Genomic DNA, 71,381 nt, shown 5'->3' on the forward strand with positions numbered 1-71,381 from the left:
CATAGAAAGGAGTTGCCACTTAGTTTAGGATTAAGAATCACTCTTTTGAACCTTATCCAGAGATCTAATTATAACTAGATCGTAGGTTTGATGTTAGGGTATGAGCATGGGAAGATGTTAGACATCTAAACCTGACATATCAAATGGATCACGCTCTACTTCATACCTCATATCCACTTTCTAATGACGCTTAAGCTAGATCCCCACTTTCTGATGAGGCTTAAGCTAGATCCTTACAAGCATGGAGATTTGGAATAAAAAGCATGTACAACAAGCAAGCTTAAAAATTAATGATGTAAGGGGTGGATGTCTTAAGTCAAAAGGGAAAACAAAGAAAGAAAAACAGTATCTTAGGATGCGTACATAGGGATGGGTAATGCTATGCATCCTTGACGCAAAACTCTAATTCTACATTTCTATGAATTGTAAACAAGACTACTATCTAAAATCGAAAAGCAAGAACAAAAAAGTAACTAAAGATAAATCTTAAAAGAAATAAATTGCAAAGAACAAAAAGCAAAATTTCTGCCAACTAAGACAAATGAGTTAGAAACTTTGAACTACTTAAGAACCCCCTTCCTGAGAAGGGATTTTTGTTTGATAAGCTCTTTTAGAATTCTAAGTACTACTCAACTCTTCACTCTCTCTCCATAAATGTTTGTCTCAATGTCTCAAGCCCCTTTTATAGGGGGTTATGGGGGTTTGAAATTGAATCCTCAAAATACCCTAAAACATGCCCAAATCATGCCTCGCACATCTAGGGGGTGATACTTTTTTTAGGGTTTTTGATTGAGGAATGCAATGCATGGTGGAACCATGCTCACGCATCCTCCAAGCATGCATACACAACTTGCCTTATTTCAACTTAAGCCCACAAAGAGACAATAACTCATATGTGAAGGGGAGGTTGTTGGGTATTTACAAGTGAATGAAGTTTCACATTGAATAAAAGTGAGGCATGCAATGCATGGTGGAACCATGCTCACACATCCCCCAAGCATGCATACGCAATTTGCCTTATTTCAGCTTAAGCCCACAAAGAGACAATAACTCACATGTGTGGGGGAGGTTGTTGGATATTCACAAGTGAATGAAGTCTTACGTTGAATAAAAGTGAATGACTAATATAGTATAGTGGCACCTAAACTCATTGTCTTAAGCTTTTGAGGTAAGAGATATTCATATATGTCATATTAATTACTGAATTGAAGTCGACCCAATATATTATTTCCCCAACAATGTCAAAAATCAGTTTTTTTTTTTTTGATCTATCGGAGCCGTAGTCGAAGGTTTGTTGAAATTCCTCTTCAATCGATCAAGTTATGATTGAAAGACTAATGAAATCGCCAATTCGTTTGACTAATGCTTTTGCTCAAATGGCCTAAATCCTCAATCCATACTGATTTCTTTCATGACCAAGCGTTCTACCACCTGAGCCAACCTACAAAAGGGCTTCATGAACTACTCAATAGAACTAGACTCACAAAATAAGCCAACCAACCTTAAGGAAGAGGAGATTCTGATTTCTATGTACAAACATTAATGAGCTTTTGCTAATTGAAAGTAACAAAACATCATGTAAGTTTACATGATGGTCTTAATGTATGTAATGAAGTGGCGTCCGAGTCTTTTAATAGGTAACTTGTTTTTAGAATAGCTAATAACTTTCCTCATATAAGGTACTAAATCTTAATATTTATTAACAAAATATTTTTTTATTTTTTCATTTGGAAACAGAATAGAATGGTTTATACAGAAGTGCTGCACTTGCTGTTCCAGGATTCTCTGAATTTTACAAATGCAACGCAATTTTGCTGAAATTCTGGAAGCAGTCAACAATGCAGAGCTCCTCCCTAAGATTATAGAGCAGTGACTTCACCTCATTGCTAACATATCTTCTAACCCATTACAAGTCATGTATTGTTTCTTTTTCATTTTTTTTCGTTCTGTTTTTGACTTTGGACAGACCTCAATTGATTCTATCACAATTTTTGGGGATCTCTGCTACCTGAACTATAGCTAGCACAAGTCGACGGGTGAAGAAATTCTTCAAACATCCCAGTTTAAACATTATATCAAAGTATCAAACTTTATCATAACAAAAAAGAAACCTTAACAATACATGGCTCTTTTCGTTTCTTTTGGTTCTCAATCTATTCACAGATGTAACTCTGTATAAAAACACCTTATAATGTTGAACTCAATGATTATACCGATTTCTTTGCAAGCATAGCTTTCTCTCTCGAAACCATTCTTCAATTTTTTTAAAAATATTTGCAATAAATATCCATATTAAAGCTTACCAAATTTCTTATCCCTATGTGAAGACGTAAGCAATCATATGAGATATGGAGAGAATGCATAATCTAATAGTGGAGTTCAGTAAAATCTGGGTCTCACAAGAAGTTAACGTAGCAAATCCTACATCCAGTGATATTTTATCTTTGATTACTTATATGCATGTAAATGTGTTTCTTAACATGATTCGACATAAAAATCCCTCTTGGTTCACTGCACTCTAAAGCAGTGATAGAACCTCGTACTTTAGTGGTAAGTTCCAGGTAACAGCTAGTACGAACAAGAGCATTAAAAGCGAAAAAAAAAATAAAGTTGAAAATTGTTACAATATCCAGTATGTGATGCACACATTAAGGGAAGGGGTGACATATAATAACCCTAACCTGCTTTCAACTGAAGAAAGTTGATGTAGTAAACAAAACAGAACTTTAAGGTTTATATTCTGATGCACAAATAAACATAGCCTTCTCAATTCAATAAAACATACGCAGTATAAGACAGACTTTGATGTGTTGCAAGAAAATTAAGGACTATGAATAATCAAGCATACAATCAGCATACACTGGACCTTGGACAAGAAAGGTATAGTTTTTTGCCACAAAGACCAACCATGAAGTGGAATAACATGAAAGATCTAGAGTGAGATAGCTCAAAAGTAAATGGAAACTATGTCCAATGCCATTGAAAAGAATATTTTTACACTATAAAAGTAAAAACTGGACAATATGTACAAGTTTTCACCCAAACAGATGAAAATTACAGCCCACTCTGTTCCTACACCAAAGTCCAACCAAAACAGTGGAGATACTACCCAACATATTTTAATTTCCAGAACAAACAAACAGCATTGTTATCTACAAAAAATGGTTTGGAAATAAATTCGTAAACAATAATATATTAAAATCAGGTGAGTTTTTGGTAAATTAGAATTAGACAACATTATTGTACCACTGTGGATTTTGCTGTCTCTGTTGCATTCCTTACCAATGAGATGTTAATTTGAAAATCAAACAAGCTTAGAAAGTTATGTGAAAAGGTTAATTTTACTAGACTATTACATTCCTCACCAATGAGATGTTAACCTAAATCACATAAATTAAAAGGAAAGAAGAAGAATGAATTTGATTGAAAGCTCAAAACCCTCGTAGAAAAAAACATTTACCTTGCATATAAAAATCCTTCAATCTAAATCAAAAGTATTCCACCAAAAACAGGTAAGAAAAAGAAGAAAATTGAATTGGATTAAAACCCAGACAAAAAACTTCTAAACTCCGTATATTGTTTTAAAGAATTGTTGGATACAATAAAATCAGGACCTATAACAAATGATCGCTCTTTACTATCATATCAAAAACCATCCAAGAAAATGGGAGACATTGCATATCTTTTGTTCTGACATCTTTTTTTGGCGGACAATAACTCAGAAGGGGGATTCAAACCCAGCTTCTCCTCAATACTATAACTATGCAATGATACTAAACGACAAGGCTTGTGGCCCATTCTACCAACAAATTTAAACGGATAGAAACAGTAAAAATGAAACGGTGCAAGCCAAAACAAATGGAACAAAAACCTATGACATTCAATCATCAAACAGATTGCAATCTAGACCTACATGTTGTTGGTATCTCAACCCCAACCCAATATGGATTTGAGGTGACAAAGATTCAACCCTCAAAAGTGGCAACAATTATTTTCCACTACATACAGTTTAACTGTAATTAATCATATGGGCAAAGCCAAATTTAGTTGTTTGCCAGTCACAGAACAAGAGGAACAACTACTGGTTACCAAATAAGTTTGTATAGAACAGCCTAACAAAATGATCTCACAACTTAATGACTAAGAACTACCACACCCTTTTATGAATTAGCAAGCAATGAAGACAGGCACACCCTTTCAAAAATGAATAAAAAGGAACCACATTCTAGTCTGATTACACATACGTAGACAAAGCAAAACCTCATAAACAACAGGGCTTAAAAGTAGCTTGGAATCAGAAACTCATAGAAATTCATAATCCAGCTCTCTTCATCAACCAAAACTATCAATTCAATCCAAGAAAATACTAGTCAAAAACAGAAAATAAACAATCTGGGAAAAAGACTCTTATGAATTCCATACAAATTGGATTCTTAAGGAAATGGAAAACACGAAAAGCCCTATAACATCATCATCTTCGCAAATACTATGCTAAAGAAGCAATGACAAAAAACAAAAAACGCCTCAGAATCCAAGCTTGGTACGGCGCCAGTGCCTGCGCTTTGCATTGTACCTGCAACCAAAAACAAACACAACCGCCAAAAGGAACAGTTAAGAGTTAAACAGAGAATCAGAGACACAAAAACTTAAAAAAAAAAAAAGAAGAAGAAAAACGAAGAAGTGGGAAATAGAGAGAACCTGATGGTGTTGTCAGTCCTCATGCGGATCCAGTGAGGGATAGGCCTATTCTGCCTCATCTTCTTCGCCAGCTTCTTCTTAATCATGAAGGTCTTGTGGGAAGGCTAAGCACAAAATAATAATAACTATTCATTCAGACCCATATCATAAAAGTTACTCAGTTTTCAAAAATGGTGAGAGAGAGCGAGAGAGAGAGAGAGAGAGAGTACCATTTTTGCTATTGCAGGCCGCCGCTGGGGAACGAAGAAGAAGAAGATGATGATGAAGAGAGTGAAAACTATGTAGGGTTGGAGTTTTTATATGACACGTGGGAATGGGATGAGTGTATTTCTGCCTGGGCCGGACAAAACTTCTAGGTCGGTTGTGCCACATTGTTCAAGGTCCAAGATTTTGTTTCGTATGATTAAAAAAGCCCAAGATAGAACTAAGGTTTCTGAATGCAAAGACCCAATAAACTTATGGTTAATGGACGAGGGGGGCCACCCAAATTGGCAAGGAAATCATATTGGGCCCATGGGCCACTGATTCTGTCCACCAGAATCAGTTGCCAGGTGATTCAAGGGCTAAACAAGTAATTTACGCTTGGGTAATTATTGATTACTCTCAGAGTATCATAACTATGTACTCCCTCATCTCACATAACTGTGAGTCTTACTAATTAAATTTATAGTAAGACCTATAATTCATGTGAGAGGAAGGAATATGCATTTATGATATTTCTAAAGTATTCAATAATTTTTCGTTTATGCTCATGCCCCACAGAATATTCATAATCATATTGATATTGATATTGATATTGGGTCCGTTTGGATAGAACTTATTGCTGAAAACTGAAAACTGAAAACTGAAAACACTGTAGCAAAATAATTTTTAAATGTGTAAATAGTGATGCGGGACCCATTTTTAATAAAAAATTAATAAAAAGGTACGTGAACAGTGGCGCACAGTACGCGCACTGCACATTTGTCCCCTGCAGCTGCAGCAGGAAAAAAAAAAAAAAAAAAAACCAAAACGTAAAACGCAAAACGTGAAAACGCAACAACTGTATCCAAACCCTCTCATTGGCTTTCTCCTTCTTGAAGCTCAAGATATCACCTCCGAGCTTCAATCTTCCCTGCTCAAATCCACAACATGATATTTTGCATTTGATAAAAATATTTTGGTCCTTTAAAACTTTAATATAATTTCTAATTAAAATTTTGGGTATTTTTCCATAAAATTAAGGGGGAAGTATAAAAAAAAGAAATGGAAAATTAGGACTAGACTTTTTAGTACCTTCGGGTAAGTGAGGCAGTTGGAGAGGCCCAAGCTAGAGAGAGCATCGTCGACTGAATCAACAGTAATAAGATGATTAGGTCAGACAATACTTGAAAAAAATTAATGCCCAAAACCAAGCACTTCAACTGTGTAATCTATGGGAAGATTTAGGGTCTATTTGAAATCCGCTTATTTTGCTGAAATTGAAAACTTTATGCTGAAAGTATTGTAGATAAAGGTAAAAGTTAGCTGAAATAGTACAGTGGGACCCATGAATAGTAACAAAAGTGCAATGGGGCCATAAATAGTAGCAAAAATAAGCTGAATAGTAAAATAAGTTGGTAAAAATAATTTTTGCCAAACACACACTTAGGATCTGTTTAGATACAACTTATTTTGTTGAAATTAAAAACTTATTACTAAAAATACTGTAGATAAAAGTAAAATTAGTTGAAATAGTACAGTAAGACCCATGAATAGTATCGAAAAGTACAGTGGAGCCTATGAATAGTAGCAAAAATAAATTAAATAGTAAAATAATTTTTATTTTTCATTTTAATCCAAATGGAGGCTTAATTAGAGAAATTTGCAGTGTGTGAAATGGTTAGAATAATCGAAGTTTGATGTGGAACTCACTGGCACTGTGGGAGAAACAGAGTACAATGATTACAAAGTGGTAGTGTTGGATTTTTAGACTCTGATTATTAGTTTAGTTTAGGATGAGCGTATCCTTGTTTATACTTTATTTATAGTGCTGATGTAGTGTGTTCAGATTTCTTTAAAATATTATATTTTAAGAGTACGATCATCATTTTCAAACAAAGAGTTGTGGTCACACTGACTGTCCTTGGCAAATATTATAGGTTGAAACTTGAAAATATCTTTAGAAGGGTTTGTTTAGTATGCGATTCCAAACACAGTTTAAACATCGAAAATTATGGTTAAAAAAAAAAAAAACACATTTGGTAAGTGTGTTTTTTTTTATAAGTGTTTGAGTTACATTGCTCATTTTAGGGCATTTAAATACTGAATTTGGAAAACTCCTCTTACTAGTTTTTAAATTTCAAACAACGTTGCTTAATTGCATTTTTGTAAATATTTTGAAAAACATGGGGCCCACTTGATTAGACAACACATAAAGCTTCCTTTTTCAATTCCAAATAGAAGCTCACTTGAAATATGGTACCAAACACATTTTTTGCTTTATGAATATTGTAAATACGTGTTTTCATAATACTTTTTAAACCATAGTTTTCACATAATTTTAAATAATGATACTAAAAATCTCCAACCAAGTGGCGGATTCACATTACCTTGACTTAGACATGGCAAAATGGGTCCAAATTTGCAAACCTGATCCAGATTTGAATTTTTTGACCCGAAGCAAAAACGGGTTGACCTGTGACCCGAATTTTTATAGATTAACCCGACCTGACTTAAATAACCGTGACCCGACTCGTAAAAAAAAAAATTCGCTAAAAAAATCTTTAGAGTACGTCTTGATACTAGGTTCATAAAACACAAAAGAATAGTCAATAGATTATAAATGTTTACACCTCACATGAGACAAGACAATACAACCACTAAGAGCTTCACATTCAATTTAAGCTTTATAGAATCACAACCACTAAGAACTTCACAAACATGAGACAAAACAAGACAACCATTAAAAAAAATAAAAATCTAATTCAATTTGATACAACACTTCACAGCTTACACACTAGACTTACTAGTAGTCTAGTACACGAAGTCACTACTCACTATTTACTAACACACTAAGGTGCGGTTTGGATTGCGTTGAACGAGTTCAGCGTTCAGCGTTCAGCGTCTTCCTCTTTTTTTTTTTTCCCCTTGCTGCACGTCTCATCTCAAGGGACAAATTACTATGCAGTTACTGTGCACGTACTGTGCAACCACTGTTCACGTACTGTGCAGTCACTGTTCATGTACTTTTTAGAAAATTTTTAATTAAAAGTGGATCCCACAGTACTATTTACACATTTAAAAATTATTTTTCTACAGTGCTTTTAATTTTCAGTTTTCAGTTTTCAGCTATATCTATACGGACCCTAAATGGCTAGACTTAAGAGCTTGTAGTAGCTAATTAGCTGTAGTCCACAAAGGCACAAACGTGACAAACCACAAAACTTCCTCTACTCTTGCACCTCTACCCTTTTCACACTTTCACACAAAGCTTGAAGTGTTTCAGTTTCACACTTTCACACTTTTCACTTGACTAGCAGTTATATAATAAGTTTGTCATGTCTTCTTCATTACTCCATCGTTAAAATTAGATTAGGGTCCCTTCATTGCTATGTTGGGCTTTGGGTTGTTTTTTTTTTTTTTTAGGCCTCAGAGTCGACCAGTAGTCGCTAGTCCATTGTTGGGCTGTGTCGAATTCTGAACAACACTCCTGAAACACTTGTAGGTCCAACAAAGACCTCCCTCTAGCAATTGACAAGTGTCCCTGCCCAAACATCTACTCCAAAATTAGTTAACTATTAACACTAGTTCAAATGTAATATAATTATTTTACAAGAATATAATGTAAAATTTGTAAATTAAATAGTGCAAGTGTTATATAAATGATTTATTTATTTATTTTTATGAGTTTTATGTAATGATATATTGCATTTAACAACAATCAATAGTGATATATATGAAAAACGTAATTTAATGAAAATATTTATATTGTTTTATTTAAATGGATAAGATGTTATTAAAACAATTTTTTTATAAAAAAATATACCATAATCGGTTGACTAATATGAACATATCCAAAAATATTTATAAAAAAAATTTACATTCCCATTCCATGGAACACATTTAACATGTTACATTAAGTTTAAATTATTATATAAATTCATAATTGTAACACTTTTTTCAAATATAAGTATAATACCTATATCATTGAAACTTGAATTTTAAGTTAATCTTTTGAATATTTATTATATTTATTACTTTTTTTAAGATCTATATCTCTAATTTCTAATGCCTATTTTGTTTGTATTTTTTAGTCCAAAATTAAAGATTTTGACCTAAATAGAATAAAATTTCATACTTTTCAACCTAAAAATTAAGGAAAAAAAGAAATTTTGAGTCCAAAACTGAAAAAGCAATCTATAAAAATAATTAATTTAAGGTCAAATTAGTCCAAAGTGGATTGAGTGGACCAAAGATGATTGAACTGGACCAAAATAGGCCAAAAAGGACCGAATTGGACGAATGGGTCAAAGTTGACTAAAATGGACAAAATCGGATTGCACTGACTAACTTTGACCTAATGCTTTGCTGATGTGGTTTAAAAGGAACATAACAATATTAAATATTACACTTAAGCTTTTAGATATTATACAAGTGTTGATGATTATTTTTGTTTCTAACCTTTTAATTTAATCTTATCTCATACATACTATTTCTTTAAATTTTATTTATTTGTTTATTTTATTAGTATTTATTTTTACCAGAATATATAGAGTGAGAGAGGAAAAAGTGATGTTCTAATTGCAAACATATATGGGGCACCATAAAAAAATATCATTATCACTTGAACTCTCTATTCATACCAATATTGTATCTTAGTAAATTTGTACAAAATTTTATAGTAAACTCCTCTTGATTTTATGTGAAAAAAAAATGCAGGTAGAACTCAAAATTCACTTCTCCTAGAAATTTAAACTTTACTAATGAGTTCCTGCAGTGTTAAAATTGAGGTTCAAAACTAATTGAGTACATAGATATTGTGGCCAGGCTAATAATTACTGTAATTCACCAACGTGCATGCATGGCTGGAATCTCATTTCCAAGTATTAAAGTTTCGACTAGGGAAGGTGTGAATAGGTATATAAAATATATTTTGTTCCGTAAGGTACAATAGAAAAGATATAACAAAATATTAAAAGTCCATAGACTTTCAGATTCCTAGTGTGAACACCATTAAAATAGAAGACAACTTGAAGGTTTGAGCTGGACCGTTCACACTAGGTGGTGTTTCTATATGCATTCTCATCAGTGAGAAAACAACTAGAAAGCTCATTTCTCAGCCAGACAGCAGTTGCACCTTTCAAAACGCTTCCAGGTTTGCTCCATTTTCCCTTGCAGATTATGTTTTCCCTTGTATGGAAAATTTGAAAAGAAGGATTAGATTTCAGTTTTTGAGTTTAAATTATTGGAAAGGATCTTTTTTTTTCCCTACTAATTGCTGAAGTTTATGGGCAGATTTTAAGTTTTATTGATACATGAATTTCAATCAAATTATCCATGATGGATACATACACATACACATCAAATGATTAGGTCAAAGGATTTAATGAATTAATACAATACATAAATGAACTGAAATCCTTTGACTTTAAATTCTTTATGTGTATTGTATTAATTCATTAAGAAATCCTTTACTAATCAAATCCTAAAATCAAATCCACAAAACTGAAATCCATGATGTGTATGTATTAATTCATTAAATCCTTTGACTTTAAATTCTTGTCTAAATACAACCTTTACTAATTCTTGTTTCTTTCTCTTATACCATACCAATGTCCATGAACTGATTGTCATGTTTTTTTTTTTGTTGGTATATGAATATTTTCTTGTTTCTCAGCTGTCCGTGATTAGAATTTGACCTTCTTTTATGTTTTGTTTTGAAAAATAAACTCCAACCCAACTAAAGCCTCATACTAGTTGTGTGTTAGTGTTTGTGTGTTACTGTGAGCATATATGTGATGATAAAGGTTTCACTCTTACTTTCCTTTCTACCAAAAAATAATATTATATTGGTCTTAATGTCAAGACCAAAATATGGTCTCAAGATCGAGTCCAAAAGGTGATCTTAGGATTAAAATCGAGACCATTCTTGAGGTATCAATATTGGGATAGTGAGTCCTTGATCAACCATATGTCAATAAGAGAATTATGAACTCATTGTAACTGGCATAAGCTATATGTAATCTTGGAAATTATATAACACATATTAATGTGGTGAATGGTTATATATCTTGAGTGGTTATTTATTAGGCTAAACCTACCTACTTGTAAGCACCCCAAGACATGGCTCATGAATGTCATTATGTTTGCCAACTAAATAGTTCTTTTAGAGGTTGCTTAGTGTGGATCCATTCTACATTTGAATTTTAAAACATGCCACTAACTCGAAGCTAGGACAGAGAAAGGAGTTGCCACTTGGTTTAGGTTTAAGAATCACTCTTTTGAACCTTAAACAGATATCTAATTATAAGTAGATCATAGGTTTGATGTTAGGGTATAAGCATGAGAAGGCGTTAGACATCTAAACCTGACATATCAAATGGATTAGGCTCCACTTTATATACCTCATATCCACTTTCTAATGAGGCTTAAGCTAGATCCTCACTTTCTAATGAGGCTTAAGCTAGATTCTTTCAAGCACGGAGATTTGGAATATTAAGCATGTACAACAAGTAAGCTTAAAAATTAATGATTTAAAGGGTGGATGTCTTGAGTCAAAAAGGAAAACAAAGAAAGAAAAACAGTATCTTAGGATGCGTACATGGGGATGGGTTATGCGTATGCATCCTTGACGCAAAACTCTAATTCTACTCTAATCCTCCTGAGAAGGGATTTTTACTTGATAATAAGCTCTTTTAGAATTCTAAGTACTACTTAAAGAGACAATAACTCACATGTGAGGAAGAGGTTGTTGGGTATTCACAAGTGAATGAAGTCTCACATTGAATAAAAGTGAATTACTAATATAGTATAGTGGGATCTAAACTCATTGTCTTAAGCTTTTCATATCAGAGTATAAATGAAGCTAATAGGATTAGTAGCAAGAGCAGAGGAGAAGCTAGCAAGATCAGAGGCCATAACAGTGATCACAGTGCAGACACATCAATAGCAGAGCATAGACAAAACGACAATAAGAAGTAGTTTCTATACGGCATGTAGTTTAGTGTAGTTAGATATTTACTTAAGTGACAACTCGTGAGAAGGTTTGTTAATCTGAAGCTAGCACGTGTGATAGGTTGTTAATTCTGTTTGGTTAGTTATTTTTGTTTTCACACTTGTTCAGACTAGTATAAATATAGCTCCTGTAATCACTCTTAATTTTTAATGAGAATATTCAGTTTTAATTCTCTGTTTTGTGATATGGTATCAGAGCAAATTCCCAAATTCCTGTAGGGTTTTGTTTTTTTAATTTCAGTTTTCTTTTCCAATTTTCCCGAGAAAATCTCTCTGTTTCTTGAGAAAATTGTGCTTCTTGAGAAAATTTTCCTTCGTGTTTGTGAGAAATTTCTTCTTTGTTTGCCAATTATGGCTTCCGCTGCAAATACAAATGGTTCTACAGATGCTTCAACGTCTGTGACTTAATCTCCTTCCACACAAGATTCTCCAATGGACGACCCTCTGTTTTTGCATCATGCAGAAAATCCAAGCCTGGTTCTTGTCACACAGCCTTTGATAGGTGGAGAAAATTACGTAGCTTGGGCTCGTGCAGTGAGAAAAGCTTTACTCACCAAGAACAAATTAGGGTTCATTGATGGGACTTTGACTCTCTCATCACCATTGGTATCTACTCTTTCGAATGTGCAAGCTTGGATAAGGTGTGACAACATGGTTGGCACATGGCTAACCAATTCAGTCTCACCAAAGTTACAAGCAAGCATCATTTATGAAGACACTGCTTTGGAAATTTGGAATGACTTAAAAAATCATTTTGCTCAGACTAATGGACCTAGAATCTTCAATCTTCAAAAGGACATTGCAGAGCTTCACCAAGGTGAGATGTCTGTTATTGATTTCTTTACTCAATTGAAGGTGTTTTGGGATCAATTGCAAAACCTTAGTCCATTTCCTTCATGTACTTGTGGTAAATGTGTTTGCAATATTAATAAGAGGCTTGCTGATCTACAAGTGAGAGAGTCTGTGATAAAATTTTTAATGGGATTGAATGATTCTTTCTCCCAAGTTCGATCTCAAGTCTTGCTTATGGATCCTATCCCATCTCTTAGTAAGGTGTACTCCTTGTTAATTCAAGAAGAGACACAAAGATCAGTACCTAATGCCTCTGTTGCTAAGGTTGATTCCACTGCTCTAGCTGCTAAATTGTTCAATGAACATCTTGGTCCAAATCTTGGTAATTACGTGGCAAGGGAAGAGAGACCAATTTGTACTTTTACGTGGCAAGCTTGGTCATACGGTAGATAAGTGTTATAAAAAGCATGGTTTTCCACACAGGTTCAAGTTCAAGAATAGACCTCACTATGGCTCATCAAGTTTCTTCGGATGTATTGCCACTTACTTCCCCCTTTGCATCACCCGAGTCTGTTTTTTACTCTTTGAGCAATGCCGGCAACTTCTTGCTTTGTTTGGGGCTTCCAATTCACCTCTTGTAGCAACTTCAGCTTCACCCAAGGAGAGTCCAATGGCAAATGTAGCATCATCTTCTGCATCTATCTGTGTTCCAATGTCAGGTATTGACTTATCTCATAGTGTTTTCTCAGCCCAAGTAGTGAATAGAAGGGCTTATGACAAACAAACTTGGGTGTTGGATACTAGAGCTACTGACCATTTTGTTTGTTCAATGGATATGTTGACTTCAATTCTTTGCTACCATGCGATCTTTGGTTCAACTTTACCCCGATGGGGAATCAGCTCAAGTTACTCACATTGGAATTGTTGTTCTTTCTTCTTCACTTACCCTTTATAATGTTCTTTGTGTCCCATCCTTTAGTTTTAACTTGCTATCTGTTAGTTCACTTACACTTTCTCAGCCTTATTGTCTTGTTTTTCTCTCCACTTATTGTTTTATCCAGGACCTTTTATCTTAGAAAACGATTGGGGTGGGCAAGGCTGTTGATGGGTTGTACTTGTTGCAATGTGATACTCTCCAACACATCTCTTCTTCTTCACTTGCAAACTACTTAATCAATCACAAGTTTCATGCTGCTACTTTTCCTCCTTTCTCTGCAGCCACTTCTGCAACTCCAAGTTCCTCTTCTTCTCATCTTTGGCATGCAAGATTAGGTCATCCTTCTGATTTCAAGCTTAGAATTTTAGGTCCTCATATACCTTCTTTACAGTCTCCTTGTAATAAGACTTGTCAAGTTTGTCCTATGGCCAAACTTAAAAGATTATCTTTTCCTTTTAATAATAACATTAGTGCTTGTGCTTTTGATTTGGTTCATATGGATGTGTGGGGTCCTTATTCTGTTCCCACTTTAGATGGTTTCAAATATTTCCTAACAATTGTTGATGATGCAACCCGTGCAACTTGGTTATTCTTAATGAAATCTAAATCTGATGTCAGATTCTTGTTTCAATCTTTTTACACTATGGTTGTTACTCAATTCGGCCACAACATCAAATCCATTAGAACTGATAATGCCAAAGAGTTTGTCATGCCTGATTTCTTCAATTCTCATGGTATTATACACTCCACAACAAAATTCTGTTGTGGAGAGAAAACACCAACACCTTCTTTCCATTGCAAGGGCATTGCACATATAATCACAAGTACCTCTCCAGTTCTGGGGTGATTGTGTTTTGACTGCTGCATACCTTATAAATAGACTTCCCTCTCCCTTATTGCATGACAAAACACCCTTTGAACTCTTGTTTCATAAAACACCAGATTATGATCATCTCAAAGTCTTTGGCTGCCTATGTTTTGCTTCTACTATTGCCCACTCTAGGACCAAATTCTCACCAAGGGCAAGAAGATGTGTTTTTCTTGGTTATCCTTGTAATGTCAAGGGTTATAAACTTTTTGATCTTGACACTCATTCTGTCTTTATCTCAAGGGATGTAGTGTTTCATGAGTTTGTCTTCCTTTATGCCTCTTCATCAAATAGTCCACTACCTGCCATTCCTTTGCCCTTGCCTTGTGTTCCTTCCTTGCATGATGATCCTTTTCTGTCCAGTCCTTCTACCCCTATTGTTTCTTCTGATTCTATCATTCAAGTCCATCACACTCTTGATGATGATTTCCTTGATGACCTACTAGAAGCACCTCCTGAACCTATTGCAGACCCTTTTCCTCTTAGAAGATCTTCTAGGTCTGTTAAAAGACCTTCTTATCTGCAGGAGTTCCATTGCAATCAAGTTGCTGCTGATCAGCCTATGCATTCATCTCATTCAAGTACTTCTCATCCCATTTCTTCTCATGTTTCTTATCACCACCTCTCTCCTTCATATAAGATTTTTTGTTGTGCTATTTCCTCTCTAATTGAACCCCAATTTTACTACCAAGCTGTGTCTGAACCCCAATGGCAAGCTGCCATGGCTGCTGAAATAGCAGCTCTTGAGGCCAATAATACTTGGACTTTGATCCATTTACCTGCTGGTAAGAAGCCCATTGGCTGCAAATGGGTTTATAAAATCAAATATAAAGTTGATGGTTCAGTAGAGAGATACAAGGCTAGATTGGTGGCTAAGGGCTTCACTCAAAAGGAGGGTGTTGATGACTTTGAGACTTTTTCTCCAGTAGCTAAAATGGTGTCTGTCAAGGTTCTTCTTGCAGTGGCTGCTATCAAAGGTTGGTTTTTGAGTCAACTAGATGTGAATAATGCCTTCCTCCATGGAGATTTGGATGAGGAAGTGTATATGGCTCTTCCACAGGGGTTTCACAGCCAGGGGGAGGTAGTTTGTAAGCTAAACAAATCTTTGTATGGGCTTAAGCAAGCCTCTAGGCAGTGGTTTGCCAAATTTTCAAGTACTTTGCTTCAGCTTGGTTTCATTCAGTCCAAGGCTGATTACTCATTGTTTACCAGAAGACATGGTGATATTTTTATGGTTCTTTTGGTCTATGTAGATGATGTGTTAATAGCTTGCAATGACAAAGCTGAAGTAGATAGGTTTAAGGTCATGTTAGATGAGAAGTTTAAGCTTAAGGACTTGGGTGACTTGAAATATTTTCTTGGCTTGGAGGTTGCCAGGTTAGACAAAGGAATTGCCCTTTGTCAAAGGAAGTATGCCCTTGAATTACTGAATGATGTTGGACTGCTTGGCTGTAAGTGTGCTAAAACACCCATGGAGCATAGTCTGAAGTTAAGCAAGTTTGAAGCAGAAGAGCTCAAGGATCCTAGTCATTACAGAAGACTTGTGGGCAGACTCTTGTACTTAACAATTACAAGACCTGATGTAACTTTTGCTGTCCACAGACTCAGTCAATTCATGGCCAAGCCTAGAAGACCTCATCTGGATGCAGCATATAGGGTGTTGCAGTATTTGAAAGGAGAACCAGGCAAAGGTCTTATGTTCTCTTCTAGTACAGATTTACATTTAAAAGGCTTTGCAGATGCAGATTGGGCTGCATGCCACGATCTTTGGGAGGAATCCGTGTTGGCTATAGCATTTTCATTGGTGATTCTTTAGTGTCTTGGAAGTCCAAGAAGCAATCTACGGTTTCAAGGTCTTCGGCGAAGCGAGTACGGAGTCCGTAGGTTTGTAGCAACGTGTGAAATAGTGTGGATCTTATATTTCCTTAAGGACATAGGAGTGAATCATGACAAAGAAGCCTTGCTATTACAATGACGGTCAAAAGTGCACTTCACATTGGATCCAATCCAGTTTTTCATGAGCGAACAAAACACATAGAGATAGACTGCCATGTGGTGAGGGACAAGGTCTTAGAGAAGGTGATTAAGTTGAATCATGTTAGGACTAATTTTCAATTGGCTGACTTGCTTACCAAAGCCTTAAGTTTCAATCAATTCTCAAATCTCACTTGCAAAATGGGAATGCTTAACATTCATACACCAGCTGCTCTTGAGGGGGAGTATCAGAATATAAATGAAGCTAATAGGATTAGTAGCAAGAGCAGAGGAGAAGCTAGCAAGATCAGAGGCCATAACAGTGATCACAGTGCAGACACATCAATAGCAGAGCATAGACAAAACGACAATAAGAAGTAGTTTCTATACGGCATGTAGTTTAGTGTAGTTAGATATTTACTTAAGTGACAACACGTGAGAAGGTTTGTTAATCTGAAGCTAGAACGTGTGATAGGTTGTTAATTCTGTTTGGTTAGTTATTTTTGTTTTCACACTTGTACAGACTAGTATAAATATAGCTCCTGTAATCACTCTTAATTTTTAATGAGAATATTCAGTTTTAATTCTCTATTTTGTGATATTTAAGGTAAGAGATATTCATATATGTCATATTAATTACTGAATTGAAGTCGACCCAATATATTATTTCACCCCAACATGTCAGAAATCAGTTTTTTTTTTTTGATCTACTAGAGCCGTAGTTGAAGGTTTGTTGAAAATTCCTTTTCAATCGATCGAGTTATGATTGAAAGACTAATGAAATCGCCAATTTCAAGTACCTATCAAAGGGCGGTCTAATTCCTCAATCACCACCATCTTTGTGATGTATATATCTTGGTCTTTTTAACTTAAAACATTTTAACTAAGTCTCAGACTCAATTCATTTACAATGTCATGAAATTTGACAATCCAAGTCCTAGCAACTATTACAAATATAAAGAGAATGTTACCTCTCTCACCAAACTATCACCAAAGTGAATTTACTGTAAAATCAGGAGTCTAGAGATTTTTACTCATCCTTGGCCTAGTGGTTTTTGAGGTTTATTCTTCTTCTTTCTTCTTTTTTATTTATTTATAAAAGTTCTCAACAATATGCTTTATTATAAATTTATAAATTAGAAGTTAAATCCTTCAATGAGGTTAAATAATTTCCTGTAGTTCTCTCTTTATTTTGCATAACACAGAAATTTACCACTGAGCTAATCTTTCTCCACAGATGATATCCATGGAGGAAAGGATATACCTTGAAAATGAGGGGATATCTGCGTCCCGATGCAACAGAACTGAAGTGCATGCTTTTGAGTTTGAGACATTTGATCTTAGGCCTAATGAAAATAATGCCAGCTCTTCAATCTTCAAGCGTATTTGGATCAGTCTTCCCAGAAGTATTTACGTTGTGTTGTTCAAGTCACGAGTTAACATGCTATTACCTTTTGGTCCTATTGCCATATTGGTGCATCATCTTTCTGAAAAGCAAGTAAGAAGTGCAACTTTCATAATACTTTTTTGACCCTTTACAGTTTGACATGCTGCATATGCCAAATGGTGTAGCCACCAAACATTTTGTTAGAATGATAGTTAAGTAATCAAATTCACTATTTTTTAATAGCTTAAATTTTTGTAGAATAGGTAATTTATCAAGATAGTAAAGTAGATGGTCTTGAATTTGAACTTTGTTTGCACTACATCTCATTTTAAAAAGTTAAAAATACATATTTCAGTACTTTTTTTTCCCTTTTTCTATGGACCCTTTGACTTCTAACCAATAAGGTGATGACACATGCATGCATGGCATGCACATGACCTTTTAAAATGTGAGTTCAAAACTGGGTGGAACCATGTAACTCAATTCATTATAGGTGTTAGAATATAGGTTGAAATGATTAAATTCAAAATTTCTTAATAGCTTATGCTCTTGAGATAATTGATAAATCATCTATAGGGTCCTTACTTATTAAGGGAGAATTTGGACCTACAGGTTAGGAGGAGGTCAAAATTTAGAAAAATGGTTTAGTGATTAACGTCACCATTTGGTTCATTTCCTAACTGGTTTAGTTTTTGGGACAAAATTAATGACATTTATGCATATCTTTCCCCATGGATTCATTCATTGGTAACTACATATTTTTTGTATTACAGGGATGGGTGTACTTCCTCAGTTCAGTGGGCCTAGTACCTTTACCGGAGCTTCTGGGTGTTGGGGTAGAGTAAGCATTGATTTTCTTAGTAAAGCTTCATAAAAATATTGGTATTATATCCTTGTTATTATTACCAACTTTCCTTTGGTATTCAAATTGACACCTTTGGCAATTGTGGCTCAGGCAACTTGCATACTACACAGGACCTTCAGGTAACTCATCTTTATTCTAATACACCATTTGACATTGAATTACAAATTAAACTGGAATGTTTAATGGGGCTATACAAAAAAGTCTATTATCTTAAAGAAATGATATATCCACAACATTTTTACAATATTTTCACAACAAATTATAAGTGACAGGTTGTTATTGGTTGTTATTGTTGAGGTAAAAAAGTAATCTTAGTATTAGGTTCAAATTTGAACCAGTAACAACTATCTATAATTTGTTGTGAAAATGTTGTAGACGTAGCACTTCTCATTATCTTCACATGGTATCATATTTGTAACAATGCTGCACCTATTCAAACTGTTCTGGTTTAGAGGTAGATGACTCATAAACTGCTTCAATTGGAAAAGTTTTTTCGGTAGTTAGCATCTTAATCATTGGTTAAAATTACCATCCCGACCTAAAGGTCGCATATTTGTACTTCTACTTATGTGGTCATGTTTTTTGACCAATGTGTGCATTATGATATTTATCACTTTCTGCAGTTGGAGGTCTTTTAGATGCTATGTTCTGCAATATAACAGAACTGATCATTCCAATTTATGCGTTGAAATATGGGATGGTAAGAGTTGTTCAACATTTCTTATTGGGCTCCACACTATCAAAATTACTGTTAGTGCTAGGAAGTGCATTCTTCACTAGAGGGACTCTTGATAATAGGAGAGCTCAGGTTTTCACTGAGGTAGGTGATTTTTATAGTGATCTTATTAGCCGTGTCACATTTCTTAATGAAATATATATGTTACTCTGAAATCTTTTGCATTAACCTTCGCATTTCTTAATCACTAGAACTAACATTATGGACATCTGTGTTCCTTTTTTTTTTGGGGGGGGGGGGGGGTATGTTGGTGGTGGGCAGAAAACTATCTTGGTGAATACAGGAATGTGGTTGATGGCTTTTATGGCAATAATGTTTCCTACCCTTCTTCATTCCACAAACACAGAAGCTTATTTTGGGAAGTCGGAGTTGTCACTCTCAAGATTCAATAGCTTTATAATGCTAGTGACTTATATGAGTTACCTTTTCTACCAACTAAAATTTCATCAGAAGCAGAATCCTATTGATGAGGTGAGTCCTCTGTTAAAGGTATGATAAGAAGCATGTTTATGGTTAGTTTTCACATGTAATGGATTGATTAAAATTTCTGTGTATGTATCCATTAGTGAGAAAGAAAAAAGGAGAGACAGTTGAATTTTCTTTTACAGTAGATTTCCACAAATTGCCAATATTTTGTCTTTATCATTTGGCTTCAGTTATAGGTCAACTTACCAGGTATGTTTAAAAGGAACCTTTGATGTATGTTATTTGCAGTGCTAGTTTTGATTGATGAAAACTATATAAGAAATCTAGAGTGATTTATTTAGGACCATATTTTAATATAAGTACAATTATGAGTACATGGAATGCAATTTTAGCAGAGCTAGAAATAGGAATGATATGAAATTGAGGACAAAGAGTGACCATTATCACCACCTTGAGTAAATGATCATGCTGCTGGGGATATTCAAAATGATATTATGCGCATGAGTAAGCTTGCTAGATAGCTGCTATGTGATTAGTTGTACCAAGTTGAATGGAAACTTTTCTAAAACAATAATTACTTCAATTATTTATGTAATTGAATGTTGGCCTGTTGAGAAATGACAAATTCAAAACATGAGTGTTGAGGAAACATATATATATATATATATATATATATATATATACACATATATATATTTTGCTGGGAGGTTGTGTGGGAATAGTACATATGATAGAAAATGAAATAGATGTGTTTGTGATGAGGCTGTAGGGCATTTGATTTGGAACTTCAAAACAACTGAGTAGTTATATTAGCACCCATAGGTGTTGACTTAATTTGAGTAAAAGTTGGCATAGAAACTTTTTTCTTTGATGAATAAAGTTGGTATAGAAACTTGAGGAAGACCCCAAAAAAAAAAAAAAAAAAAATCATTATAGGTGTTAATAAAGCATCTGATAGGCCATACATTTACAGAGAAGGCAGCTCAATGGCATAAAAGAATTCATGTGATGAACCCCTTATTCAGGATAAGGCATAGTTGAGTTGAGTTGAGTTTATTTATACTCTAAATATTTATTTTTAAATGTATTTTATATTCTTAATTAATACACATGAAAATATGCAAAAACTATATATTTAGTTTGTAATAGTATATCAAACATGTTAAAATTTGTCTAGAAACTAATTTAAAAAGACATAAGCCTCACAGTTGTTGCAGGGAGTCAGTCATGAAGAAAATACTCCTCAGATGACACATTTGGAAGCTATCGGCTGTCTCTTTATTTTGACTGTGTGGGTGTCCATACTTTCAAGATACCTTGTTAACGCCATTGAGGTAATACTTCCGCAATGCTGCTATGTAATGCTTCTGTTTTATTTATGAGTTGCTTTTCAACTGGTATGCCTTTTAGATAGTTTTTCAAATCTTGATCTTAGTATTCAAGAATTTAGTTGGACAAAATGCAAATTACAGAAGGAGGTGAAAATTGATCAACATTTCCAAATATGATTTTCTCATCTTGCTTACCTTGATTACAGATTGTCATATGTTTCATATGACATGCTTCTTTGCATCTTCTTGTGTTTCTATATATGTTTTTTGCGTTTCTGTTTTTTATTCTGAATTTTTACAACATTTTGAAATCCTTGAATTGAAGGAAACTTGTACACATTTTGTACCATATATATTATTTTATTGCCCGACTATGTGTTAGTAGTACCCGATTGGGGAGTTATATGTTAGATATAACAAAACTTAAGCTTACAGCAAAGTGTCTCTTAGGAAGGTACTGGAAAAGGTTAGATGTTAATATGACTAAGCATTTAAGAAACTCCTTTCATAAAAGAAAAGGCATTTAGATACTCCTGCTACAATGTGTTCCTCTCCTTAGAATTCCCTAGTTTTGGTATAAATTATAGTATTAGTGAACATTGCCTCCTATTGGAGACAGATTAAACATCAGATGCTTCTAGAGCTTTGTATACATGCCATTTACATCTTGATACATGATGGAAGAGAACAAATATTTATAATTTTTTGCTATGCTAGAGTGTGTTGAATGACAGTATCACAATGCTCTACCCTCTGAGAATGTATTATTATTAAGATTTTCACTTGTGAAATCCATTTCGGCAACACTAGTGCAATGCATGGCAAAAAGTGCCTGTCTAGGAGTTGGAAGACGCAAATTGTGCAACCACTTTTCAGGAAATGTTAAAATGTTAACAGGCAATCCAGTTGAAAGATTCTTTGCAATGATATTTACGGCATTGCACTAAAATTCTAACTACAAGTATTTTATGTTTCAACATTCCTCATTTACGCTCATAATCTAATGCTCTCTTTGTGTTGAATTTTTTTTTATAGTCAATTAGATGTTTTTGAGTGAACAGTTATGAATTTCAGGGGGCATCTAACTCCATGAAAGTTTCAAAGGCTTTCATTACTGTCATCCTGCTTCCCCTTGCTGAAAATGCCTGTGCAATTAATTTTGCCATTAGGAACATGCTTGTGAGTGCTTTGAAGTCTAAAAAGATCGATTTTCTTTATTTTTTTCTCTTTCAATTTTTATTCTGTTGATTTATCTGTTTGCAGGACAAAACACTTGGAGTTGTTGTTGTATCATCTACACATATATTGATGTTTGTGGTAAGGCTTTGAAATTTAAATGGATTGTCATTGTTGATTTTACTTATTGTGAGTGTGTTGACTTACCAACCAAGAAATGTAATGAAATTACAATCACTGCCTTCATTTCTTTTCCTTTAGTCTGGTCTTACACTAGTGCTAGGGGATAAAAAAAATTTCCATGATATATACTTAGCAAATGATTTTCTTTAATGATAATCCATTAAAATTAGCAGTCCTGTTAATTTTCTGATTTCAATAATTGCAGCTTCCCTTGTGCGTACTTCTTGGTTGGATTATGGGAAAACCAATGGACATGAACTTCGAACTATTTGAGATTGCAGTACTCTTCATCACAGTAGTAATGGGAGCATTTATGATGCAGGTTTGTCTTCTGAATTTTAGTCATCAAATTTATGAACATGTATTGAATTATGTTCGTTTTTAGTTCTTCTAAACTGCACTATATGCACCATCAGCTGTATAAATTTACAATTTTTTCTAATCAAATATGCTGTTCTTTTAAATTAAAAATAGAAGTTCAGATGTGTTTTATCTTAGAACTATTTCTATTTTTCTTAGAAATTAATGAGTTCAGTTTCGTGTTCTTGAATGAAGCCTTACTCTTTCAACTCCACTCCACTATTGTTGGCCATGAATGTCTGTTACGTTTCTTTTAATTTTAAAATGTAGGTTGGAACCCACATCTTCACCCAGCTACTTCTAAATCTAGCCTTGCCTTTGCAGAGTTGTGAAACCTTGAGGCTGTAGCTATGAAGTGAAAAAAAGGATTCTTATAGTAAACCCACCTTGATTTTGGTGCTTAATTATATGTCTGATCATCAATGTTATTCTTTGTTGACAATGCGTGTGCACCACTAAATATTGTCAATGATAGTTGAAAATTCCTTGACTAGGCCCCCATTCTCATTGCACCCTTTGCTCCATCCTGATTCCATAAGGGTTTTGGGAATTAGAAGTGAACTATTCACTTTTGGCTGATAGGATTTACTCTGTCACAAAGGGTTAAAAAAGTGCACTGTTCTTCTTGCTCTTCTTCAGCCTTCTATTTCGTCTGCCCCTTTCTCTGGATTTACTCATTCCTCAATTATAATACGATGTCTATGCTCACCATGTGATTCTCATGTGTGTGTGTGAGTAAAGCTACAAACCTTCTTGTCATACGTATAGGTTATTTCATACCTTCAGTTGTGTTGGTCCTTCTGCAGCATAATTAGGCATTTTTTTTGACAATTTAATAGTTAAAAGAAAGGGAGAAGGGATTCAAACTTTGGTTATCTTAATAAAGGAGACCAGCTATGTCATCGAGCTATAAGGTCCTTGGCAACATAATTAGGCACTTAAAGTCATTTACAAATAATATACCATGATAAATTACCAAAATTTCAAAATCTTAATGTAAGTTTTTCTTCATAGTTTATGCATGAGATGTTGCTTTTCGGTGGATAACTAAGTAATTTGCTGCTTTCCTTCTTGCAGGATGGGACATTAAATTATTTTAAGGGTTTGATACTTATCTTTTGCTATATCATAGCTGTTTCCCTTCTTGCAATTGTATACAAAGAATATCCTTTCAGTGAAATTTCATTGTGATATGTTCACAATATTATAGATCTGGACATAGTTATCTTTTGCTATATAATAGTTTTCCTTTGTTGTAAATTCTCTATACCTGGATGAGCGTGAATTAAACTGTACAGGGGACTGCCACTACTCCCTTTATCTTAAACTAGTCAGAAACTTGTGTGATGCACATAAAATTTTTGCATAAAAGTATGTTAGTCTCAAGTTTTGCATAAAAGTATAGTTAAATTTTGTTGGTCTCAAGCTAAAACAATACACTTGGTTTCTATACAATTCCAATCTTCAGTATTTACATAAATAGGAATTGAGTAAGAAGGAAAAGCTTGAAGAGGATTCATAGAAATGAACATCTAAATAAACATAGATTTGCTTTAATAAGTAAAATGAGCACATATTATTAGCTACAATATTTTTTTAAAAAAAAAGCAATATAAATTAGGAACTAACAATAAAAAAAAAGTAGCACATATATAATAAAGTAACTGAATGAAATAATATTTATAGTAAAAAGATCATATATGGATTACTATTGTTGCTCATGGATTTTATTGAATGAACATGTCAATAATTTTGCCAATGAAATTTTGATTTAAGCCAGACCATATAAATACTACAAGAAGACATAAAATAATGATGTACATCTATCTAACTAAAAGTATATTTAGTCATCTCTAGTTCCTACCTTACAAAATACCAAAAATATTTTTGCATCATTGATTATATACCAAGTATTTGTGGCTAGAATCCTATAAATTGTTTAGATTTTCAGAATGAACAAATGCTATTTGTATTTGTGACCACATTATCTCAATTGTTTGTCAATATATGAACATATGATCATCTTTATGCTTATGATGGAGCTACCATTTCCATTCATTTGTGTAATATATATTCGAAGGCATCACAAATAGTTTGTTCCAACAAATGCTAAAATACTTACTTGATATTCAAATAGACAACAGAACTATCTAAAGAATAAAGATGGGAAAAGAAATAAAAGGTAGAAAATACCTTGAGTTTGCCAAGAAAAAATGAAACGTAAATCCAATTTTGATTTGTAAAGGGGAATATAAAAAAAAATGGGTGTTGAGGTTAGGCTGTACAAATTTTTTTGGAGTGTTTGTCTATCTTCCTTGACCATACATCTCTATTAGTTTATATGGTATAGGAGGGCTGAATTAAGACTTGAAAAAAACCAAGTCGAAACTTTGGTTTAATCAATTGGGATTATGAAGAGACACAAAGGAGTGAAGACGAGCATTAACTACTAAATGATGAGTTGGAAGTTGATTTAAAAAAAAAAAAAATGGAAGGGATCAAAGAAGAAATTACATGGCAGATTTTCATTTTCATACTCTCTCACGTGAGGTCCTTACTTTTGTTTTTATATATATATATATATATATATATATATATATATATATATATATATATATATATATATATATCTTTTACTTGTCCATTTGCTTTTTAATTTTTTGATTGACAGACATTCTAATACCTTCATCTACTATACGGGAACAAAATCCCAATTTTGCCATGAAGTCTCAAAAATTTTGAAATTAATTTTTTTTTCTTTTTAATTTTCCTTTTCTTATTCTTGTAACAAATGTAAATATTTGATCCTCTGCACATACAAAAATTACAACAACAACAACAACAAGAACAAGAACAACAAGAACAAGAACAAAATCTTAGTATTAAAATTTGGGGTCGACTATAGATTATTGATAGATTAGATTAGTCATCACATGAAATCTTTTCCTTCTTTTTCTTCATTTTTATTTATTTATTTATTTTATCTATTTGAAAATTATACCCTCCCCAATTGCCGTAAAAAATTAATAAAACAAAAATAAAAATGAGATAATCAAAACCAATATGAAAAAGTTAGTTCCAAATCTTTATAACATCGATTCTCCAAATTTGAGGTAATTATTCTTCAAATCAAACCAAAAGAAGTTTGGTCACATCGAACTCTTAACAAGTAACCACCCTCTTTAATTTAAGGCTAATGCCCTCTTCTAGACTTTTACTATTATTAATTCAAACTTCAAAGTGTACATAATGCATGTCATAAATATTGAAAATTTTATATTATTAATGCACTTTTTTTCCTTTAACTACTATTAATTATACCATAATAACATATTATAAAAATATAGAAGTCAAAATTTTTAATAAAACCTTCTTTATTATTATTTTTAATTTTTCATTATTATTATTATTATTATGAAGGATAAATGTTGATTTCATGGTTAGGAATTAAACTTAAAAATCCTTTAGGTTTTATAGGATCACTTTCAACACAAGTTGTCTTCAGAGTTTTTCTATGAGTATAACTTTTGTGCCTACAACTCTTGCACAGCAAATTGTGAGTTATACTTATTTTATAACCACAGCTTTTCTTCCACGTTGCAATATTGCATGTGCCATGACAATTTTGGATTTCCATTTATTGCCATAGGTAGCAGTTGTTATCCCCTATAAATACCAACCACCATTGAAACCATTCGCTCACACTAGACTCACAATGGAGACCCAGAATTGCGTTTACCTTCTCACCCTTCTCACCCTTTCACTTTACGCAACAGCCATGGAAGGCAAACTTGGTGTTCTTGATGAGAGTGACTGGCAGCCGATAAAGAACATCAAAGACCATTTCATTCAGTCGATCGAGCAGTCTCAGTGTTTCAGTACGACAAGAGGTCAGGGTCGCTGTTGAGGTTTGTGGAAGTGTTTAACGGCGACTCTCGAGTTGATAACGGGACCTATTACCGACTTGACTTGACAGCTGAGGACGGTGTTGTCACCAAAAAATACCAAGCAATTGTGTTGCATAAGGATTATTTCAACTTGATTTCGTTTACTCACTACAACAAATTAGACTTTTTTCAAGAGTCTAAACCCCTAAAAAAAGTATTAAAAAACCTTGAAAGAAGTTATTTTAAGAGTCCAACCGACCCTTGATAACCTTTGAAATATATACCGTCAAAAAAGAAATTTTAAGAGCCTTCGTGCCCCTCAAAACAAGTGCTCTAATCTTATTTTGAGGGTCAAGAGACCCGAAAATAACCTTTTACCAAGGTTTAAAAGATTTATACTAGTACACGAAATCAAGTTGAAATAATTCTTATGCAACACAATTGCTTGGTATTTTTTGGTGACAACACCGTCCTCAGCTGTCAAGTCAAGTCGGTAATAGGTCCCGTTATCGACTCGGGTGTCGCCGTTAAGCACTTCCACAAACTTCAACAGCGACCCTGACCTCTTGTTGTACTGAAACACTGAGACTGCTCCGATCGACTGAAAGAAATGGTCTTTGATGTTCTTTATCGGCTGCCAGTCACTCTCATCAAGAACACCAAGTTTGCCTTCCATGGCTGTTGTGTAAAGTGAAAGAGTGAGAAGGGTGAGAAGGTAAACGCAATTCTGGGTCTTCATTGTAAGTCTAGTGTGAGAGTATGGTTTCAATGGTGGTTGGCATTTATAGGGGATAACAACTGCTACCTATGGCTATAAATGGAAATCCAAAATTGTCATGGCACATGCAATATTGCAACGTGGAAGAAAAGCTGTGGTTATAAAATAAGTATAACTCACAATTTGCTGTGCAAGAGTTGTAGGCACAAAAGTTATACTCATAGAAGAACTCTGAAGACAACTTGTGTTGAAAGTGATCCTATAAAACCTAAAGGATTTTTAAGTTTAATTTCTAACCATGAAATCAACATTTATCCTTCATAATAATAATAATAATAATAATGAAAAATTAAAAATAATAATAAAGAAGGTTTTATTAAAAATTTTGACTTCTATATTTTTATAATATGTTATTATGGTATAATTAATAGTAGTTAAAGGAAAAAAAGTGCATTAATAATATAAAATTTTCAATATTTATGACATGCATTATGTACACTTTGAAGTTTGAATTAATAATAGTAAAAGTCTAGAAGAGGGCATTATTTAAATTTATATCTAGATTTATAAGAGATGGGTTCATGGGTTTAAGTTACACTAGGTGTAACTTGACAAGGGCTGCATATTTTTTAGACCATAGATTTCTAATCAATCTAATGGTTAAAAAAACAGTATTAAATGGTAATTACTTTACACCTCTTTCACCTAATTAATAACACTTTTATTTCTCTTTCCTTATTTATTATTTATTTAAAGCCTCATTAAAGCTAAATAGCACTTGGCCATTTTTTTTAAGGATAAACTACGTATTTGGTCCCTATCCTATACACCATATTTCAATTTAATCCCTAACATTTTAATTGTGTCAATTTGGTCCCTAACCTTTCTTTACCGTGTCAATTTAATCCTTACAGTTATCTTTTGGATGAAAATTTGGACTTGTTAAAAAAACAGCATTAAATGGTAATTACTTTACACCTATTTTACCTAATTAATAACACTTTTATTTCTCTCTCCTTATTTATTATTTATTTAAAACCTCATTAAATTAAGTTAAACATCACTTGGCAATTTTTTTTTTAAAATTCGGTAAGAATGTGGTGTAAAACCCATATTTTACGAGTAATTCTTAGGTACTCCTAGAATACGGAGAATTGAAATATGGTGTAAAGGCTAGGGACTAAATATGTAGTTTACTCTTTTTTTTAAATTTTGTAAGGATGTGGTATAAAACCTATGTTTTACCTGCCCTGTTTTAACATGCCACATCATCTTATCACATATTTAAGAATAAACATAACCACGCTCAATCAATTCTAATACCTATATAAAAATCCAACAAAATTGGAAGTTTATTGAGATGTTATTAGATGTAGTAGGAATGTATTGAATTTTAATTAAAATGCTGATACATCAATATCTTATTGGATGGTGTAAAATATGGATTTTACACCCATCCTTACCAAATTCAGGATTATATATATGTATATATATATAAAATTTTATAGGAAGGCAAAGTATAACTCTATTCACACTGTCTTTTTCCCTGGCTATATCAGTTTTGTAACTGATCTTTTTTGCTTTAATAATTCTTTTCTGGATAAAAACTTCAGTGTGAATGCATAAGTTATTGCTTACATGTTCTCATATGGTCTTAGTGCTGCTGTAAGGTTAGTTGGTGTAATAACTTCTCTTAAGTTGTGTTGTTCTTTTTAAGGTCTTCATTTTTTTTAGTGGGCAAAACTTGAAGGAAAACTAGTTGCAAGCCCATGTGATGCGTGAAAATAAATAATTATTTTGTAATTGTAATATAATGTGTAATTTGTTATCTAAATTTTTTTTAGCATAATTTGTTCTCCTTAAAAATTAAACAATTGTTGTTCGGTTCAATTTGGTCTACTTCGGTCCCATTCAGTCCAATTAGGTCTACTTTAGTCCACTTTGGTCCCATATAGGCTAATTTGGTCAACTCGATCAATTTCGGTCCCCTTTGGTCCATTTTGGACTAATTGAGCCTTATATTGATTTTATTTTATTATTAATTTTTTTTGTAGATTGCCCTTTTAAATTTGGCTCAAAAATTATTTTTTTCCCCCTTAATTTTTGGGTTGAAAAGTATGAAATTTTATTATACTTGGGCTAAACTCTTTCGTTTTGAGTTAAAAAAATACAAACAAAATAGACCTTATAAATTAGAAATATTGGCCCTGAAAATGCAATAAAAATGCAATAAAAATATTGTCTCCACTTCAGTCCATTTTTATGCTCTTACATATAAGGAAAAGATAGGTTTCGGTTCAATTTGGTCTACTTCAGTCCCATTCAGTCCAATTAGGTCTACTTTAGTCGACTTTGGTCCCATACAGTCTAATTTGGTCCACTCGGTCAATTTTGGTCCCCTTTGGTCCATTTTGGACTAATTGAGCCTTATATTGATTTTTTTTTTTTTTTGGTAGATTGCCCTTTCAAATTTAGCTCAAAAATTATTTTTTCCCCCTTAATTTTTGGGTTGAAAAGTATGAAATTTTATTATACGTGGGCTAAACTCTTTAGTTTTGAGTTAAAAAAATAAAAACAAAATAAATCTTATAAATTAGAAATATGGGCCCTAAAAATGATAAATATTCAAAATTTTTATTTAGTCCACTTTGGTCCTATTCCATCCATATTGTTATTTTCGGTCTACTTTGGTTTTTTTTTTATTTAGATTTTTTTATTTATTTATTTATCTATATTGGTTCTATTGAGTCCATTTTGTCCACATTGGTCCTATTATATCCACTTCAGTCCTATTTGGTCCATTTTGACCACTTCGGTCCTATTCAATCGATATTGGTCCAATTTTGTTCACTATGGTCCTATTAGGTCCAATTTAGTCCGATTCGGTCCTACATGTTCCTATTTTGTACATATGTCAACTTTGGTCCTAATTTGTGCATTCATTCTTATTTGATCCGCTTCAGTCCTACTCTGTCCTCCTTGTTCCCACTCGGTTATATTTTGTCCATTTGGTCCACTTTGTTCCATTTGTGACCACTTTGGTCCATTTTTATGCTCTTACATATAAGGAAAAGATATGTTTCGATTGGCCACATTAAATTATTTTAAGAGTTTGATACTTATCTTTTGCTATATCATAGTTGTTTCCCTTCTTGCAACTCTATGCAAAGAATACCCTCACAATGAAATTTCATTCTGATATGTTCATCACAATATTATAGATTGGGACATATCTTTTGCTATATCATAGTTTTCCTTTGTTGTAAATTCTTAATATTTGGATTGGTGTAAATTAAACTGTATAGGGGATTGCCACTACTGCTTTTATCTTAAACTAGTCAGAAACCCATGCGAGACACGGAAAAAGTTTGCCTAAAGTATATTGGTCTCAAGTTTTACATAAAAGTATAATTAAATTATGTTGGTCTCAAGCTAAAACAATAAACTTGGTATCTATACGATACTGATCTTCATTATTTACATCAATAGGAATTGAGTAAGGAGGAAAGTTTGAAGAGGATTCATAGAAATGAACATCTAAATAAATATAGATTTACTTTAATAAGTAAAATAAGCACATATTATTAGCCACAATATATTTTAAAAAAAATATAAATTAGGAACTAACAGTAAAAAAAAAAAAGTAGTACATATATAATAAAGTAACTGAATGAAATGACATGAATTTGGAGTTGACTATGGATCATTGATAGATTAGATTGGTCATCATATGAAATTTTTTCCCTCCATTCTATTCTATTTGAAATTATACCCTCCCTAGTTAACATAAAAAATTAATAAAACAAAAATAAAATTGAAATAATCAAAACTAATACAAAAAAAGTAAGAAATAACAAAATATAGTTCCAACTCTTTAAAACATAAAATTTTTTTTGGGGTAATTTATTCTTCAAATCAAAGCAGAAGAAGTTTGGTCACATTGAACACTCAACAAGTAACCACCCTCTTTAGTTTAAGGCTAACGCCCTAAAGGAGTAAATGACTGCAAGTCCAAAACTAAGTCCTCCGTTTCCAATATAATTTCTTGGTATTTTTTGGGGACTAAATGGTCGTTTGCTGTCAAGTCGAGCCGGTAATAGGCCCCGTTATCCTTTCTGCTGTCGGTCTTAACGGAGGCCCTGTCCTCTTGTTGTGCTGAGTCACCGAGATCCATCCGAGAGACTGAATGAAAAGGTCTTTGACGTCCCTAATCGGCTGCCAGCCACCCTTATCAAGAACAACACGTGTGCCTCCCATGGCTGTTGCGTAACGTGAAAGGGTGAGAAGGGAGAGAAGGTCAAAGCAATTCTGGGCCTTCATTGTAAGTCTAGCTTGAGATAATGGTTTCAATGGTGGTTGGTATTTATAGGGGATAACGGCTAAATGGAAATCTGAAATTATCTGCATTGTTGCCTAGCTAGAAGGAAGAAAAGCAATGGTTATAGGATAATAATAACTCATATTTTGCCAGGTTAGAGTTGTATAAAAGCTACAGGATTTTCAAGTTTAATTCCTAACCATGAAATCAACATTCATCCTTTATTCTAATAATAATATTAACAATAATAACTAGTCACTAACCCGTGCTATACATGGAAACCTACCTATTTGTGAAGTAGATTAAAATAATTTTATAAAAAATTTAAGAAACTACACCTGTGGGGGGTAAAAATGTTTAAAGGCACTTTTGAGCCTTAGGCCTAGTTAGTTGGTATAAGTCTGTTCAATCAGAGTCTTCTGAGCCCATAGGTTAGTCCACACTATAATGGTCCGAGGAGTAGTCCGAGGTGAAGTATCTCATCGGACAAGCCCAGTAAAGGCCATGGGACTTGCTAAAGGGCTTAGAGACTAAATTCTGGATGGTCTGTTGGGTAAAGGCGTGATCCAAACACCTGTTAGAAGCAGGAACGTGGGAGAAATATCTGAGGAAAAAGCTGCTACCACCGCATTAAAGGCCCTGCATCTACCTCTCTAGTCGTATTAATGGGGAAATGACCTCTGAATAGCAGTATTCAGCCTTCCAGGTATTATTTGAAGACTTTAAGAAGGTGGTGGATGAGACAAGTATCTAGGAGGAAGATCTGTGTTACACGTGGATAAAATAGAGAAGAAGAAGAAGGATATAAGAAGACGAGAGAGGAAAGAAAGAGAGAGGCTCCCTTTTGGAAACTAAAAATTGTAATCTTTTGCGTAGAGAAAGAAATGCTATACAAATCGTCCTCGACTTACGTCCGAGAAGGGTTTTTTGTCACATTCATCTATTACTTGCATAGACTGCGGCATTCTAGCTTGTTTATCAACTTTCCAATATCCTTAACCTAGGTTTCAAACTCATACTTTACAAATTTCATTGTATAAGGCTCTTTGGGCCTGAGCCCATCACTCGTTTTGGGTCTGGGTACAAATTGTGCACTTACAATTGGCGCCGTCTATGGGGAATCGAGTATTGAAAGGAATTGGAATGTGATGGCAGACTTAGGTTCGCGTCATGCAGAGTCTCAGTGGTCTTAGCGCGAAGATCAGCTTAAGCGTCTCGAGTGTCGGAGGGATCGAGAGGGAAGTGTGCGTACACCACACCCTGAGGCAAGCCACTCGCGTGGTGGGAGCAGGGCCACTCATGAGGATGATGCTGAGGCCATACAGAGGGAGATTGACCACCTCAAGAAGAAGCTGTGCCGTGTCAGACAAAGGCAGGCTTCACCTCTATCTAGTCCTTCCTCTAGGGGGTCACGGGGAAGCAGTTATAGTTCAAGGTCCAAGACTCCCCTTAGCGAAACCTTCTCTTACAGGAAGGATGAGCTTCCAAGTCGTAAGCATAAGAAGTTTTCCTCCAGGGGCTTGGGGAATGATGCTATAAGCCGAGCATTGCACCAACTCTCCAAGTCCCCCTTCTTACGCAGGATCGAGAAAGGAAGGCTCCCACGCCGGTTCGCTTAGCCCACTTCTACCATCTGTAATGGCAGGACAGACCTAGTTGAACACGTGAGCCATTTTAATCAGAGGATGGCAGTACATTCTCAGAACGAAGCCTTGATGTGCAAAGTCTTTCCCTCTAGCCTGGGACCCGTTGCTATGAGATGGTTTAACGGAATAAAGCCGGGGTTTGTCGATTCTTTCATGGAACTCACCAGGGCATTCGCGTCTTGATTCATTACATGCAGTAGGGTCCCTCGGCCTTTGGACTCATTGTTATCTATGGCCATGAGGGAGGGTGAGACTTTGAAAGCATATTCTGACAGGTATTGGGAGATGTTTAACGAAATCGATGAAAATTTTGATGAAGTGGCGATTAACACTTTCAAAGTGGGCCTCCCAACTGATCATGATTTAAGGAAATCTCTGACCAAAAAGCCCATACGTAGTGTACGTCGCCTCATAGATCGCATCGATGAGTACAAAAGGGTTGAGGAAGATCAACAACAAGGTAGGGGTAAGGCGAAGGTTATCCCGTAGGAGAGAAGGGATTTCAGGTCGGACAGGTACCATAACAATAAGCCAATGAGAGATTTCTCTGGACAATCTGGCTCAGCCAATCCTTAAGTAGTTAACACCGTATTCCGAGAACCAGTGCACCAGCTGCAAGAGAAAGTCCATAAGGAACCCTATTTCAAGTGGCCTAGTAAGATGGTGGGGGACCCTATGAAACGGAATCAGAACCTCTTTTGCCAATATCATTAGGATGTGGGCCATACCACCGAGAATTTTCGGACCCTTTGGAACCATTTAGAGCAGCTTGTTAGCGAGGAAAAATTGAAGTAGCACCTGTATCAACCCAACGGACAAGGAAATTGTTCGGGTTCAAATAATCAGAAGAACAACTCATCTTTGCCACCCTTGGGAATGATTAATGTCATCTTTGCTGCACCGGGCAAGATCGATTCTTGTCCCATAAGGGTTATGGTGGTGTCACATTCCCAGGCCGAGGAGTCTGGCTCGAGGCCGAAGAGGATCAAAGGGAGTACACCTGTTTTGAGATTTTCTGATGAAGATAAGGTTGGGACTATTCAACCACACTATGATGCCCTGGTGGTCACATTAAGGATAGGGAGTTACGATGTCAAGAGGGTGATGGTTGATCAGGGTAGTGGTGCGGATATTATGTACCTTGACTTATTCAAGGGGCTTAAGTTAGGGTTGGAGGATCTCATTCCCTATGATTCGCCATTGATAAGCTTCAAAGGGAAGACTGTCATGCCAAAGGGAAAAATTCAATTGCCCGTACAGTTGGGCTCGGAGACGGTTGATGTGGATTTCATTGTGGTTGACGCATATTCTCCATACACGGCTATCCTCGCCAGGCCTTGGCTGTATGCTTTGGGTGATGTCTCCTCGACTTTGCATGTTAAAGTAAAATTTCCCTTGGGTGGATTCATTAAAGAAATTATTGGTAGCCAATCGGTAGCAAGGCAATGCATATCAGTCGCAGTACTGCATCAAGCCAAATCAGAGTCCTCGGCGTTGGATGTGGAAGACTTATAGCAATTAACAACTCTAGATAAGCCTAGTGCGGTGACAGCAGAGGAGGCCATGTGTGAAGATTTGGAAAGGTTTCTCATAACTGATAACCCCAAAAGGTTCTTTCAAGTTGGGATACGGTTACCACACCAAGAGAAGATGGAATTGGTGATGTTTTTGAAAAACAATATCGATGTTTTTACCCCTATGAGGCTCTGGGGGTTGATCCAAGCTTCATTTACCATCATTTGAATGTTAACCCTGCCGTTGTTCCTAGGAAACAACCACCTCGGCATTCTTCGAAAGAGCATTCCGAGGCCGTCAAGGAAGAGGTGCTCAAGCTCAAAAGGGCTGGGGCTATTAAAGAAGTTTTCTGCCCAGAATGGTTGGCACACACAGTTGTAGTAAAAAAGAAGAGCGGAAAGTGGAGAGTATGCGTGGACTTTACAGACTTGAACAAAGCCTGCCCAAAAGACTCGTTCTCGATGCCTTGCATCGATCAGCTAGTGGATGCTACGGTCGGGCATCCTCGGATGAGTTTTTTGGATGCCTTCCAAGGTTATCACCAAATACCATTGGCATTGGGTGATCAGGAGAAGACTGCCTTCATTACTCCTCACTATAAAGTGATGCCATTCGGTTTGAAAAATGCAGGGGCTACTTACTAAAGGATGATGACCAGGATGTTTGAATCGCAACTTGGAAAGACCATTGAGGTATATATGGATGATATGGTAGTGAAGAGTAAGACAGTATCTATGCATGTGAAAGATTTGGATGACACCTTTTAAACATTTAGGAAGTACAAGTTGCGCCTTAACGCCTCAAAGTGTTCTTTTGGGGTGGGCTCCGGAAAGTTCCTAGGCTACATGGTGACTCATAAATAAAGGTGAATCCGACATATGTTAGAGCTATTCAGGGCTTGTAACCACCTCGGAACCCAAAGGAAGTTCAGAAATTGACCTCTCGGTCCGCTGATAAGTGTAAGCCTTTTTTCCAATTGTTAAATAAATGGAAAGGATTCCAATTGTCCGAGGAATGCGCTTTAGCTTTTCAGCAACTTAAGGAATATCTTTCTCGGCCACCCATCATGTCTCGGTCGGAGGTCGATGAAATCTTGTTTGCATACCTAGCTGTAGCTATCCATGTAGTCAGCCTAGTTCTGATAAGGGACGACGGTGGGGTACAAAGATCGATTTATTATGTCAACAAATCTTTGAATGAAGCTAAGGTGCGTTATTTGCCTTTGGAGAAGGCAATTCTGGCCGTAGTCTATGCTATACAAAAACTTCCTCACTATTTTCAGTCCTACACCGTCGTGGTTTTGACTCAACTGCCCCTCAAGTCAGTATTACGAAGTGTTGACTATTCGGGGAGCGTAACCAAGTAGGGAACTATTTTGGGAACTTTCGATATCAAATATATGCCGCGCACCTCAGTGAAGGGCCAGGTTCTCGCTGATTTGGTGGTAGAATTTGCCGAACCATCGTTAGAAGAAACTGCGAAGGAATCACACATGGATGAAAAATCAGTTGGCATGATCACAGGCAAAGGGCCTATGATTTGGAAAGCGTATGTTGATGGAGCAGCAAACCAGAAGGGATCTGGCGATGGACTTGTTTTGGTGTCTTCTGAGGGAATTACCTTTGAGAAATCATTGAGATTAGCGTTCTCGGCCACTAATAATGAGGTTGAGTACGAAGCTATCTTGGTCGGTATGGATATGGTACGAAGAATGGGGGGAAAGGTGGTTCATATGTCCTCAAATTCTCAATTAGTTGTGGGCCAAGTGACAGGGACCATAGAGGCTAGGGATCCAAGAATGCAAGAGTACTTGACCCAGGTCAAATGTGTACAATCCGCGTTTGATTCTTTTATCCTTACGCATGTTTCTAGAAGCGGAAACATGCATGCGGACTCATTGGCCACTTTGGCGATGTCCTCGGCTCAGTGTTTGCTTAGGATTATCCTCGTTGAAGACTTGTTGAAACCAACTTTAACCACCACAGGTGCCGTCCATATTCATCTGATAAGGCCCGGACCTAGCTGGATTGACCTCGTGGTTTCTTTTCTAAAAAGCGATGTTCTGCTCGAGGAGAAGTCTGAAGCAGATAAAATTCGTCGAAAGGCGCCTCGGTTCTGGTTGTCCGAGGATTAGAAGTTGTATAAACGCTCTTTTTTCGGACCATACCTGCTGTGTGTACATCCTGAAGTGACGGAGGCATTTTTGGAAAAATTGCACCAGAGAATTTGTGGAAGCCATACTGGGGAGAGATCCTTAGCCCATAGGGCTCTGACTCAGGGATATTGGTGGCCCAATATGCAGAGAGAAGCTCAAGACTACGCAAGAAAATGTGACTAATGCCAAAGGTTTGCTCCCAATATTCATCAGCGTGGCGAAGTCCTTAATCCTTTGTCTAGTCCTTGGCTATTCGCTCAATGGAGACTGGATATAGTTGGGCTTTTTCTGAGGGCTGTAGGAAAAAAAAGGTGGCTACTCGTGGGAACTAACTACTTCACCAAGTGGGTCGAAACTGAACCTTTATCAAATATTAGGGATGTGGACTCCAAGAAATTTATCTAGAAGAACATTATCACTAGATTTGGGGTACCTCATACACTTATTTCAGATAATGGCGTGCAATTTGATAGTAAAGCTTTCAGGAAATATTGTAATGACTTGGGCATCACAAATAGATACTCCACTCCAGCCTATCCTTAGGGAAATGGGCAGGCCAAGGCCGTTAACAAAGTTATAGTTAGTGGACTTAAGAAAAGGCTGGATGACATAAAGGGTAGATGGGTAGAGGAATTGCCACACGTTTTGTGGACATATCGGACTACGCCGTGAAGATCCACTGGAGAAATACCCTTCTCCATGACTTACGAGGCCGAGGCGGTGATACCTTTAGAATCTGAATTTTCCACATTAAGGACGAGTTCTTTCAACCCAGGTAATAACAATGGCCTCCTGGAAAGAAGCCTGGATCTGGTTGAGGAACGGCGAGAGGCCGCCATGGTCTAAATGACTTATTATTAGTAGAAGCTCAAACAAGGATATGATGCTCATGTGAAGCTGAGGCCACTAGCACCTGGGGATTTGGTGTTGAGGAAAGTCATGGGTATTGCCAAAAATCCAGCATGGAGAAAGCTAGCACCAAATTGGGAAGGACCATATTAGATCATTTCTGTAGCGGGCATAGGGTCATATCGCTTAGCTGATCTAGATGAAAAAATTATACAACACCCTTGGAATGTAAACAACCTACGAAGGTATTATTATTAATAAAAAGCATTTTTGACGTTCATTGTCCAAATTATCATTATGCAGTTTGATTCACTATCTCTAAATATCAAACAAAAACCTGGCCATGCATGGTCCTCGGACCATATACCTTGTGGAAATTGATATCCTATTATTTATTAAACAGAACCTTAGTTATGTTGGGTCCTCAGACCTTCTACTTTGGAAAAATTAACATTTCAATTCACTATTTTTAAATATCAAACAGAAACCTAGTCATGCATGGTCCTCGGACCACATACTTTATGGAAATTGATATCCTATTGTTTGTTAAACAGAACCTTAGTTATGTCGAGTCCTCAAACCTTCTATTTTGGGAAAATTAACATTTCAATTCACTATTTTTAAATATCAAACAGAAACCTGGTCATGCATGGTCCTCGAACCACATACCTTGTGGAAGTTGATATCCTATTATTTATTAAACAGAATCTTAGCTATGTCGGGTCCCCAGACCTTCTACTTTGGAGAAATTAATATTTCAATTCACTATTTTTAAATATCAAACAGAAACTTGGTCATGCATGGTCCTCGGACCACATACCTTGTGAAAATTGATATTTTATTGTTTGTTAAACAGAACCTTAGTTATGTTGGGTCCTCAGACTTTCTACTTTGGAGAAATTAACATTTCAATTCACTATTTTTAAATATCAAACAGAAACTTGGTCATGTATGGTACTTGGTCATGTATGGTCCTTAGACCACATACCTTATGGAGATTGATGCCCTATTGACTCTTAAACAGAACTTTAGTTATGTTGGATCCTCAAACCCTCTACTTCGGTAAAATTAGCAGAAACCATACGACATGAGTGTTGATGCGTTGATGAGCCATAGTAAGTTTGACGGATTGCTTTATGCTACAACTAAATGCTAAAGTTCAGTTTTAAAGTGTGTATTGCTGTATTACATGTATTATGGTTTTGAGGCATGATTTACATATAAACACCAAGTGTATGTGCTTTTATTTGAAGTTACTGTAATCGAAATGTTGTAATGACATTAGTATTGTTGTACTGAAGGTTGAAAGCTAGTCGAAAATCAAATCTTCCAAATTTCTCATTAATTTTTGCCAATGAATACATCGGAGATAAAATTTTGAAATAAAAATAAAAAAAGAGGGTAAAAATTAAAGTCCTAATACAAAAAAACTTATCACAAAAAAGACAAGGGAGTCCCAAGTAGCCTGAGCCTTAAGCCTTGGAAGGGGGGTTCTACTCGGAAGTGTTGGCAGCTCCTTTCGATTTGCTGTCCTCCTCTGTTTGTTTTAGCTCTGCTTCGAATGAGGATTATACTTGTTTCCCTTTGTCTCTTGCCACTAGTGAAGGGACATTGGGCTCAGCGTTCTGGCTCGTAGGATTCTTGTCTCCGTTGCCTTGTTCCTTCTCTTTGTCGAAACCTGCAGGTTCTTTAGGAGTTGGAATGGGCATCGGAGTCATGGAGGGATGCGTGGAAGGCGTCGTCTCGGGGGTTGGTGCGACAAGAGGAAGCTCTTTGAGCACCTGGATGTCCTGCGGAAGCCAAATATTCTCAGGTTTCCTCAACTCAGAAGTTGTAGGAATCCTTGCCACATTTAGAGCTTCTGCCCATACTTGCTGGCAGTACTCCTAGCATAGCTCGGCAAACTCCTCTGTCAGCTGATTTTCTGTCGCCTCCACCCCTTCTTTGTAAGCAGCCTTCTTCGCGTCCTTCATGCTGTCCTTGAAGGTACGAGCCTCCTCCCTCATCCTAGCAAGCTCCTTCTTCAGGTCGGAGTTTTCTTGCTGGGCTTTGGACAAGTCTCTGTTTTTCTGACGTAGAAGCTTGCGTTGCCCCTCCACCTAGGTTTTTCATTGTCTTTAGGCTGGCCTCGGCACCGTCCCTCTCCCTCTTTTGCTCTGCCAGCTGCTTGTTTAGGTTCTCGTTCTCTGCAAGAACTTGGCCTAGGGACTTCTTGGTCTCCTGCTGGACCTTAAGCTCAGCTACAGCTTTCTTCCGAGAGTCTTCCATCCACTTCTCGGCAGCAAAGACTTCCTAGATGGCCTGCGTTAAAATATTAAAATAAATGCATTATTGTTAAGGCAAGTTCAAAGTACATGAGAACGACTTTTTCATTAAAATGTAGTGAAAATAGTAATGTGGGGGTAAACACGAGATACTCACCAAAGCTAAGTCCCTTTCGAGCGAGAGAAAAAGGTGTGGTTGGTTCATCTTGTCCAGGGCGTCCATATCTTTGGGCAGAAGAAGAGGTCGTTCCAAAGCTTCGGCCAGGTGGTGAGCGTGACCTTGCTGGAACGCCCTGATGCTGGATTTGCAAGAGATTGGTGCCCCATCCAGTTTCAGCTCGGAAGACTAGTTGGCCGGTGTACGGCGTACCTCGGCCAGGTCTCGATTCTCCCTACTTTCCACTGAAGAGGCACGTCTCTTGCCTTTGCCAGTTTTCTGTTGTTGTTGTTGTTGTTTTAGCTTCTTCTGCCTCTCCACATCTACCTCCCTGACCTCATTTTTCCTCTTCTTCTTAGGCTCTGGAATGGGAAGTTTAGGGTCGGAGGGAGCGGTGGCAGAGGAGGAGGAATCTGGGACTCACCCACGTCCTTTTTGGAGGCTTTCGAGCCCCTCTTTGACATCAGCGTCCTTAGAGTGGACATGTCGTCTTCTTTAGAGCTGGAGTTGGGCTGTGCAAGTATTAAACCTTGTATGCCCGAAGTTTCGGTGGGCACGTGCTCTTCGTCCGAGAGGATAATGAGTTGATCCTCTCGAGGCCTTTCAACTTCTTCAAGGCGAAACTGGTCAATCTCCTCGTCCAATGATTGTTGCGAGGATGCAGGCTCTTCTTGGACGGCGGTTGTTTGGGAATGTGCCGAGAGAGGAATTGCTGCGATGGGGCGAGAGTATAGTATGATGGAGGGGTCGTCTGGGAGTTTGTGGTCAGAGAGGAAGCCTCGTCGTGAAACGTCTATCCTTCTGCATCGTTTGTCTCCTGTAGTGATCGCGTTGTCAATCTCTTGGAACTCCTCTGATAAAGGATCATATCCTAATATTAGGTGCGCTGCTCTCATTTATAGATCTTCGCTAACAAAGACTTCAGAGCGAAGAACGTGGTTGAGGTCTGCGACGTTGCAAAGGCTTAGACGCAGACATACGTGTTGTTTATCTGCGAAAAACATCCGAGGAGACGAGCACGGTTAGATTAGCGATAAATATCAAAAGAAAGTGCAGTAATGCGCAATAAACTTAAAAATGTAGGATACTACCTTAAATCTAGGTCTATCATTGTTAGACTCCTATCCTGTCTTCTCAAGTCCAACAAAGGCATGAAAGACGACTATGTCATCGCCTTGGGAAACTGGTCTGACGGCCCTCACTGTCCCGTCGAATGGGGAGACCCAGGTGGACTCCATAGGAGTTAGATTCCCTAACCCATGACTTAATCCCATTATCATTTAATCAACTAAGTTTTATGATAGAAAATAAAAATTAAGCAGGGAGGAAATCTTTTGATTTTCTTACTAACTAAATTAAGAATAAAACAATGGGAATTAAGGAACCATAAAATAACATAATTGATTAAGAGAGAAAAAAAAAATAGAGTTATGGTTTTGAAAATCGGATCAAATTGACTTATTGAATTAGGTGAACCTTGAACCAGTTAAATTAGTTGGTCCAATTGATTTGAACTTTGAAATAGTAGCAAGACATGACATAAACTAAAATCAAGCCTTGTACTTAGCAGGAAGTCACCTTTTTTTTTTTTTTTTTGAGGAGGAGTCACCATTCTTAAACAATAGTATTTGTTCAAATTAAAACACAGCAAGATAGAGGGGAAGCTGTAACAAATTGAATCTGTGTCACGTATGTTTTGTAACAAAGGTTCTATTGAGGCTACTAAATGAGGGGTAATAAATGGTCCACCCTATATTGGGCTATTGGCCCAAGGCCCAATGAAGAAAGGAAACTCAATCAGACCATGAATTTGCCGAGAAGAGTTCGGCCCAAAAAAGGTAGCCAAGGAAGGTCCCTACAAGATAGTTGACCGAGGAATTGCGTTACCTGGGGATAACACTACTGCCTTTATCTTGAATTTCACAGTTTCACTTGTCCATTTGCTTTTAATTTTTTTTAATTGACACCTTTCATTTTTTTTTTAATTGACAGATATTCTAAGACCTTTATCCACCATATGGGAACAAAATCCCAATTTCGCCAAGAAGTCAGAAAAAATTTCAAAAAAATTATTTTATTTTTAATTTCCTTTTTCATATCCTCATGGCAAATGAAAATACTTGATCCAACACATAAAAAGTTACAATAACAACAACAACATAGACTTAGTATCAAAATTTGGGTTTGACTATAGATCATTGATAGATTAGATTGGATCATCACATGAATAATTTTTCTCCATTCAATTCTATTTGAAGTTATGCACTCCCTAATTGACATAAAAATTTAAAAAAACAAAAATTAAAATGAAATAAGCAAAACCAATATGAAAAAAGTAAGAAATAACAATAGTTCCAATCCTTAATAACATTTTTCTTCAAACTCTTTTATTATTTTTCGAGGTAATTTATTCTTCAAATCAAAGCAGAAGAAGTTTGGTCACATTGAACACTCAAAAAGTAACCACACTCTTTAATTTAAAGTTTATTTGATATAGGAGTAAACGAAGTAAGGTTCCTAAGAAGCTCCCAAGGCCTTTCCAACCAAATAGCTTGGTATAATTCGGTGGCTGCACCATCCTTAGCCTCCAAGATGAGTCGGTAATATGTTCCGTTATTGGATCGGGTGGCGGCCTTCACCACTTTCACGTACTGCAACTGAGACTTTGACCTCCTGTTGTACTCATACACCGAGAACTCTCCGAGCACATTGATGTAAGGTTGATCTTTGATGTTCTTTATTGGATGCCACTCATTGTCATCAAGAACACCACGTTTGCCTCCAATGGTTGTTGCGTAAAGTGAAAGGGTGAGAAGGGTAAGAAGGTAAAAGCAATTCTGGGTCTTCATTGTAAGTTTAGTGTGAGAAAATGGTTTCAATGGTGGTTGGTATTTATAGGGGCTAACAACTATAAATGGAAATTCGAAATTCTCATGAGGTCATAAGTTTTGGCCTTTAATTTGTGGAAATTACGATGGGATTATTAAAATGGACCAACATGGCACATGCATTATTACATGAAAAAAAATTTGTGGTTATAAAATAACTTATAATCTGCTAGGTCAGAGGGCACAAAAGTTGTGGTGATAAAAAAAACTCTAAAGACACTTTGAATTAGAGGATAAAAAGTGCATTAGTGATATATAAAATTTTCTATTTTTAAGAAATGCATTAAATACACTTTGAATTAATGAGTTATGTATGGTATAGGAATAATTAGAAAACAAAAATGATGCATTAGTCATCTAAATAAATTACGATGGGATCATTAAAATGTACTTTTAGGTTCTAAAGATTTAGGATTAAATATTTAAAATTTTATTTTGAATGCGTTGGCAAACCGAGAATAAAATATGTTTAGTCTATGTGTTAGGCATTGCTCAAAGGTGTATGTATCAAGCTTCAAGTTCGAGCTGACTACAGAAAAGAAGAGTTAGATGCCAAGCCCGATTGATCGAAAATTAGTTTTGACCAATTGAAAATTGCAGAAATCAAATTTTGCAAAATTTTTAAACTAGGCTCAAGTCCGCGAAAACATTTAGGGTTTCAATCCAACTTGTCCACATATAAAAGGGAAATCCTATCTATGTTTTGGTGACTTTTGGAAGACTTGTGTGTTACTTTTTGTGAGATCTAAGAAGTATTGTACCTTTTAACTACACAAGTATTTACCGAAACAAGATCTACATTCAAGTATTGGTGGAACCTAGTTGTTGTTAAAAAGATTAACAAGTGAAGGTGATCTGGAACCTCTGAGTGGGATCTCAAAGTCACAAGTGTGGGTGCTTGTGTTGTAATGAGTCCAAGAAGAGAAGGAGTTTGTGGATTCGGAGTTTGCACATGGTCATGTCAGTAAGTTACTACTTGAGGCAGCAATAGATTTATGGTTAAATCTGATTATAAAAACTTTGATTCTCTTATAGTGTATTTGCTTTACTTTGAGGATTGTTGGGTCAAATTCTCCCTAGGTTAAATAATCTAATTTAAGGGGTCTGAACAAACAAACAAGTACCATTATGGCATATGCATTGTTACATGTAAGGAAGGTTGCGGTTATAGAATAACTCATAATTTGCTAGGTTAGAGTTGTGGGCACAAAAGTTGTGGTCATAAAAAAGAAAAAAGAAAAAAAAGAACTCTAAATACAACTTGTGTGGGGGATGGTCGACTAAAAACTAAAGGATTTTTATGTTTAATTTGTAACCATGAAATGAACATTTATTCTTTCTTATAAAACGGAAAAATAATAATGAAAAATTAAAATATTAGAAAAATAAAGAAGTTTTTTATTAAAGAAATTTAGTTATAGGAGTATATTTTTGGGATATCTTCTTATGTTATAAGAGTAATTAGAGAAAAAATAAAGTGCATTAATAATATATAAATTTTTCTATTTTTATTAAATGAATTGGATACACTTTGAATTAATGAATATCTGTGTTATAAGAGTAATTAGGGGAAAGATGCATTAGTCGTCTAAATAAATGCATTACATGCTTTTAGTAAAATACTCCCAAGGCTTGGCTATGTGGATTTATGCGGGTGGAGAATCCGGAGATAAACTCACTCATTCATCACATCGAAGAGAAAATAACAGCAGTACTTTTTTTTTTTTTTGAAGACGGTACTCGCTTGAAAGTCAAGTACCATGTAAATTTTATTTATTTGTTTATTTATGGTTTTTTTATTTGCAAATTTAATGAGGATCACAATCGCATATTTATTCTTAAAAAGAGAAAAAAAGTACATTGACTTTTTTTGATATAATGTCAATAAAAATGGAATAATTATATATAGTTATTTGTTGTTGGAGCATTTTAGTATTAATTAATTAAAATGAATTCATATGATAATATAAATGTAAAGACGTGGAAGTTAAATATAGAAGATAAGGAGTTAGTGAAAAGTTTAATCCCACATTAAAAAAGAGAGAGATTATTTTATTCTTTTTAAATATGGTGATTAATGAGCTGATATGTATTGGAGCAAATATCAGCTAGATACATTCAGAATAACTTTTTTTTTAATGGAAAATGAAGAACCAGTCACCCATTTAATGGAGTAGCTGTCTGGGCCTATTTACTCTTCAAAAACTACTTATCTCTACCATTTAATTGTAGAACTCCAACCCATTAGATTTATGTCCAGCACTACATCAGACTTATGGACCTAATTAATTAGATTAATTTATGTAACAATTTTGTGAGGCCCATTGAGCTTAGAAATCGACTCATTCAAACTCATTCCATAGCATACCAAAAAATCCAGCAATTGCAAGCATTCTTATAAACTAAAAAAATAGAGAGTTTCTTGGCAAGGAAGGGTGTTCTTTTTTGTGGAGTTTTGGGCTTGAACACTTTGTGCAGAGGTTGTTCTAGTCATACAGCATTTGTTGAGTTGTTGTATCTTGGGGGAGACAAGTCAGAAAAGATCTGCACCAGTCTAAATAGTGTTGTGTATTTTCTAATCTCAAATAAATAATATTCAGAAGTATTATTTAGTTTTTCTGTGTTATTTCTATTATTATTATGTTTGCACCAACATTTGCCAACAAGTTTAATTAACGATGCTATATCATTACCATAAATAAAAAACAATAATAATAATATAAAAAAAACTCTATAGAATAGGAGTATTTGCTAGCTATATATATATGTGTGTGTGTTGTATTTTTCTTTTTGTAATTAACACACTAATTCAAGTTTGATGTATAATATCAACACTATCATCCAAAATTAGTATCAAAATTAACAAATTAGTAAGCTAATTGGGAGCGTGGTACACTACTATGTCAAAGTTAATTAATAGACCTATTCTCATTATTATTAACCCACTAAAATTGCAGGAACTTGGCCATTATCCTGTTATAGACAGTTCCTACTTTCTTTCCCTTTGTTTAATAAAATCGTAGCTCTTTATCAAATAAAAAAAAGAAAAAGAAAAAGAAGTTTGCACGAAACTTAAGGCAGACAAAACAAGAAGTAGCTAAGAAAACCACCACGTACTTTTGGTATGATGGTTACTTCAAAAGTACAAATTCTTGTATAATGAGAGGGCAAATACTATGGTTTAAGTTTCCAAAAAAAAGTTTCAAATACATATATATTTAGATTATATTAGAGTAGGATTGACGACTGGCAATGTGGAGGTGAATAGTACAATGGGCTTCCGGCGAGCTGGACTTACTTATCTTTTGCTATGTCATAGTTTTGCTTCATTGTAAATTCTCTATATTTGGATGAGTGTAAAACTTTATAGGGGACTACCAGCCGTTATCTAAGCACACATAAGTACTAAAATAGTAACACTACTGCCTTTATCTTAAATTTCACTTGTCCATTTGCTTTTTAATTTTTTATTAATTGAAAAATATTTTAATACCGTATCTTCTATATGGGAAAAAAATCTCAATTTTACAATGAAATCCAAAAAAATTTCAAATAAAAAAAAAAATCTTTTTTAAAAAACTAATTTCCCTTTTCTTATCCTCGTAAAAAATTCAAATACTTAGTCCTTTACGCATAAAAAATTACAACAACAACAAAGCTTTAGTCATAAAATTTGAGGTCAACTATGGATTCTTGATAGATTAGATTGGGCTAATTACATTTATTTATTTTTTCTACATTCTATTTTATTTGAAGTCATACGTACCCTTCCTAATTGACATATAAAATTAATATAACAAAAATTGAAATGAAATAAGCAAAGAAATATGAAAAAGTAAGATATGATATATATATATATATATATATATATATATTGTGTAGAGCCTTTATAACCATTTATTCTCCAAATTTATTTATTATTTTTTGAGGTAATTTATTCTTCAAATCAAACCAATTAAAAGAAGTTTGGTCACATTGAACACTCAACAGGTAACCGCCCTTTTTCAATTTAAGGCCAATGCTCTATAAAGGAGTAAACGAGGTAAGGTTCCTATAATACTCATAACGCCTTTCCAACACAATTGCCTGGTATTTTTTGGTGACTCCACCGTCCTTAGCCTCCAAGGCGAGCCGGTAATAGAAATTGTCATAGTAATGGCCGCGGGTGTCGCCCTTCAACACTTTCTCGAGCCACAAATGAGATGATGTCCAGTTGTTGTAGTAGTACACTGAGAACTCTCCGAGCACCTTGATGTAAGGGTCTGTAATGTTCTTTATTGGCTGCCACTTATCCTCATCATCAAGAACACCATGTTTGCCTCCCAAGGCTGTTGCGTAAAGTGAAAGGATGAGAAGGGTAAGAAGGCAAAGGCTTTTGTGGGACTTCATTGTAAGTTTAGTGAGAGAGAATGATTTCAATGGTGGTGAATTGGTATTTAATTATTTATAGGGGATAAGGGCTATAAATGGAAATTGGAAATTGTCTTGAGGTGATAAGCTTTGGTATTTAACTATTTATAGAGACCACTGTACATCTTTAGTGTGGTGGCTATTCCTCAAGTATAATTAATGCTTGTGGGATGTGAGGAGCAATGACCGGAATTTAAGTTTCTAAGAAGGAGTTTCACACACATATACACTTAGATTAGTTTAGAGTAAAAATTTTATCTTGTAAAAGATAAAATAAAACTATTTATAGAAGATATAATACCTATGGCTATAAATAGAAATTCAAAATTTTCATGAGGGGAATAGTTTTTTGGCCTCGGAGTTTGTGACAATTACTATGAGACTTGTAAACTGTACCAACATGGCAAATGTGATGTTTCACGGAAGAAAAATGATGGTTGTAAAAGAACTTAGTCTGTCAAGTCAAAGTTATAGCATAAAAGTTGTGGTTATAGAAGAATCGAGGAGACAACTTGTTGTGTTGAGGGTGATCGTATAAAAACTAAAGAATTTTTAAGTTTAACTCCAAACTATGAAATCCACATTTTATTTATTTATTCTTATATAGAAAAAAATATTGTTAATATCTCTAATTTTCTAAATGAAAAAATTTTCAAAATTAAATAAGCTTTTATTAAAAATATTTACTTACATATTTTTTAATTTTATTATGGAATAAGAGTAATTAGAGGCAAAAACACAGCGTATTAATAATATATAAGGTTTTTATTTTTATGAAATGCATTAAATATACTTTTAATTAATGCGATTAATGGTAAAAGAGTAATTAAAGGAAACGAAAATGATACATTAATCATATAAGTAAATGTGTTACATGTTTTTAGTAATAACCTTGAGGGACCATTATTAAAAATGCTTGTGCAATTAATTTGCCTTTAGGAACATGCGTGAGTGCTTTGAAGTATAAAAAATATCTATTTTCTACACACATACATACACACACAAATATATATATACTACATTCATAACATTTTCGCAACAAATTTTAAGTGATACATTCATAACATTTTCGCAACAAATCTTAAGTGATAGCTAGGTTGTTATAAGTTTTTAATTTGAATCACCATTGAAATTACTTTCTTGCATATTAGTAATAGGAAATAACAACTTGTCACCTAGGTTATATTGTAAAAGTGTTGTAAAAATGGTGTGGATATAGCATTTCTCATATATATGTGTCTATTGATTTTGCCATTATCGAAGACACTCGGAGTTTTGGTTGTATCATCTGCACATATATTGATACATTTGGTAAGGCTTTTAAATTTAAATGGATTGTTATTGTTAATTTTGCTTAATGAGATTGTGCTGGCTTACCAACTAGTCAATGTAATTGTAATGAAAACACAATCGCTGCCATAATTTCTCTTCCTTTTTTTCTTTATTCTCTCCATTTTTTCTTAATAAATTAATCCATTAGAGACAATGGATTTGAAAGTTCTACATTAAAGTTTTCTTACACAAGCCCCCTAAAAAGCCTCTCAAATATGTAAAGAACGTACGAGAACAGCTTAGTAAGTGCCCTTCAAAGTTCAAACTCAAGAATTTGTCTTCTTTTTTTTTTTTTTTTTTTTTGTGTTTCACTCCTTCATTCCCACCCCCCACCCTTTTTATTTCTCCTGTCATATAATGGAAACTCAATATATCTACAATGTCACTAATGGTTATCGAAGTGCATTGCTTTCTTGCATTTCTTCAGTCTTCTATTCCATCTACCCCTTTCTCTGGATTTCCTCATTCCTCTATTTTTTTTAGGATATGGCCATGTATATATGTATAAAGCTACCAACCTACTTTTGGGTTTTCTCATTCCTTCAGTTATGTTGGAGCTTGAAGTCAATTACAAACTAGGTCCTCATGCAGCATAATTAGGCATTTTTTAATAGTTTAATAGTTACAACAATGAGCTAGGAAGAAAGGATTCAAACTTTAATTTTTCTAATAAAGAAGAGCAATCTATGTCACCGAGCTACAATATTCTTGGCAATATAATAAAGTATTTGAACTTAATTAAAAAAGGTATATCATGATAAATTTCCAACTTTTAAAAATCTTAAGGAGTTAGAAATGTCGGATTTATTTATTTCAACAAGTACGAGGAGTAAGTTTATCTTCATATATAATTTATGCATAAGATGTTGCTTTTTGGTGGATAACTTAGTAAGTTGTTGTTTTCCATCTTGCAGGATGGGACATTAAATTATTTTAAGGGTTTGATGCTTATCTTATGCTATAACATAGCTATTTACCATCTTGCATTTGAAATTGTATGCTTCAAAAAAAAAAAAAAAAAACAGTATATATATATCTATACTACTATTTAAGGAGCTGTTCCTGTTTGGATTCCACATTTTGGATGTCTAAAGTATCCTCATCATATTCACTTACAAGTTTTCAACTAACAAGGATAAATATGTAAATTAAAACTCCTACACTTTAAAACCCACAAACTCACGTACGCTTTGCAGTTTCTATAACACTTTCTATTTCTCATTCTTCTTCAGATTGAAGACATTTAGTTTAGCTCTACATCCTCATTTCTTTTCTTCAGATTAAAGATATTTATTGTCAGAGGCTCCAACAAATTTCCAGGTTCTATCTTTTGCAAATTCCTTTTTGTTTTCTTTTGTTTGGTTTATGATTGACTTACTTTCAACTCTACTTTTTAAATGTAATTTTAAAATGAATGGTTCCTTCATATGCTCTACCACTGTACTTCTTAATGAATTGTCATTTCATGTTGTAGGTATTGTGATCCAAAACAAAATGCCTTATGCTACAAAAGAAGCAATCAACCAAAAAATTTTCAGGTTCTATCTTTTGCAAGTTCCTCTTTGTTTTCTTATCTTTAGTTTATGAACGACTTTCATTAAAGTTTTTAATTCTAAAAAAATATTTATCTTCTATTTCCTCAACTTTTTTTTCCCCTCTACGTTTGTTTTCCATTTTTAAGAATTTTTTTTAGCTTTCTATTTAGTTTTTTAAGAAATCAATGACGTTAATTTTTTTTTTTTAATCTTTTTTTCCCTTCTACGTTTTTTTTTCTTTTTAAGAAAAGCTTTCTATTTAGTTTTTTAGTTTTTTAAGAAATGAATGGTGTTAAATTTTTTTTTTTGTTTGCAAATTACGTTTTTTTTTTTTCTTTTTAAGAAATATTTTTTAGCTTTCTATTTAGATTTTTAGTTTTTTAAGAAATGAATGGCGTTAAAGTTTTTTAGTTTTTTTTTTACCATCATTGTATATGTTTTTGGTGTTAAATTTTATTTTTTCAATTTAGTTATTTATTTAAATAGTTGATGATGTGTGGATTAGATTTTAAAGAGTCCATGATAGAATTAAATTCTAACTTTGATTTGTTGATTAAATTTTTTTTTAAAAAAAATACTTGGTTTAACCCTAATTCTTTTATTTCTCTCAGGTTCACGTATACACAAATTTTTTGGATTGTATTGAGGAGTCATTGGAATGGAATATTAGATAAGTTCGGGTGAGAGACTTTACAAGAATTATTATATGTATTAAACCTCACATAAAGTGGTTGTTATCTAAGAAATTGTTGTAAAAAAATTTCTTTCGTAATAGAAACTATATTTATCATTTGTATAATTTTATGTCAAATTCAATTTAAATTTTTTTTCATAAGTACTAATTTACTACTTCATAAAAAATGTTACGTACCTTTTTCTCAGATTTAAATGTTGTTGATGTCTTTCTCAAAAAAAAAAAAAATTGTTCATGTTGTTGATATATTTGAAATTTAAACTACCACACAACCAAAACTACCCCCACCTTCTATCAAAAAAAAAAAAATCCCACACGTTCCTGACAGTCCTATCTTAAAAAAACTACCACACAACCAAAATTACCTCCACCATCTATCCAAAAAAAAAATATCCCACGGTTCCTGACAGTCCTATCTTAAAAAAACTACCACACAACCAAAACAACCCCCACCTTCTATCCAAAAAAAAAAAAAATGTCCCACACGTTCCTGAGAGTCCTATTTTAAAAAAACTACACACAACCAAAACTACCCCACCTTCTATCCAAAAAAAAAAAATCCCACACATTCCCTATGTGCTGTGCGTGAGCTCACCTATGATAAGCCAACAATCTTGCCTACAAAACAACTTTATCTACATCACCTATGTGCTGTGTGTGAACTCCACAATTGGACACATTGTCAACAAATCAAGCTTCAAACCATCCCACATTCTAAAAAAATAAAAACTACCCCATTCTCATATCAAAAAAAAAAAAAAAAAAAAAAAACTAAGCAAAAACCAAATTCAACTGCCTGTAAAATTATGAAACTAAATTTGGCCTTTTATTTTCTATCAAAATCAGATATGTTAGTGCCTAAATATAAGGATAAGGATGGAGAAGTTATAGTAGTGATTTTATAGTAGAAGTCTTCTTCTTTTTTTTTTGTCAAAAATATGGAAGAGATTTAAAAAAAAGAAAAAGAGATAGAGATAGAGAGAAAGCTATTTTACTTAACAGTCAGATCATCTTCATGGGTGTGCCAAACCTCCTTAGATCTCATTGGATTGCATACTCCATTAAGTGAAAGGAAGAAATGCCAAATCTGCATGAACTATATTCCGCTTTCCAACTTTCAAGCCCATGCTTAAACTAACTTGGAGAATTGCATTGGTTTACAAAATATTTTTTGGAATTTTTTAATCAGAAAAGTTTAAAGAATTTTTTAGGAAATATCTTTAAAAATATTTTATTGAAAATTTTTTTTTAAACATCAATTTAGATGTTGTTCCTACTGCTATGACCTTAAACTACATTTATTTTTTTTCTTCTCAACAAACAATCATGAAGTTTTTATACAATTTTTTTTCAAGATACTTCAATCATTAATTCCCAATTGTATTAGCCTTTTGTTAAGGTTAAAGCACCATTTAATACTTTATTTAAAAAAATCTCAAAATACAATTGTGGTTTTATACAATTAACATGTATCTCTTGCCATAAAATTTTCAATTTAAACTTTTATTTACTTACGTTATGGATATGTAGTAAATGACTAAATTTTAGGATTAAAAAAACTACATTTTAGGATTAGACAAAAAATGGTAATTGTCATACATAAAGTTTGAAAAAAAGAACAACATCAACAATACTAGAAAAAAGAAAAAGAAAAAATGTGGATGAATAGTTACTAAATTTTAGGATCTTTTTAGGAACATTTCCTTTAACAAAAAGCTTATTACTTTACTATTCCATAGAAAATGTTACGTACCTCATAAAATACAACATAAGTATGGATAATGATAGTCTGTCAGTTTAAAACTCATCAGATACTCACTAATGTAAAAATTAGTAGAAGCATCCAAATTCCAATCCAAAAATGCAAGCCCTGTATTTTTTTTATGGATAATTAATGATTTTGTGAAATAAAGTAAACATTTTGTAAATAATATTTTAGTCATATTGATCTTACAAATCATTACCTAAATTTAAATATATTCTCAAAACTTCTACCTCAAATAATAATTTAATAATTTTAAGAAGTGTAACTTATTTCTCCTATTTTACTAAAAATTTATTACAATTACACATATTATTACAATTCTTACATGTGATTAATTTGTTCAAAATTAGTTCACTTTATTGAGGTTTTAATACACTCTATTTGTGACAAGGAAAAATCTATTCATTATTGTGTGTGTATGTGCAACAACCACTATAAATTTAATTTAATTCTATGTAGGAATGAGTTCGCAAAATACAGCGATGGTGAATACCGATGACATAGAATGTCATCGAGAACAATGGAGATATTATGCTCACTTACAATGAAAGCAGAAATATTCGATTGGCAAGACGTCATGCCAATTATGCAAGACAAAGACAACAAACTTTGGGTGGTGATCACATTTTAGTGGGAGGCCCAACAAATTTGAATGAAGAAGATGTTGTACATTCTAATTCAACATCAACAAACCCATCACTAATACCACCTAATCACAAGGCTGGACAAAGTCATCGTCTTACACATATCCTTAACTTGTCAAGCAATATGCCATTTAAGAATATGTCTATGCAAGAAGTTATTTGTTAGATTATACAAAATTCATATTTTTTGGCATGTTAGTTGTATGTCAATGTATACAAAATTACTAAGTTAATGTTTGTAATATTAAATTTAGGTCTCCTCCAACCTATCCAACTATAATGGCAAATGACTTTGAGGCCGGACCAAGTCATATAAATTCTGATGTTAATAATGGTAAGTTTTATATAATATATTTATAAAGCTTTCACCATTATTTTTTATATATAATTAAACCAATTGAGCATTTTATATTATTACATTGTAGTTACGAAAAGAATTGAAGGAGCTGAAAATATTGTTGAGCAAAACCAAGGGGATGCCTACAGAGAACAAGGTTTATTACTCAATGCCACCATTTTTATTTTCATTTTCATATCCTTCTATAGAGCTTTGAACATAATTTTCTATATATAATTACACCAATTGAGCATTTTCTATAATTACATTGTAGCTGTAGAGAGAGCTGAAGAAGTTGAAAATATAAATGATCAAAATCATGGGGATGGCTATAGAGAACAAGGTTCGTCACTCAATATCACCATTTTTATTTCAATTTACATGTTTATCATTATCAATTTTATTATTTGTTATCAAGTTGCATATTCGAAACATTATTAATATTTTGCTTTTTTCACAACATAATATTTGGTACAATTTTAATATTTTCTTTCATAACTATCATGACACTGTTTATCACTAATTTTTTCCTCAAAATAAAAATTAGGTGTTGACAACACATTTGATGGTACTGCACATGTAATAAATTGTATGCGAGGCAGATACAATTGTGCAAAGAATTTTAAAGAAGGTATAGAGACCATTAGGTACCAACTACCACAACCAAAGACATGTCACTTTTGTAATGCCCGTTTGTTCCATCGAGAGACATCCTCAATGTGTTGCAAGGATGGAAAAATATCCTTCCCCAATATACCAATTTGTCCTGAATTTATGGAACTCATTTGTGAGCAAACACCACGGGGCAGACATTTCAGGCAATATATACGGTTTTACAACAACATTTTTGCATTTACCTCAATGGGTGTGCATGTGGATGAAAGTGTGGCCTCAAATAGTCGAGGAATATATACATTTCGTGCCCAAGGTGCCATCTATCATAGAATTGGTAGTCTTTTACCACATACACCTCTAAGTGTGCGGCATCTACAATTGTATATCTATGACACCGATCTTGAAATACAACGTAGAATGTCTCAATCTATAGAAGCTCATGAAGATATTGTGCGACTTATTCAAAGGATCTTAGACATGCACAATCCATTTGTGGAGAAATTTCGTCAATTATCTCAAAATCCAAATTTACATCAATGTAAACTCCTCATTAAAGAACAACCTCTAAACCAACCTCAATATTGCCTTCCCAATGCTTCCCAAGTGGCAGCTATTATTGTAGGAGGAGAAGAAGCTGGTCATTTAAGTGGCAGAGAAATTTTGGTTCAAACCTTTGGTGGTAATTTGATCAATGTTCAAGATACAGCAGGATTTTATGATCCATTGCAGTACCCAATACTTATTCCATTTGGAACATATGGATGGGATATCAACACACGTGACGCTAATAGAAATAAAGTGTCATGTCGCGATTATTATGCATACATATTTCAGGTAACGGTTTTATTATTTTCAATCTATTACTTCGAAATGCCGCTTACATTATAAAATAACTAAACATACATCTATTTTTACTAATGTCGAAGATTCGCGACGATGCTTTATCAATGATTTGGCTTGGAGGACGCCTTTCCCTACAGTATGTTATTGATAATTATGTAAAAATTGAAACACACAAGCTTAGGTGGTTTGAGCACCATCAAGATTCTATTAGGGCAGATTTGTACCAAGGCCTACAAGATGCTTTCAATGAAGGAGAGAGTGATACTGGTAATGTAAACTTTACATTTGAAAGTTACATTACTTTATTAATGGCGAATTAGTATCAATATTTATTAGTGCCCCAACTTTTTCATCTTATATATAGGAAATGTTGGACATAGAACCATTCTACCTTCATCATTTGTGGGAAGCCCGCGCGATATGATCCAACGATTTCAAGATGCAATGTCATTGGTTCAAAAGTTTGGGAAGCCAGATTTATTCATCACAATGACGTGCAATCCAGGATGGGAAGAAATCCAAAATGAGCTTTTACCTCGCACAAACAAAGACAAGATCGTCCAGACTTGCTTGCAAGAGTTTTCAAATCGAAATTTGAAGAATTGAAAGATGATATCGTGGTCAAGGGGGTTCTCGGAAGAGTTATTGTATACGTGCAGGTCTTTGAGTTCCAAAAAAGGGGTTTACCACATGCACACATGCTTGTAATTCTCGATGAAGATGATAAATTGCATAATCCAGATGATTACGATCGAGTTGTTAAGGCAGAAATACCATGTAAAGAGGAACAACCCGCTTACATAAAGTACTGCATCAAGCATATGATACATGGCCCTTGCGGAGTACAAAATCCAAGATCACCGTGCATGAAAAATGGGCGATGTAAAAAAGGATACCCAAAGCCTTTCTCATTAGAAACATACCAAGGCAATGACTCATATCCTGTTTACAAACGATATGATACTAATAATCCCGTGCCACTGAATGATCATTGTAGGATTATGGTGGACAACACTTGGGTTGTTCCATATAATCCTTGGTTATTGCTGAAATATAATTGTCATATTAATGTTGAAATATGTTGCAGTATTAAGAGTGTAAAGTACTTATATAAATATGTGTATAAAGGCCCAGATCGTGTCTCTATGGAAGTTAGGCTGTGCCCAAATTATGATGAGGTCCAACAGTACATTGATGCAAGATGGGTATGTGCTCCAGAGGCATGTTGGAAGATATTTTCTTTTCCTATGTATCGAATGTACCCTGCTGTTTTTCGTTTGCAAATTCATCTTCCAGATAGACAACAGGTACGCTTTAGATCACATGAACCTATTGCTAATGTTTTGGAGCGAAGTAAAAAGACAATGCTTACTGAATTTTTTTATATGAATATAATTGATCATGATGCACGAAATTATGTATATAGAGAGTTTCCTGAGCATTATTGTTGGGATTATAAAAACAATATATGGACACGAAGAAGATCTCATAAAAAAGTAGTGGGCGGTGATATATACTCGTTTCACCATTTGATGGAGAGAAGTTCAATCTACGTGTTCTTCTTAATCATGTCAAAGGGCCAACAGGATTTGATGATTTATTGACTGTTAATGGGATAACCTATCCAACTTTTAAGCAAGCAAACAACAAAGGGGTTTACTAGAGAATGATAACAAGATACGACAAGCACCGTTTGAAGCAAGAGACATTAGAATGCCGTCACTTTTAAGAAGATTGTTTGCAACAATATTGGTATTTTGTCTACCAACTCGGAGTAAGAGAATTGTGGAATGAGTTTTACCCATATATGGTAGAAGATTATCCATCAACATCTATTACAACAGACACGTCGTACAAATAAACTTCTCAAGGATTTCAGGGGCGTTACTCTTGCAACATGGAAAGCACATTACAGAGTATGATTTGCCGATATCGACCGGAGAATGTGACAATGATTCAAATTTCGTACCTAGACTCATTCAAGATGAGCTAACTGCGTTCCAAATGTAGATGAAGAACTCACTTTAATTGAAAAGTTGAATAACGACTCGTAGAGTTGCATATGAGAAAATCATGATGCTATTAATCGTAAGGAGAGCATGATATTCTTCGTTGATGGGCCAGGGGAACTCGGGAAAACATTTTTGTATCGCACAATATTGGCAACCTTGAGAAAAGAAGGTGTCACATTGCAATTGCCACAAACATCCGGCATAGCAGCAACATTACCCTCGTGGGAAGAACAAATCGCATTCCGTGTTTAAGATTCCTTTAACTCCCGATGCTTCATTTACTTGCTCAATAAGTAAACAATCGTACTTAGCCGAACTTATTAGACGTGCCACCATAATTATTTGGGATGAAGCCCCAATGGTAAATCGACGTGCACTTGAATCTTTAGATAGAACATTTAAAGATATTATGGAAGTAAATTTACCTTTTGGTGGGAAGGTGCTAATTTTGGGTGGAGATTTTCGTCAAGTACTTCCGGTTGTTCCAAAGGGTACAAAGACAGAAATGATTGATGCATGCATAGTCAAGTCTCCATTATGGAAAGATGTCAAAGTGTTACATTTGAAGCAGAATATGAGATCTATCAACGATGAAGAGTTTGCTCAGTATATACAACGCATTGGTGATGGGAATGAACCATTTATAATGGATGATTTGATTAAACTACCCTCTTCAATGGCAATGCAATGGGAGGGTCAGCATTCTATATACAACTTGATTGATCAAGTTTTTCCAAATTTGCAAGAACATGCCAATGATGCAAGGTATATGGTTGATAGGGCTTTGCTAACACCTATCAATGATGATGTTGAACAAATTTTAATGCAAAGATAATTTCTCGCTCTCAGAGATGAGTTTACGTTACATTCTTTTGATGAGGTTGAAGGAGATACGCAGCATCTATATCAACAAGAATTTTTAAATTCTATATCTCCAGGGGGTTTACCACCACATATATTAAGGCTAAAAAAAGGTGCTCCAATTATGTTGCTGCGCAATATAGATCCAAAAGTCGGATTATGTAATGGTACAAGATTGATATGTCGTGGATGTTTTAACAACGTAATTGACGCTGAAATTTTGATTGGACAATATGCGGGTACACGTGTTTTCTTGCCAAGAATCCCTTTTGAAGACAACAAAAATGTACACTTGCCATTTGTAATGATCGACGACAATTTCCCGTACGTTTAAGCTTTGCACTTACAATAAACAAAGCGCAAGGTCGACAATTCCAACTGTTGGAATTTATCTTCCTGATCATGTTTTTAGTCATGGCCAATTATATGTGGCGTTGTCAAGGGGAGTCTCTCAATCCAACACAAAACTATTGGTGCAAAAAGGAACAATACCTGAGGAGGAAGGTGTTCACACAAGAAATATTGTGTATAAGGATGTTTTGTTCCCTTCCTCATAGGTATTAATTAACAATTGGAAAGAATTGTCTTACATATAAATTTATTTTAATAATTTACAAATTTTAATGGTTATGCGGTCTACGTTTTAATATTTTATTTCTTGATCTTTTTTATGTATACAATTAATTGGTAACAGGAAGGATGCCCAACTCAAATGTGAGGATTGAGTCCACTATGCTAAGTAATGGAGTGCATGCTGTTCCTACTACTCATTGGGAAAATTGGAAGGATGATCAATCATTATTAAACATGGAGGCCATTGATAACAAGGTATATTTCTTTTTAATGAAATCTTTAATCAGCATCCCTTTCAATTGTTTTATCAAAATTAATATTAAAAATGTCATGCTGTGTATGGGTTAGGTTCGCAAATTGGAAATTTATTCACCTGGTTGGGGATTCACTATTCGAGCTGACAAGAAAGAGCTTTGGAAAGAAGTGAAACGAGTTTTAGAGTCACAAAAATTGGAAAGGTTTGTTACCGTATTTTTTAAAATAGGAAAATAACTAATTGATAGTCTTAATATACAAACAATTTTTTTTCTTCATTTTGAAGTTCCAAGAACAAAGACAAAAAACAAATCAATGTCAAGAAGAGCAATGAGGTGCACAACATCCATAAGAAAAAAGACAAAGGAAAAATTAAGGACGATGTGATCTCTAACACTCATGCCAACAGAGACAAACGGAGAATGAAAATCAAGGACAATGTGGTTTCCAACATCCAGGAGAAAAAAAAGATACGAAGAAAAAAAACCAAGGACGATGCAATTTTCAAGACCCAAAATAGTAAAGAAAAACAGAAAATGAGAGTCAAGGACGATGAGATAATAAAGGTGTACAAATCATTACCACATCTACTTAAAAAAAAAAAACTTAATTACATAGTTTTTATATATATATATTTTTTAAATTTTTGGTAATTAAATGATAGTTCTTCAAGTCCCAAGCTGAAGTAGATCATTTCACATACATGGAACTATGCAATATCATCACAAGGTCAATTCAAATATTTCATTTAACAAGTTTATGCTTGATATTTATTGTGCTTATTATTATTATGTACGTTTTAAACTCTTTATTAATAACACAAGCTAACACATTTTGTATCATAGGTTCATGGCAAATGCCGCCGGAAAGCAATTAGAATGTGGAACAAATAGCATTGCTCCACCAACTTCTCTACTCGTAGCCGGCATAATATTAATAAGTTACTATATTCATATTTCAGATGTAGTGCATTATTTTACAATTTTACCTAATGTAAATATTTCAGTTTTCTACATTGATCCATCAACTTCTTCATAATTGCTTTTGTAAAGGTCATCACATGTATTTTATAAGTAGTTTTATTGTTACAATTTTATTATGCATTTTTAATATACATTATTTATAAGATTTATTCAGAGGATCTTTTTTTTCTCCCCTAAAGGTTAATACTAAATTATTGCATCATCTTCCAATCAATAACATGTTGATTACTGCATAAATAAAATTGGCAAAAATGGATAATAGTTACGGAATACTAGCCTCTGAGCACGCGCAAGAGGCTCTTCTATTTTTTGGGAAAGGGTTAATGTAAAGTATTTATTTTAACTTGGAATTACTACTTTTTTTCAATCACAAAAAAAAACCTAGGGGTGTGATGAAAAATTATTTCACCGCACATAATACTCATTTTTATCATAAGATTGTTTGCAAATTATGTGCGGTGAAATAATTTTTCATCACACGCCTAGGTTTTTTTTTGTGATTGAAAAAAAGTAGTAATTCCAAGTTAAAATAAATACTTTACATTAACCCTTTCCCAAAAAATAGAAGAGCCTCACGCGCGTGCTCAGAGGCTAGTATATATATATATATATATATATATATATATATATATATATATATATATATATGAAAAAAAAAAAAAAGAAGACCTAGAGAGTTTTTGGTTGAGTTGTCACCGGAGAAGGATAGTACTCCGGCTTGCCTGGGTGGGTGGCCACTGAAGACCAGACCTTGAAGGGATGTGGCGGTGAAAACTGGAAGGAGATGGACACACTTGACCTTCCAGCTTTAATGGATTGTTTATAATAATAATAATAATAATAATAATAATAATAATAATAATAATAATAATAATAATAATAATAGCTTAATAAATTATTAACTTAAAATATGAGCATTAAGTTTTTCTTTAAAATAGCTGACATGTTGCAGTGCCATTTCAGTTCGTAAGGGTTTTGTAGGAAAATTTGTCATACCTATAGCATTCTTCATGTTCACAATATTATGGATCTAGACATATACTTAAAATATATATGAGCTGTAATTTTCAAATACACACACACGTGCGCACACACACACACAGATATATATATATATATATATATTAATTTCCCTTTTCATATCTTCGTACAAATGTAAATACATGACCCTCCATGCATAAAAAAAATTACAACAACAATAACAAAGCTTTAGTCCCAAAATTTGGATCAACTATGGAGTTTTAATTGATTAGATTGGGTTACCACATGAATTCTTTTCTCCCATTCTATTTTATTTGAAGTCATACCCTCCTCAATTGACATAAAAAATTAATAAAACATAAACAAAAACAAAAATGAAATAAGCAAAATCAATATGAAAAAAAAAGAGAGTAAAAAATAACAATAGTTTCTCTAGGAAAGAGTTTTAAATGCATATATACTTAGATTAAGATAGAGTATGATTTCTATCTTGTATTAAAAATAAAAAAATGAATGACCATGTCCTACATGGCTACATGTAATTTCATTTTGTATGTGTATAAAGCTACCAATACCTACTTTTAGGTTTTCTCATACCTTCAGTTATGTTGGTAATTGAGGTCAATTACAAACTAGGTCCTCTGCAACATAATTAGACACTTTTTAACAATTCGATAGTTACAATAACGAGAGAGGAGGATTCAAACTTTTATTTTCCTAGTAAAGGATAGTTACAATAATGAGGGAAACAATTTGCTTGGCAGTCCTACAAAATTCTAGCTTGAACTTTTATCAATATTTTTTTCAAGAAAAATTTACTTGGTAATTAATCCTACCAAAAACGTCTAACTTGAGCTTTTATCAATTTTCTATTCAAGGATGATGCACTCTTTTGATTTTGGCCCAGTAAATACTTGCTATTTTCTTTAATACATAGAAAATTTGATATGTTTAGTGTGGGGAGTAAAAGCTCTTGAATGAACGTTTGGGCTTTGGGCTTGATTGGCTGGTACTAGTTTGTTTTGATTAGGGTCTCTAGGCCTACAAGTCAGTCCGCACAGTAGAGGTCCTCGAAGTTGTCCGAGGAGGAGTGTCTCCTCGGACAGGTCTAGCAATGACCCTGGGACTTGTTAAACGGGTTGGAAGCAGCGATCTGGAAGAACTGGTGGGTAAAAGTGTGATTCGAGCACCCTTTAGAAGCAAGAACGTGTGAGAAATATCTGAAGAAAAAGTTGCTACCACCACATTAAAAGCCCTGCATCTACCTCCCTGACCGCATTAATGGAGAAATGACCCCTGAACAGTAGAAGTCAGCCTTCCTGCTATTATTTGAAGACTTCAAGAAGGTGGTGGATGGGACAAGTATCTAAGGGGAAGATTTGTATGACACGTGGATGAACCAGTGAAGGAGAAGAAGTATATAAGAAGACGAGAGAGGAAAGAGAAGGGGACCTGCTTCTGAACTAGAAAAAGAACTAAGAATTGTAATCTTTGGCATAGAAAGAGAAGGAATATACAATTCTTCCTCGGCTTACGTCTGAGGAGGTTTCTTTGTCATACTTGTTTACCATTTGCATAGATTGTGGCACTCTAACCTGTTAATCAAACTTCCAATATCCCAAACCTAGGTTTCAAATCCATACTCTACCAATTTCATTGTATAAGGCTTATTGGGCCTGAGCCTAACACTAGTTTCTAGGTTCGGGTACAATTGTGCACTTATATTTAGTATCTAATCCTCTGCATTTTATTTTTTTTGCGATTCTTTTAAAAATTTATGCTACAATCAGGCCATGACAGCACGGAAACTCTTGACCATCAACAATAGGGTATAAGATCAATTCTTCCTACTCGTTACAAGTTATTGAATTTTTCCCGTAGAATTTAATTTAATGGAATATTATTGTAATTTCTTCTTCTTTGTATAAAATTGTTCATTTTTTTTTATTATTATTGGAATATTCAAGAAATCTTTATGGATTTATTTATTTATTTAGGCCTTAAGACCCTACCACATAAGAAGTGCAAGATGAGAGAGAATTTGTGTAAAGTTTATTGTTTATTTTTTTTTAAGTTAGCTTCATAACACTTATAGTCCTTTTTTTTTTGCATAATATTACTGGGAAAAAGTATAACCTCAAATTGAGATGAATGAAAAATATGACATAAAACCCAAAAAAGAGCTTCATCACAGCTACTTAATAAATCCATAACTCAAAATATGAGCCGTAGGTTTTTCTTTAAAATAGCTCACATGTTGCAGTGCCACATTAGTTTGTAATGGTCTTGTGGTAAAATTTGCCGTACCTATGTCATAATTTTCCTTCATTGTAAATTCTCTATATTTGCATGAGTGTAAAACTATACACGGACTCCTAATCACGCATATAAATACTAAAAAAGTTCCAGCCTTTATCTTAAATTTCACTTGTCCATTTTCGTTTTAGTTTTTTGGTTGAAAAACATTCTAAGACCTTCATCTATTATATGCATATGAAGTCTCAAAAATTTTGCCATGAAGTCTCAATAATTTTAAAATAATATATATTTTTTGAAATTTCCCTTTTGGTTATCCTCGTAGCAAATGTATATACTTGATTGTCTACACATAAAAAATTACAACAACAAAGCCTTAGTCCAAAAATTTGGATCAGTTATGGATTCTCAATCGATTAGATTGGAATACAGTGGCGGCTCCAAGAATTTTGTTTAGGGGGTCATTAAAAAATTTTAATAAAAAAAAACTTGAATATATTGAGTTATTGACTAAAAAAAAAATATTAATACATGAAGTTTTACAATTTTATAGTACAAATTTTAAAATTTTAAATTGTTATATGATAGTTCATTATGAGTTTCTATTGCCAATGTGGGTAGATATGAGCCTATGGCCATTTTATTTTGTTAAGTTTTCTAATATTTTTTTTTTATGCAGTTGTTATTATCTTTTTGTTATTGTTTTTATAAAAATTTTTAAAACTAAATGACTAAACTTTTTTTTTTTTTGATACACTATGTATCTACTTAATGACTAAACTAAACTCATTAGCTTTGTATTAATTATTAACACACACATCTACACTCATTCATATATAAACATATACACTATCTATCTACTTAACCAATCAAATGCTTGGACAATCACTAACTTCACAATTTTTTTCTTAAATTTTACTAACTTTATAACAAAAAGTTATTATAACATGATAACAATACACACACAAGTAACAAACCATCTTTATTTCCTAATTATTAAATTATATAAATTTATATTATATTTATATTGTATACACAAACGTCCACACACATTATAATTCACACAAATAGAATTATAACAAAAAGTAATGCACACAATTAATATTAGACACACACTCACACTCATAATATAAATTTATAAAAAAATTGTGATACTTACAATTCACAAACTCTTACACTTTACTCTTAGAGTTGGAAATACTTGTAATAAGGGTGTGCAAAATTTATGTCAGGGAGTGCAAAAATATTTTTAAAAATAAATTAAAATATTAAACTAAAAAAAATATTATATATAAATTAAAAATAATATTTTTAAAAATAAATTAAAATATTAAACTAAAAAAAAATATTATATATATATGTGGAGAGTAAAGATACCTTGATGGGAATATGGGCCGTTGGGTCATGCTAAGGAAGGCCGACCTGCTCTTGGGTTTAGGGCTTGTTAGTACTACGGGTCGGCCCATACGCCGAGGATCCGAGGATCCAGCCGAGGATGTTTTTCCCCTCGGACTGACATCAGAGAACCCGGGACTTCATGGTAAAGGTTAGGGAATGACACGGTCAAGACCAATGGTTAAAGGGGGTGAACCCTTGAATGTCCTAGAAGCACCGATGTTGGAAAAATGTCAAAGGTAAAGGCTGCTACCTCCACATTAAAGACCCTGCACCTACCACCCTGGCCGCATTAATGGGGAAGTGACACTTGAACAGTGGAAGGGAAACTTCTAGTTACTGTTCAAAGGCACTAAGAAAAGAAATATCTAGGCTAAGGGAGGAGTTGGGGCAACGCGTGTACAAAGTATTAAAAAGAGGAGTATTTAAGGAGGAACCTAGAACAGAAACGGGACGGACTTTTTTGTAACCTAAAAAGAAAAAAGACAAAGAGAAAGATATAATATAAGAACAGCTCTCGGCTTACGTCCGAGGAGGCCTATTTACAATATTCCTTGTTGTTTACAAGTACTTGCAATCTTTAGTTTGTCATTTAATCCCCACACACTTCTAACCTAGGTTTCAAGCCCACACTTTACAAATTCGTATTGTTTAAGGCTCATTGGGCCTGAGCCCATAACTGTTCTTGGGTCCAGGTGCAATTGTGCACTTACAATATATATATTTATATTTGAAGTCAGGGGGTTCATTTGAACCCCCTGAATATAGAGTAGAGCTGCCCCTGTTGGGTTACCACATGAATTCTTTTATTTCATTTTATTCTATTTGAAGTCATACCCTCCCCAGTTGACATTGTAGAGTACATATTTTTAGGTTGGCAAACTATGATCAAATGAAATTCATTTATAGTGTTTTTGATGAGTTTTGAGTGTGCTAAAGATGTATTTACAGTCCAAGACAAAGACCCAAGTTCAAGTCAACAAAGACTCAAGTTAAGCACAAGAAAGACTCAAGTTCACTGTTTGTGCGACTAGGGGTTGTACAACCAAGTTTATCTCATTCTCACTATGCTAGAGAAATTCAAAGTAGAATTGAGCCTCCATCTTTCCATCCTGTGAGAGTTCAAGTGCATATAGAGAAAAACCAACACGGTGTTGTTGCTGCCATAGTGCGGATTTGTATAAAGCCATAGGGCAATCTAGTCTACAATAGTATTTGGTTTAAGCTTTCAAGTAGGTTTCTTGGAGTCGCAAACAAGGAGCTTGTGTGCAGTCAATTAAGTACAATTGTTGATTAAAATATTTGATAGTGGATCTCAAAGTCACAACAGACTGGTTCGTGTGCAACAGTCCAATATAGAAAAATCCATGGATTAAGAGGTATGTGCTGTCGCGACTAATAAGAACCACTGTTTCACAAGTTTTCCTAGGTAATATATCCTAGATTTTATTTATTTTTATTTTATTTTTTATTTACTGTGAAACCACATATCTGAAACCAAAGATTTGTGAAACCACGGATCTTATCATTCCTATGAGATCTGTGCATTTTTGACATGTTAATTAATTTAAACAAGCGCATAATTAATTAATTATTTATTTGATTAAAAGTTTATTAAGTTGTGACAATTGGGGCCTAACTGACAAAAAAATTAATAAAACAAAAACAAAAATGAAATAAGCAAAACCTATATGAATAGGTAAGAAAAATGACAATAGTTCCAAGTCTTTATTACATTTGATATCCAAATCCTTCAATTATTTTTTTAAGGTAATTTAATCGTTCTCCAAATCAAACCAAAAGAAGTTTGGTCACATTTTGAACACTCAACAACCACCCTTTTTAGTTTAAGGTCAATGCATTAGACTGCATTAAAGTTGGTAAGTTTCCTTACATACGACCAAGGTTGGTCCAACACAATAGCTTTGTAGTTTCTGGTTTTTGCACCATGCTTAGCTTCCAAGACGAGCCGGTAATAGAACCCGTCTGAGAATCTGGACTCGCCCTTCACCACTCGCTCAAACAGCAAATTAGCATTTGACCTCCTGTTGAACTCGAACACCGCGAACTGTCCTATCTTCTGCACGCTTTCGTCATTGATGTTTGTTATCGGCTGCCAGTCATCTAAAGCATCAAGACCACTATGTTTGCCTCCTCTGGCTGTTGCGTAAATTGGAATAATGAGAAGCGTAAGAAGGTAAAAGCAATACTTCTGGGCCTTCATTGTGAGTTTGTAAACTGCTGTGCTGGTTTTGGTTAGAAAGGGCGTGAGAGAATGGTTTCAATGGTGGTTGGTATTTGTAGGGGATGACAGCTACCTATTGCTATGATTTGAAAATCAGAAATTTTCATTAAGGGATAAATTTATGTATTTATAAGGACTAGCCTCGTCACACTCACATTGTGCGTGCTGGCTTCTCTATTTTTGTAATCTGGTATTTGTATTAACTTTCAACTCTAATTAATTTGGGGTTTATACATTTTTAAATCATGGAAAACCTAGGTGTGTGATGACTGATAAGATTTGTGCATTTGTAACATGTGCTTTTAAAAAAATATTACTATATTAATAGGTACTAATTTTAGCAACTTTGTTCAATAAAATTACATTTTGCCCCCTTTAATAATGTCATCAATTCTTTTGGGAGTAATGTTATAGCCACAGACATTTTAACAACGTTTATACAAACTATTGAGGTAACAAATTTTTATTGGTTCATACATTTGCATCACTTTTTACTTATCAATAATCATTCACCATATTAGCAATTTGTAAAAAATTTGTAGTTTTAGCATTTTTCACATTTTAAAGAACATAAAAAATTAATAGAATAAATCTAAAACAAAAAATATAAGCCCAAAAAAATTAGTCCAACAACAAAAATTACCAATAATAAAACTAAAACAATTAAGCCCAATAAATTTATTTTACCCAAACAAACAACTTGGCCATTTAAAAAAAATTTAAACAAAAATCCTTAATAGTAAAGTAGTAGACTCAAAGGCCGAAACCGTTACATACAACTAGCAACAAAGTTGCTCCCTCTAACTCCAAGTCCTGGCTCTGTCCTTGGTTTGTTGGAGCATTATTTTTTTACATCTCTTCACATCCCTAGCAAGAATGGACCCAGAATTTCAAGTTAGAGGGGCCGAAGTATAAGGAAACAAAGAATTTTAAATAGGCATTCATATAGTATTAACAAATTATAAATACATAAAATCGTTATTTTTATCAATACACTAAGATGCAATCATCTACCAACAAAGATGAGGAAAAAAAAAACTTTTTTAATATTAAGTTGGCTTGGATTTTTTTTTTCTCGAAGTTAGAGCTTTCACAATGGTAGTGATAAAAAAATTAGCTTTTAGCATTTCAAAAATCTAATTTATCTATTTTACTACCTCACTTTACAATATATCTAGCACCAAATATTCTATTTTTTAAACTTCATTTAAAATAATAGGAAGAGAGAGAATTTGAGTTTTTTAATTGAAAGTAAAGTGATAATCGATCTTAATAAAATATTGTATTTGATTTTTAACAACTTGCTACAGTCAAATGATTATTGTAATTGTAAAATAAGAAAAAAAGAAGCTTTAGCACTTCTCCAATAACACATGGTTTTTTAGTGATAAAATAGATTTTTTTTGCTAAAATAACATCACCATTATGAATGTTTTTATTATTTTTGTTAAGTTTTTGAATTAGATAATTGTTAGTTGAAAGGGAGTCTGAAGTTTTGAAAGTAGGCAACTACAAAAATAATATAATAATAATAATAATAATAATAATAATAATAATAATAATAATAATAATAATAATAATAATAATAATAATAATTGTGAGATGCAAAAATTTAATAAAGTAGTAGTGCCACGTGTCATATTCGATACTGAGGAGGCCGAGGCAATTCCGAGAAGACCATACCCTCGGATGGCAAGGCTAGGGAACCGAGCCTTGGCCACGTTAATGGCACATTACCAAAGGAGGTCGTATTATAGGGTAAGAGGTCGTACTGTAGAGGAAGGGTTTGAGAAAGGGGGTTAGTCCTGGCGTGTCTGAAGGGATAGTAGCTGCCACCACATTTATTGCTCCCCACCAAACCCTCTGGCTGCATTTATGTGGAGAAGACCCCTAAACAGTATTGTCTTGGTTGCTGCAACTCACAGGAGATTTGGGGAAGCGTCTGATGGGACAACCACTCAAGTAGTGGCCTACATGGTTAACAAATGGAGGGCCAAGATCAATAGACGCAGCTATATAATGTAAGAAATCCTCCAGAAGAAAGGGTTCATCTAAAAATTTGTGGCGGAAAACTGTAACAACAAGAATTGAAATTGTAACCAAGTCTAAAAGGAATACATTCAAGACTATTGTGAGCATTGTTCAATTCATTGAAGCTTAGTTTTTATCTCACTCTCTACAAATTCATTGTTTTGGGCTCTTTGGGCTTTGAGCCTATTACTTCCTGGGCTTAGGATCCAACCCTTGCCTTTACAATTGGAGCCGTCTGTGGGAAAGCCTGAGCTTTAGTGAGATCAACGTTTAGCTATGGTAGGTTCAGGGCCTAACCGAGGAAAGTCCGTTGGTTCCCAACATCAAGATCGTATTTTCAATCTAAAATGAAGAGAGGACCAGAAAGTTAGTGTGGATACCACACACACTAGTAGGAGTCAATCTTGAGGTGGGAGTCACATTTCTCATGAGAAAAATACCAGAAGCCTGCAACTGGAGATAGACCATTTGCGAAGGAGGTTAAGCCGCGAGCAACTGTAGAGGAACCCCTTTGAGTTCTGACCATTCTTTTGGTGATGATAGCAATAATAGCTACTGGCCTAGGTCAAGCACTCCTCCTAGTGAATATTTTTCATGTGATAAGGAGCACCATGATAGCTAGAGAGGGAAGAGTGCGTCTCACAAAGGCCTAGGCAACGATGCTATAAGTAAGGTTCTAAATTAGATTTAGAAGTCACCTTTTACCCGTAGGATTGAAGGAGGAATACTTCCTCAGTGGTTTACTCAGCCAACATTCACCATGTATAATGGTAGAATGGACCCTGTAGTGCATGTTAACCACTTCAACCAGAGAATGGCTGATCACTCAAAAAATGAAACCTTGATATGTAAGGTGTTCCCATCCAGTTTGGGGCTTGTGGTGATGAGATGGTTCGATGGTCTAAGCAAGGCTCTATTAACTCCTTTAAGGAGCTTACAAGGGTCTTTGGTTCTCATTTTGTAACTTGTAGTAGAGTTTCTCGGCCTTTGGACTCCCTGTTGTCTATGACTATGGGGGAAGGGGAAACCCTGAAGACGTATTCTGATAGATACTGGGAGATGTTTAATGAGATAGATGGAAACTTTGATGACGTGGCTATAAGGACTTTCAAGGTAGGTCTTCCTGCCGAGCATGATTTAAGAAAGTCATTGATTAGGAAGTCCGTTAGGAGTGTGCGTTAGCTTATGGACCGTATTGACGAGTATAAGTGGGTTAGGGAGGATCAACAATAAGGTAAAGGGAAGGCTAAGGTAGTCCCTCAAGATAGAAGGGATTTTAAGTCAAACAGAGACAACAATAACCGTCTTCAGAGAGATTTTGCCGAGAAATCTAGACCTAACTGCTCAAGTGGTTAACACGATGTTCCGAGAGCCAGTACATTAAATCCTATTCAAAATTAAGAATGAGTCATACTTTAAATGGCCAAATAAGATGGGAGGAGACCCCACGAAGTGCAACCAAAGCCTTCATTACCAATACCACCAGGAGCGAGGACATACCATAGAAGATTGCAAGACTTTGTGGAGTCACCTGGAGCAACTGGTCCAAAGTGGAAAGTTAAAGCAATTCTTGTACCAACCCAACGGACAAGGTAGTCAGGCAAGGTCAGGAGCTCAAAGAGATGCTTCTACAAGACCACCTTTGGGTACAATTAATGTCATTCTTGCTTCTCCAGGAAGGACTGGCTCTCAGCCATCTAGGGTGATGTCTATAGCTTGGTCGTCTATAAAGGACTTGCCCCCCAATTCGAAGAAGGGTAGATTGGAGGCCCGATTGGCTTTGACCATTTTCGATGAGGATAAAGTTGGAACCTTGCAGCCACATGATGATGCCCTGGTAGTTGCTCTTAGGATTGGAGGGTATGACGTGAAGAGGGTATTGGTAGATCAAGGTAGCGATGTAGAGATCATGTATCCCGACCTATATTAGGGGTTGAAGCTGAGGCCCGAGGACCTGGCCTGCTATGACTCCCCCCTGATAGGGTTTGATGGGAAGATTGTCTTTCCAAAGGGCCAAATTAAGCTACCTGTTTAGGCAAGGTTAGAAGTCGTGAAAATGAACTTCATCATGGTAGACGCATACTTACCCTATACTGCTATTTTGGCGAGACCCTGGCTCCATGCCATGAGGGCTGTGCCTTTCACCTTGCACTTGAAGGTAAAGTATTTGTCAGGGGATCGGGTCGAGAAGCTGGTTGGAAGCCAGTTTATGGCTAGGCAGTGCTTAGTGGCTGCAATCAAGCATCAGGCCGGAGGTGAGTCCTCGGCTGCTACCGAGTAGGGTTTATAG

The 71,381-nt window shown here is 34.5% G+C and overlaps 8 protein-coding genes across 13 annotated transcripts; 4 read left to right on the plus strand and 4 right to left on the minus strand.

The window, feature by feature from the left end:
- Positions 1-4,328: 4,328 nt before the first annotated feature.
- LOC142635960 (large ribosomal subunit protein eL39x) lies at positions 4,329-5,048 on the minus strand. The gene is made up of 3 exons (XM_075810009.1): positions 4,908-5,048; positions 4,699-4,802; positions 4,329-4,573 (listed from the first exon to the last, which is right to left on the minus strand). The coding sequence occupies exons 1-3, from the start codon at positions 4,908-4,910 to the stop codon at positions 4,525-4,527; spliced, it is 156 nt and encodes a 51-aa protein (XP_075666124.1). The 5' UTR covers positions 4,911-5,048; the 3' UTR covers positions 4,329-4,524.
- A 4,854-nt stretch (positions 5,049-9,902) lies between these two features.
- Positions 9,903-24,301, plus strand: LOC142636759 (vacuolar cation/proton exchanger 2-like). 6 transcript variants are annotated; one of them, XM_075811047.1, is made up of 11 exons: positions 9,903-10,033; positions 17,701-17,961; positions 18,624-18,691; positions 18,806-18,834; positions 19,339-19,535; positions 19,713-19,940; positions 21,086-21,211; positions 22,283-22,387; positions 22,472-22,525; positions 22,773-22,889; positions 24,005-24,301. In XM_075811047.1, the coding sequence occupies exons 2-11, from the start codon at positions 17,701-17,703 to the stop codon at positions 24,116-24,118; spliced, it is 1,299 nt and encodes a 432-aa protein (XP_075667162.1). In that variant the 5' UTR covers positions 9,903-10,033; the 3' UTR covers positions 24,119-24,301. The 6 variants fall into 6 exon arrangements, with proteins under 6 accessions (XP_075667162.1, XP_075667163.1, XP_075667164.1 ...); XM_075811048.1 differs by having other exon boundaries at positions 21,095-21,211; XM_075811049.1 differs by having other exon boundaries at positions 19,713-19,922.
- An 18,612-nt stretch (positions 24,302-42,913) lies between these two features.
- Positions 42,914-43,285, minus strand: LOC142635877 (cysteine proteinase inhibitor 1-like). The gene has a single exon (XM_075809936.1). It carries the CDS (start codon positions 43,283-43,285, stop codon positions 42,914-42,916), a length of 372 nt encoding a protein of 123 aa, XP_075666051.1.
- Positions 43,286-47,347: 4,062 nt separating this feature from the next.
- On the minus strand, positions 47,348-47,713 carry LOC142635878 (cysteine proteinase inhibitor 5-like). Its single transcript, XM_075809937.1, has one exon. The coding sequence runs from the start codon at positions 47,711-47,713 to the stop codon at positions 47,348-47,350; it is 366 nt and encodes a 121-aa protein (XP_075666052.1).
- Positions 47,714-53,983: 6,270 nt separating this feature from the next.
- On the plus strand, positions 53,984-56,105 carry LOC142635879 (uncharacterized). The gene is made up of 6 exons (XM_075809938.1): positions 53,984-54,038; positions 54,130-54,198; positions 54,316-54,384; positions 54,589-55,490; positions 55,583-55,766; positions 55,864-56,105. Exons 1-6 carry the CDS (start codon positions 53,984-53,986, stop codon positions 56,103-56,105), a joined length of 1,521 nt encoding a protein of 506 aa, XP_075666053.1.
- Positions 56,106-56,197: 92 nt separating this feature from the next.
- LOC142635880 (uncharacterized) lies at positions 56,198-57,763 on the plus strand. Its single transcript, XM_075809939.1, has 3 exons — positions 56,198-56,538; positions 56,587-56,806; positions 57,593-57,763. Exons 1-3 carry the CDS (start codon positions 56,198-56,200, stop codon positions 57,761-57,763), a joined length of 732 nt encoding a protein of 243 aa, XP_075666054.1.
- Positions 57,764-66,676: 8,913 nt separating this feature from the next.
- On the minus strand, positions 66,677-67,039 carry LOC142635881 (cysteine proteinase inhibitor 1-like). The gene has a single exon (XM_075809940.1). The coding sequence runs from the start codon at positions 67,037-67,039 to the stop codon at positions 66,677-66,679; it is 363 nt and encodes a 120-aa protein (XP_075666055.1).
- Positions 67,040-70,102: 3,063 nt separating this feature from the next.
- On the plus strand, positions 70,103-71,021 carry LOC142635882 (uncharacterized). The gene is made up of 2 exons (XM_075809941.1): positions 70,103-70,204; positions 70,524-71,021. The coding sequence occupies exons 1-2, from the start codon at positions 70,103-70,105 to the stop codon at positions 71,019-71,021; spliced, it is 600 nt and encodes a 199-aa protein (XP_075666056.1).
- The last annotated feature ends 360 nt before the right edge of the window (positions 71,022-71,381 follow it).

The sequence above is a fragment of the Castanea sativa genome, chromosome 5, assembly GCF_040712315.1.
Source record: "Castanea sativa cultivar Marrone di Chiusa Pesio chromosome 5, ASM4071231v1".
In the NCBI taxonomy this organism is placed as follows: Eukaryota; Viridiplantae; Streptophyta; class Magnoliopsida; order Fagales; family Fagaceae; genus Castanea; species Castanea sativa.

What these genes read in the sequence shown, in the direction of transcription:
- LOC142635960 (XM_075810009.1), bottom strand. An exon ending in AGGACTGACAACACCATCAG is followed by an intron (nt 4,574 to 4,698) that starts GTTCTCTCTATT and finishes TTTTGGTTGCAG; the next exon opens with GTACAATGCAAAGCGCAGGC.
- LOC142636759 (XM_075811047.1), top strand. Translation starts at nt 17,701, where the DNA reads ATGATATCCATGGAGGAAAGGATATACCTTGAAAATGAGGGGATATCT. An exon ending in CTTCTGGGTGTTGGGGTAGA is followed by an intron (nt 18,692 to 18,805) that starts GTAAGCATTGAT and finishes ATTGTGGCTCAG; the next exon opens with GCAACTTGCATACTACACAG. An exon ending in CACATATATTGATGTTTGTG is followed by an intron (nt 22,526 to 22,772) that starts GTAAGGCTTTGA and finishes CAATAATTGCAG; the next exon opens with CTTCCCTTGTGCGTACTTCT.
- LOC142635877 (XM_075809936.1), bottom strand. Translation starts at nt 43,285, where the DNA reads ATGAAGACCCAGAATTGCTTTTACCTTCTTACCCTTCTCACCCTTTCA.
- LOC142635878 (XM_075809937.1), bottom strand. Translation starts at nt 47,713, where the DNA reads ATGAAGTCCCACAAAAGCCTTTGCCTTCTTACCCTTCTCATCCTTTCA.
- LOC142635879 (XM_075809938.1), top strand. Translation starts at nt 53,984, where the DNA reads ATGGCAAATGACTTTGAGGCCGGACCAAGTCATATAAATTCTGATGTT. An exon ending in AAATTCTGATGTTAATAATG is followed by an intron (nt 54,039 to 54,129) that starts GTAAGTTTTATA and finishes ATTACATTGTAG; the next exon opens with TTACGAAAAGAATTGAAGGA. An exon ending in GGATGGCTATAGAGAACAAG is followed by an intron (nt 54,385 to 54,588) that starts GTTCGTCACTCA and finishes AATAAAAATTAG; the next exon opens with GTGTTGACAACACATTTGAT.
- LOC142635880 (XM_075809939.1), top strand. Translation starts at nt 56,198, where the DNA reads ATGCTTGTAATTCTCGATGAAGATGATAAATTGCATAATCCAGATGAT. An exon ending in GTTGTTCCATATAATCCTTG is followed by an intron (nt 56,539 to 56,586) that starts GTTATTGCTGAA and finishes AATATGTTGCAG; the next exon opens with TATTAAGAGTGTAAAGTACT. An exon ending in ATCTTCCAGATAGACAACAG is followed by an intron (nt 56,807 to 57,592) that starts GTACGCTTTAGA and finishes ATTAATCGTAAG; the next exon opens with GAGAGCATGATATTCTTCGT.
- LOC142635881 (XM_075809940.1), bottom strand. Translation starts at nt 67,039, where the DNA reads ATGAAGGCCCAGAAGTATTGCTTTTACCTTCTTACGCTTCTCATTATT.
- LOC142635882 (XM_075809941.1), top strand. Translation starts at nt 70,103, where the DNA reads ATGGGGGAAGGGGAAACCCTGAAGACGTATTCTGATAGATACTGGGAG. An exon ending in TGGCTATAAGGACTTTCAAG is followed by an intron (nt 70,205 to 70,523) that starts GTAGGTCTTCCT and finishes TGGCCAAATAAG; the next exon opens with ATGGGAGGAGACCCCACGAA.